Source organism: Excalfactoria chinensis, chromosome 1, assembly GCF_039878825.1.
Source record: "Excalfactoria chinensis isolate bCotChi1 chromosome 1, bCotChi1.hap2, whole genome shotgun sequence".
Taxonomy (NCBI): domain Eukaryota; kingdom Metazoa; phylum Chordata; class Aves; order Galliformes; family Phasianidae; genus Excalfactoria; species Excalfactoria chinensis.
In genome coordinates this window covers 108,028,919-108,101,007 of record NC_092825.1, presented here as the reverse complement: position 1 = coordinate 108,101,007, position 72,089 = coordinate 108,028,919, and the positions used below count along the sequence as shown (strand labels likewise).

Here is a 72,089-nt window from a genome sequence, read left to right as displayed (position 1 = left end):
ATTCACTTTTAGTAGGTATAGCCTGAGAATGGACCACCTGAGAAACATTCACCCCACATTTGCATGAAGCCCAGGAGAACCATTCTTCATTAAAAGCTGAATTAATTTGGTAAAGTATGACTTCTGCTCAGCTACTCCCATTGGAATGAATAAATTTCGTACTAATTCCTTACATCATTCTCAATGTAGTGGTGGATTTTTCAAATAAATGGGTATTTTCAATAAATGTGAAAAAAAAAAAAATCCTGGTAAACACTATCAGGAGAATATATTTCAGGAGAAAAATAGTTAATCAATAGTTATCAAAGTAAATTTTCTTTCTTCAACATGAATTCTATATGTATTCCTTGTGACAAAAAGACAGATGATTTCTACCAGAGCCTTAAGACTTTGAAACAAACATCTTTTGAAGGTGCAGATGCCTTCTCTACCTAAGGCCTGATGATTTCCTGATGAAAAAGATTGGACCATGCTGATTCCCCTCAAAACTTTGTTAGCATCGGGCTATAATAAATATCTAACAAATTTCATATAGAAGCAGAGGCGCTCACACCCCTCCTTCTCCACAAATACATAACTTTCTGGGCTTCTCAAAGAAGAAAGAGCAAAGTATTACATCCAAAGAAGCAGATAAGTAACAGATACTGTGAGGGAAAAACAAAGAAGTGTATTTTGTTTTTCCTTTTCTTTTTTTTTTCTTTTTTTTTTCTTTTTTTTTTTTTTTCCCCCTATATGCATATGGGAATCACCTTTTAGTATTCTCTTTAAGGAAAACACCAAACTATGAGTGCTAAGTCAGATTCTGTGCAGTATTTAGAGCATGCATATTACAGAACCAAAGATGCCAGGGTTGTCAGTAGATGATATTTGGTTCAACAGAAAGATGGACAAGAGAATATCTGCTGTCTAGGAACTGACAGACATGCAAGGACTTGCAAGTGACCGGTAAGGCAAAGGGGGAAAGAGTACAGAGTACAGTGGGAATTGCTTCATTGATACTGCACATTTTAGGATGAGAAACACCAATAAAAACAGATACATTTTTCCCTATTTAGATAAAGTCACCCCAAAATGTCCATATTCCCACAGGAAACAGGTCATCTGTCAGAAAGGAAGAATACGAAGTGCAGCAGGTTTAACTTTTTGCTTGTGTATAACCTCAAGCAGGATAATCTGTGGATAAACAACAGCAAATGAGAGAGGGAAATGCCAGGGGAAATGAACAGCAGGTCCAGGTTTCAGCATTTCACAACAATGACTGCTGATTTTCTTGGAGATGCTTGCTGTCTCAGGTCAACCATGCAATGTCATCATCTGGTTCTTTATTTTCTCTTTGCAGTATCTGATCGTACTACGTCCAGTCAACATTACTGCTGTTGTTAACTGGGCATGGCTGGAATGAGCGCATGTATTTAGCAGAGGAGGCAAAAACAAGTTTTGTTCTGAGTGCAACTCAGATACAAAGCCCATTAAACAGGCTCCTTGCTTCAGAGTAATCTCAGAAGTTTGTGGCTAATACATGTTACATATGATACATACATATCAATATCTAAATTGTGATAGCTGGAATTCCAAAATTAACTACTGATTTTTGGTTACATTCCCAACATCTTTACCAACAATAGAAAAGAGCAATTGTTTATAAAACAGATGTAGTTGTTTCAGTAGGGTAAAACTGAAATGGCCCTTTATGTTAGGTAACTTAACACAGTATTATATGAGCAAGTCAGTGCTATGACAGAGCTAAAACGTAAATAAGAAGTTGTTTCTTTTATTTTCCTTCATATCCAGTAATTTGGATTGCTGATTTTCATCTTGTTTTGTGCCCTGTGTGACCTAAGAAGGTCACAACAGAGTGAAATATATGTAGCAGCTAAAAGCTGGGTTTTAGCATGGTTTCAGGCCTAACTGAATTATTTCCCTGTGATACATCGTGCCTCTTCTATGAGAAGGAATATTAGAGAAATTAAAATGGCTACTGGCCTACTTTTGTAGCCAGGAAAAAAATACCTGATTGAGATAAATAAGCAAGAAAAACTTACTGCTTACCTCTTAAAGTCATAAATAATGCCTGCAAATGAAAGTCACCTTGAAGATATTTTTAGATATCTTATCCTATATAATTTAATCTGAAATATGTTATACTGCAGCCAACAATATTAAAGGGTTAATAGTATTAGCTTCTCTTAAGTTTCCTGGTATCTTATTCGTATTTCCCAATAAGAGGGGAACAGGATAGAAATACCCATGTAAATGTGCTGTATGCTGCAGAAATAACATGAGTAACAAGAAAATATGAATTCAAATTTTGCTTTCTTTCCCCCATAACACTGGGGTTGTTTGAACAACAGACAACATAGAGAGCTATAGATATTCCAGTCCAAGTCATTCCTTTCCTATGCTAAAATTGAAAGTAAATCTTATTGTTAAGAATTATGGAGGCCTTTAACCATGGATCATACATGCTTTTATTTTCTCTGATCACATTAAATTATTCCCCAAGTGCTTGGTCTTCCAGGCATAGAACTGATGGGAGGTTTCCTTTAAAGTTAGTAAAATTTCTAATATTGCTATTGCATTTTGTCTAAGAGCAGAGAAAGAAACCTTAAGGTCTTGCTTCTTCATTTTTAAATCATGTGACACAAGTACAGTACAGAATGCTTAAATGAATGCTCCAATAGACTTTTTTGTTACAGGATAATAGATAAGGAATTTGCCTAGTTTCACACTAGCTTGAACTATGGTAGTCTTGTCCTGCGGTAGTCAAGCAAAAGTTTTCTGGTTAAGTATGCAAGCCCATGCCTTCTTATATCATGAGGTTTCATTTATGATGAATTTAAAACAAGACAAGCTGGAGAAAAATAAAAAATAAAAAATAAAAAAAAAATGTGGAAGTCAGAACCAGCTGCCAAATCTCCTTGAAGAAGTTGTTAACTCAGGCAACAATGAACTTCATACCGTCAGTGTTATATACCTATCACCATATCCATTCGTCTCATTTAAACTTATGTTGTGCTTATCAATTGTTGGGACTGTAGTGCACACATGGCTTTACTTTTCTACTACTATAGACAATCCAAGATCAGAAACTAAGCAGTGAGGAGCAGGAAACTTCCACTATTGCTTCTCATAACACACTTTGATCCCAGCACACCGTGACAGCTTAATCAGGACAGACAGAAGGAAAATTCACCTAGAGAAGTCTAATGATGGTTGATGCTCTGAATCACACTCAGGTATTCCATATTTCCACTCAGCTTCTCAAACCAGCTGCAGACACGTAAAACAGGCTCCTGTTCACATGGAGGAAAATGGCAAAGAGAAAAATGCAGCACAGGGAGGGCTCACATTCTCTGTCACCATTTGAGAAGAGCACTTTCTTGTGACATATTACACAAACATTTGGGAAAACAACACATCTTTTTTCTGAAAAGCTTTTCACCTAGAAAGCTAAGATAAACAAAGACAGGGAGAATAAAAAATGCAGAGAGAAGTGATGTACACAAGGAAGTAGCAACAGTTTTGTTCCCTATACACTTTAAACTTGCTATTTCTGTTTTAGACTGGAGAGTTGTATGTACATAACTTCAAGTAAGGTTAGGCGGAAATCGAAAACATTTTTTGGCTTACAAGCACCATATCCACAGCTTCCCACGTGAATCAAGTGCCTACTAAGACCCTGGAGAGATATTACCAGGGAATGAAGTTATTCTGGGACTTGGAACTTTTTTGAAAAACAAATCTAACCTTCCAAGATATTCTGAGTGTAGGGGCAGGGGTCATTTACAGGTCTTAATATACAAACTGCAGTGAATTGTAAACCTAAAACTGCCCAAAGTAAATGGGAGTATGCTATGGACAGAAGAGAAAGCAGAGTTCAGCTCACTTGTGAAAAACAAACAAATTGATAGCACATGCTAAAAGTAATGATTACATCTACTTCCAGGCTGGGTTTTATTTATTAATATGTGCTATGGCAGTCCTGCAGCTACTGTAGTGACAGAGATTGTGTAGGCATGCTTTAAATGAGAAAGTCTGGGCACTTATAGGCATTGTAACCAGTAGTAGAGAACATCCAACCTAAATCTCCCTTCTTTTAGTTTAAAATTGATCCCCCATGACCTATTTGTATCAGGACATGAAAAATGTCATTCTCATTAATTATAGAGTCCTTCTAAGAACTGGAAAGCCACAATGAGGTATCCCCACAGCCTTCCCTTCTTCAGGCTGAACAAGTACAACATCCTCAATTAGTCTTCATAGGAGAGGTGCTTCAGCTACCTGAGCATTTTTGTGGCCTCCCTTGGACCCTCTCTAACAGCTCCATATCTTTTTTGTGAGGGGGGTCCTAGACCTGGACACAGTATCACAGATAGGACCTCTCAAGAGCAGAGCAGAGGGGGACAATAAGCGATACACAAATAAAGCTAATAAACCAATACGTTTGTAAAATATTTTACACATCTTGAAGAAAAATGACAACTGTAGAGAGAAATAACACTTTTAAGTAGTACTTGGGGTAAAGTTGGCAAGGAACGCAAGATGAACAGATATCCATGTCTTCTGTTGCAAGATGCATGTTGAGAAGTAGTTATAACAACAGGTTTTTATGATTCAGTGGCTTCTGTCCACTGAGTTCCTCTGTTTTTTGTTGTTTTTTTTGTTTTTAATATGACTCATCAATAAAGTTCTTCAGTTACTATCAGTAATTAATAATGCACTGGAACAGGCTGCCCCCAGAGGTTGTGGAGTCTCCTTCTCTGGAGATGTTCAAGATCCGTCCAAATGCCTACCTGTGCAGCCTGTTGTAAGGAGACTCCTTTCGAAGGGGGGTTGGACTCAATGATCTCTAGAGGTGCCTTCAAAGCCCTACAACTCTGTGATTCTGTGATTCTATAATTGAGCAGTTTGCTAATTAAGACCCAATTGAGCTTTGCTAGGTCAAATACAAGGTTGCTAATTTAACATGGTGAATTTTGCAAGAATTGGTGGATAAAATCAAATTAAGGCAATCAATGGTGACAAAGATCTCCAGAATAAATAGCAGGGTGTTTGGTTTTGTGTGTGTGTTTTTTTTGTTTGTTTGTTTGTTTGTTTTGTTTTTTGTTTTGTTTTGTTTTCTTGACACGCATATCAGTAAATGAAAATATTGCCTATTAGGTGGTCATGACAAGTATCACAGACTTGAAGAACAATATTGTGTCTATATTCTGTATACTACCTTTTGTTTTAGCAGACAGTTTAAACGATGCTTTGAACGAAGTGCTTTAGGAGCTACAGTGAGCTAGGATTGATCTGTTTAATGACTACAGCAGAGCAGGAAAAAAAGAATGAGTCAACAAATGGAGGACCATACAACCAGAATTTCAATTTACAATACGTTTTGTACCTATAGATTACTCAAACTTGCAGACAATGCCAGTTTTAGGTTTCAATTGATTTTTACATACTGAAATGCCATTTAGCTACCAGAGGCACCAGACTGCATTGTACCAGACATATTCCCATATGTGAGATTTTAAAGGTTCCCGTTTAAATGGAATTTATTTTGCAACAAAATATCTGAGAAGATATCACATCTCTCATAAACCAGAAAACTTGAATAGTAAAAACATACATAGCCTTTCTGAGTTTCAAATAGTCTTTTTGAGACAGCAATTTACAACAAATCATAACCAGCATAATTAAGGAACAAGCATTCAATAGGAACAAGTAACTTTATCTGGCAAGCTACAAAAAGCCTAACCCATCATTTTGGACTGTATTTCCACATTCTCTCTGAAAACCCACCAAGTAAGTCGGTATTGCAGGATGACAGTGAGTTTAAAAAATAAAAAATCAAGCCTGCAGTGAACATGAAAATGCAAAAAAATTAAACTTAAAAAAAAAAAAAAAAAAAGACAGATAGATGGGATCTACTCTTTTAAAAAGAACACTGAAACAGAAAGGAAATCTGGACTAGCTCACTAGTTCACTGCTCACGAGTTCACTGTATTTTGTTCCACAGCTACTAGCTGAAGCATTTCAACATTATGTCCTCTCTTCTGAGATTAAAATGAGGGAAAACATAAGCAAGCACATTTCTTTCAGGCAAGTGATGATTGTTCAGCATGTGGACAGAAATAATGCAGCAAAGAGGATCCAATTTCTAAAAATCCAAAAGTCTTAAGAATGACATTTTATTCCTACAAGCCTGTATCTAAGGGAAAACAGCCAACCACTGCAAGAGAAAAGTGTACGCTTAAGAGAAGCTCTGCCTATGGATCTTGTTTGAGACAATGGAAATTTTATCACTTTCTTTAAGGAAACCAGAAGCAGGCCTGCCTTGTGGCATAAAATCAGGACTCTGGGAACACTCTGAGTGCCTTGGAAGATCACATTCATGTTTTCTGAGACTGAGTTGCCACAGAGCTTACTTGAAGGATTGTAAGGATTACAGTGGAGGGAAGCACAGGCAGGGTATGTGAGAGAGAAAAGTATGTATGGTCATGGTGAAAATTTACACTAACTAGCAAACTTCTCTCTACACATATCAAACCCACAGTTGACTCCTGGCAGGTGAGGAGGGCCATTCTGCACTTCATCAAGGATGCACTCAGTGGTAATGCCTGGAGCTGCTCAGCCTGGGATGTGGTGGGCACATCTTCAGTGAGTTCAGCCACACCACAATAAGAAGGGTAAGGACAGTGGGCAGCATCTTCCTTTGGAAGACCTGTGCTGCTCAGAGGCTGGCACAGAAGCACAGCTGTGGCCACACCTGAGCCTCCTGAGAGGCTCCTGAGAACTGAGAATAAATAGTGTTCCAAACAACACTGTTGTGCAGGCAGCTGGAAACCCTTCTGCTCAGGAAGCCCAGGAAGAAGGATCTCTCCAAGAGCTGTGCATGGACATCCTGGGGTCACTGGATGTCTCTGTAAGTAAAGTCACAATCTGCCCTGCTGCTGTTCCTTGCCTTCACACTGCATGTTCCTCCTCCTATTCCAACACCCCAGGTCTGTCCTCCAACGTGCTCTGAAACACACAAAATTCGGGGAAATTCACTTAATCTTCATCTCTGAGCAGAGGCAGGAAAGCTGACACACTCAACTGCCTCGTTGCCTACAGCTCCTGTGGCCACAGCTGCTGCTGTATGTGGTGCCAGCTCAGTACACTGGCATGCTGATCCCAGTCTCCCGCTGAGTGCGAGTCCTTTTGCAGGCAGCAAACTCCAAACCGCTGCCTTGCTGCTCATGCAAAACCTCTTCAGCAAGATCCACAGAGCTGTGGAGTTGCTGAGATCCCCCTGCTGCTGCGGTGCCTCAAAGATTAAGTGTTGGTAGGAAGAGGTGGAGGCAGGGAAGGGGGAGAGTGAAAATGGAGCTCTGCAGCATGGCTGAGAGGAAGCATTGCCTGTGGCCCAGTGCTTGCTCTGCTGATGTTCCCATTCCAGGGAGACAGCACTGAGGCCCAAGGACCTTTGCCCCCCAGAGCATGTTACATTTATGCTTTTCCATCTTGGCATTCTTCTGCCTTATAATCATGGCAGCTCCTGCCTTGGGAGTCCAGATGCATTATGGGGCACTGTGGGGCACTGAGAGAAAGTCTCAAGGCATTTCTCCTCATGCAGATGGAGCTGGACAGCACAAGAGCTCATGCCACATGCAGTGCTCTCATCCTTGCCCATGGAGGCTTGGTACTGTGTGCCTCCAAGGAACCACTCACTTGCCTGGAGGGAGACATTGTGGGCAGCATCCTGCTGCTCTACAGCTGCAGCTGCCAGGTGAGAGCTCAAAGCATGCCAGGGTATCTGAGACCCCATCTGCAGCTCCTCCATGTGGGGGGATGCTGAGATGGGCCTTCTCTTCCCAAAGGTCCCTCAGGGAATGGCTTATGCCCAGATGAAGGTCCAAGTCCTTCCCCTAGTGGTGCCCCCACATGTTCCCCTTGAAGCCCTTGGCCCTTTCCACAGTTCAGAGAATGTTCTCCTTTCTTGGGCCTCAGGACTTGCAGAACAAGCTTGTGCTGGTGCAGAGCATCACTGACTTCAGCTCTGCCTTCATGCTGTGGGTGACTCCACCTGCTTTAACCCTTCCTTGAAGGGCAAGCTGCTGGAGATCCTGACAGTGAGCCAGGGCAGTCTGCAGCAGAGTTTAGGGCTGTGCTGTGAGACTCACTTCCGTGAAGGCATACAGGTGTCCCGCAGCCACACGGCTCCAGCTGGTGGGGACCTTGGGTGCTGGCAGGCAGTGGCTGGGCAGCAGTCTAGGTCGACCAGCTGTGGATCTGCTGCATCCTGCAGTGCCTCCGTGGGAAATGTGAGAGTGATGGGGCCGGTGTGTGGCAGTTGTGTCTGTCTCTGGGCTGGACAGAAGAGCTCTCGTGTGCCCCTTGCCCACTTTGACAGTGTCTCTCTGGTACTTGCAGGACTTGCTGAAGAAGTATTACTTGGGTAGCCCTGTATCTCCAGTGCCCCTCAAGGTGGTTCTGGCCCTGGAGCAGTTGAGGTAAGGGTGGGAGCCTCTGGGGTTACAAGGCAGGATGGTGGTCCCCATTTTGGGTAGCTCCCAAAGGCCTGGAGGGGCATGGGGTTGGGAGTCACTTCTTACAGGAGAGATGGCTGGGCTGTTGTGCCCAGTGAAGCTGAGATTCTGGACAGAGAGTAAGGTCCTGGTGCTCCTGTCCCCTGGCAGGGAAGAGAAGGGAGACCTGGGGTCTCCTTCCATTCAGAGCAGGAGGTGGTTCACTGCTGCTGGGGAGGAGGAGGGTGTTGCTGGAACTGAAGACAGAGCTAAGCAGCATGGGTTGGGGATGTTGGCTTTGCAGCCATCCATTAGGAGAAACTCATGTCATCTGAATCAGCCTGAACAGCACTGGTAAAGGACCTTTCTGCTTTCTCTACCTTTTTTCCTCCTGTCAGCAAGCTGAAGCCCTCTTTAGGAAGCAAGGACATGCATGGCATGTTGGTTCTGTGCTGCAAGAACATTGTGACACACCCTTCTGCGGAGATGATGCTGAAGATCAGGAAGTCAGAGCAAGCAGCTCAGTACCTGCAGGTAACCTGCTGTGACTTTCCCAGACACCTCTCAGTCAGAGCCCTTCCTCAGCACACACAGCCCATGCTCCGGCAGCATCTGTAATGCCACATCTCAGTCCTCTCTTCTGCTTTCAGCTTCTGCAAACATTGTTGAAAGCTCTGGTCTGGCTCATGGTGGTCCTGCTTGAGACAGAGACTGCCTGTGGCTTCCTCCAGAACATAGTCCTGTGAGTCATAGTCCATTCTTGGAGCAAGGGAGAAAGCATGGTGCCTGTGGATAGCGGGGACAGAGATCTGGGGACTGAGAGGACAATTAGAGGGGGAGAAATCTCCTGCTGACATGCCAGCTCACTGCGAGCTCAGAAATGAGCAGAGAAATGGGCGCTGCAGAGGGAAAGGCAGGAGCAGCCCCTGGCAGGTCGCATCTGAGGAAAAGCTCCTGGGTTAGGAGGCAGGAGAGTCTGCAGAGAGTGGGGGCAACAGTGCTGGTGCTCAGTGAGGTGGGCAGCCGCAAGGAGCCACAGGGCAGGATCTGAGGGAAAGTGCCTGGAAAGGAGGGGCTGGGAGAGAGATGGCAGGATGGGAAAGATGACCGCAGTGATACAGATGCTCTGCCCCACGTCCTGCAGAGAGCAATGACCTCAGACAGCATTTGGGAGCGCAAGAGGGCCCTGCAGATCCGCTCCCAGCTGCTGGCTGCTTGTGAAGAGCTTCAGGTGAGTAAAGAACCCCACTGCACCCTGCTCCCTCCCTGCTGCCCCTAAGCTGAAAGGCAAGCTCCTCCCAGCTGTGCATGAGTGGGGAAGGCACAGGCAGGAGAAGCTAGGGAGAGCTGGGGCTGCCTACAGCTTTTTTCCTGTCTCTTGCTTCTGCAGAGAGGAGATGCCTGCAAGCTCTTTGACTCCTTGGTGGGATTGCTGGCACCTCTGATGTGTGATCCCATGCCCACATCCCGCCAGTTTGCTGTCACCTGTCTGAACTCCCTTCTCTGAATCCAACATGAGTAGAGTGGCTGTGTGCTAGCCCTCTGCTCTCCTCCACAGCACTACCAGAGCCCTACGGACTGGGCCCAGTTTACAGGAGGGAGAGGCACCATATGCAGCTGCCTTCTTCTCCCCACCCTGTCCTCTGTCTGTCCCCCATGAAAAGTGGTTCTGTTTCCAGAAGTATGACATCCCTTTTCTCCCCGTGCTCTTTCCAGCCAAGTCAATCAACAAAGTCATAAAGACAGGAGACATCAGAAGCCTATGTGAGGGGCTGAGTGACTGCAGCACTGCCTCTCAGACAGCAGGAGTGTTGTGATGACCCCTTGAATGACCGGCAAGCCACTGAACTAAGAAGACTGCTGTGTGTTTTGAAGAGCTGCTGCAGAGCAGTGATGGGATCTCTCCTGCTTCTCATTTCTCTGCAGATCCTGTGCAGAAACTTCCCCTTGGAACACACCATACGTTTCATGATGGCCATCAAGGACATCTTCCAGAAGGCCAAAGGAATGTGTGTGCATGCTGCTGGGAAAGGGAAAAAAAAGGGGAAGGGGAACTGGAAGAGGAGGGGGATAAGAGGAGAGGTCAGTGTGCAGCCATTTGAGCTTCAAGGTGTTTTTTTTTTACCATTGCTGACTGGGGTCTAGGATAGATGGGTGACCAAGAATAGAATGACTCTGCTTTATATTAACAAACTTCTGAAAGACAGACACCATATGCCTGCATTTCCTTTCATTTAGAGGTAATTCCTTACTGTGAGCATCTACATTCACAGTGGCACTTTTCTCTGATAACAGAGGTTACACAGAAGATTAAAGATTTTCTATCTGGATATGTTTAGGAAGGAAGTTGCTGAGTAAAAGTAAAAACACATCAGGAAAAAAAAAGAGAAAAGATTATTATTTTTTCTAAAGTTACTTTCCAGCAATGATAGGAAGCAATTTCTCTGTAACTACACGAGCTTTTGTTATGAAGGAGCAGTGAGTCTGCTCATTTCTATTTGCTAGGCAACAATTACATAAACAGAAATAAATCTTACTGAATTCTTGTGAAATAGCCTTAAAAAATAGTTTGAGCACAAGTGAAATCCTTAGAATAAGTGATGCAGGAGTAAAACTGGAGGGTGAAAACTGAAGGAATTAATAAGGTGTTCTTAGAACTTGATAAGGTGAAGCTGACAGCAGCCTGTACCACCTTAGCAAGTTAAAGGAAAAAGGTTTTTCTTTCTTCAGCTCAGACTCTTTCAAATATACATGCTGCAGAAAATGGGACTTGTTAACCTTATAACACTGACATTTTAAAAGTAGAGATAATTATAAACAAGGTGAACAAAACTTACCAAGCAAATGGGTTCAAGTGGAATACTTTTATGGTCTTCTTCTTCTTCTTCTTTTTTTTAAGAGCTAAATATGTGCTAGACAATTTTAATGAGGCAGTGCAAACAGGAATTATCTCAAAAGACATTCACATAGAGATAATTCTATCCAATTTCTGTTTGGTTCAGAATTTCATTCACAGTAGCAAGTACTTATCCTATTTAATTAAAAGAAACATTCATACAAGGAACAGGAGGTTCCCGAATATGAATTTAAATATAGCATCCTAGGAAAGCAGTTAAGAGTAAGAACGGATTGAAGTTCTAGATGAAATTATTTGCAACCTCTACACTTCAGAAGGCTCAATAGCTACACAGACATAATAAAATTTGAACTCAGGATATCAGATCTCAGCTAAGGAAACAGTTTAGATGAGGTGATAGGCTGACAGTATCTGCAAATAACAATTTTGAACTTATTTATACTGGTGTTGTTGCCAAAGCCTTCAGCAGCATCTTTAGTGTGTGATTCCTTCCACTATAACATAGCATGCAGAACCTTTTTTTAAAACACCAGCAGAGTATGTATCAATAATGCTGAAGCAAGGTATGGTTCTCCTCTATAATAGTTCAGTAGATTTGCTCCACTGGTATTCGGTGAGATTGGGTCACTTCAGTACTAGTTTCTCAGAGGTATTTAGATGATGTCAACTGAAGTTAAGCTATAGAGTTTCCATTTATTATTAATTTCCAAGAATATCAAGATCAAGAAGATGGTTGGGAACATCCAGATGGAGTTATCAAGAGAAAATAATTTCTGAGCAATCTCATTGCCTTTCACCAGATATCTACTAATTGTGATGACAGGTAGCATGAATGAGGGAAGAGCTGTTGGTGTTGTTTTTTCTTGTCTTATGCAAGGTCTTTGATGTGTTTTCTTATTCCAGTCTTATAGCCAAATTAGAGAGATACAAACTGGAAAAACTGTAGTGTTGATAATTGGCTGGATATCCTGGCTCTAAGGTTTATCACCAGAGTTAGTAGCACAGAGTGCAGCTAGTGGCTACTGACTAGTGCCATTCCTCAGGGAGCAACACTAGGACCAATACTATTTAGTGTTTTTATCAATGCCCTGCATGATGGGATAGAAAGCACTCTCAGCAAGTTTGAAAATTACATCAAACTGGGAGGAAGAGTAAAATATACTGGGAGGCAGGGCTGAGATACTGAGGCATCTCAGTAGGCTGCAGAAATTGTCTGAATGAAACCTAATGAAGTTCAACAAAAATGCAAAGCCCTGCATTGAGAATGGGGTAGCTCACTGGAAGGGCTTACCACATAGGGAATGAGTGGCTGGGGAGCAGCTCTACTAAAAAAGATCTTCAGATAAGCTTCAGGTCCAAAGAAAGGTAACAGGGTTTGTGAGGACCTGGAGAATATGTCCAGAGAGACTGAAGGAACTGGGGCTGTTTAGTCTGGAGTAAAGGAGACTGAGGAGAGACCTTGTTGCTCTCTTCCAATACCTGAAAGGTGATTGTAGTGAGATTGGGGTTGGCCTCTTCTCACTGGTGACAGGTGACAAGACAAAGGGAAATGGCCTCAAGTTGCACCAGGGTAAGTTTAGGTTAGATATCAGGAAAAGCTTCTTACAGAAAGGGTTGTTAAGCACTGGAATAGGCTCATCATGGAGGTGGCTGAGTCACTATCCCTAGATATGTTTAAAAACCATTTGATGAAGTGCTCAGGAATATGATTTAGCAGAGGGTTGTCAGAGTTAGGGTAGTATGGTTAGGTTGTGGTTGTACTCAATGATCTTTAAGGTCTTTACTAACTTGAGTGATTCTATGATTCTATGATTCAACATGAGCTAACAGTGTGCCCTTGAAGGCCAAGGGCATTCAGAAATTTGTTAGGATAAATGCAAATGGGAGAGTGAGCCTTTGTCTTTGGCACTTGTTAGTCTATATTTGGTGTGCTCTGCAATTGTATTCTTCCCCAACACAAGAATGTAATTGACATGCTGAAACAACCAGTGCAGGACAACCAGGACAGTCAAGAGGCTGGAGCACTGGGCATACAAGTATACTGAGAAAGCTGGGTATGCTCAGCCTAGAGAGGAGGTAGGTCAAGGGAAATACTGCAGTCTACAGGTATGTAATGGCAGGGGGTACAGGGGACAGAATCACAGTTTTCTTAAAGATGCACAGGAGAAAAATGGGAGGCATTGGTAACAAGTTGGAACACTGAAAATTCTGTTTAGGTACAATGAAAATGAGTGGACAGATACTGGAATGGGGCTCCAGAGAAGCTGAGAGATCTCCAACCTTGTAGTTACTAAAAACTGAGCAAGGTCCTGGGCAACCTGATAAAGTTTTTGAATAAGAACTAGGCCAGCTGGTACAGAGGACCCTCTAAATCAAATGATGACTATAATTCTATGACTCTAGCCATGCAGGTTAGGAGGTAAATGAGGTACTTCCCTATGTATCTGGGTGTCTCCACCTAAACCATCTACAGAACTGATCTCTAAAACTCTTGTCAACTTTAAACTTAGGAATTTACTTTGGAATTATCATCAGGTCTTCTTCAGCATACTTCCTGTTTATGTGGTGTTTACTTCCTCATTACTGTTTCCTTGCTGCATTAAGTATGAAAGTACCAGACTATAGACAAATGGTAAGAACGAGGGACTCTAACAAGAAAAGATTTAGGGGTGCTCCCAGGAGACCACAAGAACTTTGTAGGAGACCTGAGAATTCCATATATTGTCCCGGAACCTTTTTTCGTGGTACTGTAGGAAGTGGACATAATTTTACAAAAGTAAAGCAAAAGTAAAGATGCCGGGATGCAATTGTAGTATGTACTTCTGAAAAATCCACAACTCTCTCGAATTACCCTAGAAGAAGTAATTTGGTGGCAGATGGTTGTAGATGACAGTGTGTAGCAAGTCCCGTGGTAGAGTGTTAGACAGTGGAGAGTGGGAATACAAGTAATGCATAAGGAAGGTGTAAGAAGTGTCATATGATACTGTAAATGCAGAATCTCTGCCTATCACATTTTTATAGTCTATTTCCAGAGTTCAGCCCCAATTTAAACATCATATGCTGATTCAACCTACCAATCAAAGGTAACAGGTACCGAGTGTAACTATTTTAAAACAAAACTTGTGTTTTTTGATTTTACCTTTCAAAAAGATGAGGTGGACCAAACCAGAGGAACATTTAGCACAATGTATAAGGCTAGTTCCATTCCACTACACAAGATAATGCAAAATACTCTTTAAAATTTAATACAATAACCTTTCAGCTATTAACTAGCAATGATAAATTTTTTGAGTGCATTACTTGGAATATGTTGCCCACAACCTCTGATTCCCACAATAAATTAAACACTGCATCTGTTTAAATTATATGTGTGTGGGGAGAAAGCTCTAAATCAACAAGGCGTGACTGCATTGCAAAGTTAAATGGGTAGGTACTTCTCATCTAAAAGTTTTATGGGCTTGTGAAAATTAGGTAATATGTCAGAACAGTTAGGAGAGGATGGGGAATCCTATTTGCAGTTCTCCTTCAACAGGCTTAATTCTCAGGCTGACCTGTTAATAAAGGCAACCCATAGACCATGGAGTGAATTACTGAAGCAGAGCAAGGTGTAATGACCTGATGCAGCATTAATATCAATGCTGAATTACATTTTATTTAGGCCAAGAAGTAATATAGAAAAGGATATTTTCAGTGGTGATGGAATGGGGAGTGGCTGGAAGATTATATGGAAGGAGTGGGCCTGGGAGCGCTGGTTGATGCTTGGTTAAACATGAGCCAGCAGTGTGCCCAGGTGGCCAAGAAGGCCAATGGCATCCTGGCTTGTATCTGAAATAGTGTTGCCAAAAGGAGCAGGGAAGTGATCATCCCTCTGTACTCAGCCCTAGTGAGGCCACACCTCGAGTACTGTGTTCAGTCTTGGGCCCCTCACTACAATAACGAATTTGAGGCCATGGAGCATGTCCAGAGAAGGGCAACAAAGCTGCGAAGGGTCTGGAGCACAAGTCATACGGGGAGCAGCACTGAGATTGCCTAGTCTAGAGAAAAGGATGCTCAGGAATGACCTTATCACTCTGCAAAATTACCTGAAGGGAAGTTGTGGGGAAGTGGGAGTTGGTTTCTTCTGCCATGTAACTAACAGTAGGACTAGATCCACAAATAGCTAAGCAGTTTTTCAGACACATCACACACTAGACTAGAGGAAATGGCCTCAGGTTGTGCCAGGAAAGATTCTGTTTGGATGTCAGGAAATAATTCTCCAAAGAGTGGTGAGGTGATAGAATGGGCTGACCAGGGTTGTGGTGGAGTCACTGGAGGTGTTCAAGAAATGTTTAGATGTTGTACTGAGGGACATGGTTTAGTGGGAAATACTGGTGATAGGTGGACAGTTGTACTGGATGATCTTAGAAGTATAAATTTAAGACTAGTCTAAGACTTTGGTTTTTGTACTGTTCAGCATTAAACTTATATAAGATTCTGCCCATGTACAAGTAGGAATGTGCTCCAGACTTCTTTAAAAATATTTTCAGCTCTAAGCAAGCAAGATAGCAGAAGAGCTATGGGATGAAGATATGAAACAGTGCACAAAGCAGCAAAAGCTATAAAATCCTAGTTAATATACATGAGAAAATAATTAGTATGCATTGAAGCCTTGGGAAGTAAGCAGATGCACAAGCAATTTACTGTAGATAAATGCACTGTGGATGCTGCTGAATGTAAAATGCGGAAGACAACTTTTTCTTATTCTTCGTCGTACTTGATGATCTCGCAGTGGTTTGCAATAGAAATGAAGTAGGAGATTACTGGAAATTGATGTTATACCTGGTCTATTTAATCCCATTTCTAGCATGTGACTGTATGGATTGCAATCAAGTGTCCCCGTTGTCTGAGAGATGTGACTGCCGTATGCTGAGAAAAAACTCCCCACACAAGTTTTGTGGTTTTGTTCTAAAGACCAAGTAGCCACTCCAGCAGTCATCTTGGTATTTGATTTTACTATAGATACTCACAGTACCTGGTGAAAAATACAGTCCTTCCTGCTTCCCAAGCGTAAATATTGGACCTATAACCAAAAAGTAGCTAAGCCATAGTAGATTACTTCTACTCTGGAATTTAAAATAAACAGTATCTCAAACAGAAATAAGATATGGATTGTTTCAACATTTGAAACCCAATTATCTGTTGTGTGCTGTACTATGGGAAATTTTAAAAGTAGGTACACTTGCAAAGATGGGATCTATGACATGATAAAATACTCAAAAACTATTTATGAATGACTTTTCCGATACTTAGAGTAAAAGGATCTCTACTCTTTGAGACTGGTGAGGGACAGTAATGAAAAAGTATATTTAGGGTCAGACTGTAGTTGTTGCAATTGGCAATTATAGCGATTGTTTTTATACCATTTGCAAGTACTTACATTTGAACCTTAAGGCATTGTCCAGCATTTTACACACCAATAGCTCAGCTTTCTGTCTGCACGACTGATGTCAGTGTGCTGGAAGAAAGATACAAGCTAACAGAGATGGAAGGTTTCTGTTTAGAAGGAAATTAATAAAATGTACTCCTCTGTATAAATCTAATTTCTTATTTCTTAGAAGTCCTGTCAAGAGAAACAATAACAATACTGAAATAGAGAATATCGTCCTTTGAAAAGCTTTACCAGAACCACCCACAGTCCCTCTCAAAACTAGTCCTGAAATGTAATTACTTGACTTGCCAAAAGCATCCTTTCCTCCACAGTAGTCCAAACCTTCCTTCAGTCTCTCCATGACATTAAGCAAACAATACAATTCCATTCAAAATTTTCTGTTTTTCCCATAAACACATTTCTGGCTACTCCTGAGTTAGACAGGACAAGATAGCTTTAATTAACCTATTATAATGTTTCTTTCTGAGTAACTAAAGGCAAATTGCAGCTGTCAAAATCAGAGAACAAAGAGTCTTTGTGAAATATTGATATTTTGTGACTTGCCACTAGCACACAACATATTATATCTATCATATCTTTCTGAAATTTCAAACCAAATTGTGTTATACAGGACATTTTTTGTAGTGCCATTTTTTGTATTCCTCCATGTATCAGGAGAAATCAGTTCCACTACTCTAGCATACAAATCTATGGTATCTTGAAATGAAGAGAAGAAAGGAGAAAGAGTTTCAAAGGAGAAGGAGGAGAAGAGCTGCCTCATGGTCCTTGTGCACATATTGCAAAGAAGAATTTGCAATTTTGATTTGAGATGATCGTGCCAGTTAGAATCAGAGGCAACTAGAAGGAAAGTTCAGTTAGCCCTCCAAATATTATCTACTTTGTATTTTCCCTTTTAAAGAAGAAACAAAACTACTTTAAATTGTCAATGGAGCCAAAAGATGTACAGCACACATACTATAAATGCTTATCTGCAGCGTCAGCATCCATTCGCCATTGTGTATACTTTGAAATGGATGGTGTCTATTCTCCATCATTCTTTTTTCCAGTTTTAGAATTACAATTGGATTCTTCAAACACATCATGACATTGAGAAGATGAAAATTAATACTTCACGAAGATGCTCAACAAGGGTTGGTTGTAAGGACAAAAGGATATCCCTTCTGATGTTCCATATCTCCTTCTTAGCATCTGGTGCTTGGTCTCCTGAGGAGGATGGCTGGGTTGTTTTTTGTTTTCAACTGAACTCTGCTACTTCAAAGCACAATGCATTGGGTTCAATTCAGATTAGCATTTTTGCTTACAGTAGTTTGAGGGTTGCTTGCCCTACAGATGTCAGGGATGGAGGATGTATTCAAGAATGTAGACCTTCTTATCTCAGGTGATTTGTTAAAGACAGTTTTCTTCCCTGCAACTATGTTCACAAACTAAAATGCTAAGAAGTAGCTACAGATCATTTGGAGCAGGCAAACAGTATTCTCTCCTTTGGCCCAGGATTGTAATCAATTTACATTGATCACATAACCTATGCTTCATAGATGGAAGCTGCTCTAAAACCCCTGAAGTCAAAAGAAATCTTCCCACTGACTTTAGTGGCTTTCAATCCAGTTCGTACTCTGAGAACAACCTGTATTTCCCCCTCAGATCAATAAGACACCAAAGAAAATATTCACTATGTAGTGTAATCCGTCCTGCTCCAACTCTGTAGCAGGCAAATGTGATGCCCTTTATCAAACCTTGCAATGAATAAATGAGACTTACTGCAAGTTTTATACGTACATCAATGTTCATTACTTCTCAATTGATTTTCTAAGGTCTGAAATATTCTTCTACCTGTCTTTACTACATGCCCTTACTTCAGTTTCTTTGACTGCCATTCCTGGCTTTGATTCCAGGTTGAAAATTCCTTGTGTTTTTACGACTACAGGATGAAATAGTGCTATTCGCAGCCTTCAATAAAGAAGGGTGGGAAAGGGTATATGAAGGTGAATGCCTTAAAACTCACCAGCAGTTTATAGGCCAATGAATGAGTTTACTGAATTGAATATCTGTACCAATGGGAATTATCAAATGAACGTTACATAATATGCACAGAAAACATAGCTTGAATCCAATCTTAGTTCTTTCTTTCAGAAATCTCTTTTTATGAATTATGTGCATTGAATCAAAGAATGAAAATGTCAGCACTACAAGACCCACATAGATTCTTTAAATTGTATTTAAATTTCAAAAGTAAACATTCAGAATGGCCATTGGACATTTTACAGACCAACATTTAGTCACAAGAATTATTTAGTTTGAAAGATACACTAGTTCTCATATATTCATACTCTCTTCAGTTTGTGGATATTAGTAAAGAAAATTGTAGTTTTCCATATGAAGCGTTTGAAACTTTCACGAGGTGCACTGTAGCCTGTAGACTGATTAGTTAAGACAGTCATGACCAAACGTGTGGTCCACACATCCATTCCTACCTCAAGCTGAATTTTTTTATAGACATCTTGCAAACTCTCCACTTTCCCTTCCTCAAGGTATTGAGAGTTCTCTTGAAGGAACCACATGCAAAACACCAGACTCTTTACTCAGCTGCTGCTCTGTGCCCCACTGCCACTTGAATGTGACTGAGCTCAAATCAGTGCAGCGTGGAGCATCTGGTTTCATGCTGACTTGATGCCTCAATGTGTAGGAAACATGCTGAAAACTGATGGCTGTGGGTTTTGTGCTCTCTGAGATTAGTGTTGCTGTGACATCTCAAATCCACAGTGGCATGGGTGCTAAAATCATAGAACTGTAGAATCATAGAATCGTAAGTGTTGGAAAAGACCTCTAAGACTGTCTGGTCCAGCCACCAGCCCATCCCACCATGCCCACTGCCCATGCCTCTCAGTGCCACATCCACACAGCTCTCGAACACCTCCAGGGACAGTGACTGCACCACCTCCCTGGGCAGCCTGTGCCACTGCATCACTACTCCTACTGAGGAGAAATGTTTCCTAATACCCAACCCAAACCTCCCTGGCACAACATGAATCCATTACCTCTCACCCCATTGCTAGTTACACAGAAAAAGATGCCCACCTTGCTACAAACTCCTTTCAGGTAGTTGTAGAGAGCAATAATGCCTCCCCTGAGCATATGATCACTGCTCGGTGGGAACTGATGTTCTGGAAGTAAATGAGGATTTAAGCTCATCATGACACTACCTATTGGAAAAAAAAAAAAAAAAAAAAAAAAAAAAAAAAAAAAAAAGAAAAAGAAAAAGGAAAAAAAAAAAAAGAAAAAGGAAAAAAAAAAAAAAAAAAAGAAGAAAACAAAAAGGACAAACAAGAAAGGTTGATCCAAAGCCGCTGGAAGCACCTGCAGAGACAGGAGATGCTGCTTGAACAGAATTTAAACAATTGTTGCAAAAAATATCGGGGAAGCCTCCTGGACCAGTTAGGAGTGACCTCAAACTATATCAGAATAACCCATTCTTGCTTCAGGCTCCCTGATTTGTGCCTTTTGACATTTTCCAAGACTGACCTTAAGACTATGTATTATTTGGGAGTGGCAGCAGCTGGAAAGTGCTCTCTTCAGTAAGTGCTTGCAATACAGATACAGGTTGTGATGACACGATGCACTGACTGCAGCACCAGAGCTGGTACAAATTCTCCTCTGCCTACTTATTGGTGTTCTTTCCAGCTGCCTCATTGCTGAAATGACCTAGTCTGAAAAAGAACACTCCCCATAGTCATATTTTGTCACGGGTCATGTCAGAGGCTCAAATTACCACACAGTCCTTGATACAAAACATTGTTATTAGAATAATGAAGTTGTGGACGTGGCTATGGTGACTAGAAACAAGAAGCCAGAGGGAAGTAAAAGGAAGAAGCAAATCACATCCCTGGATGAAAACCTGTCTAAAAAAAAATTGAGGAACACAAGATGCCCATTTTATTTATCTATATATTTTCTCCTTTAGTCTGCAAGCAGCTTTTCTTTCTGGATTCTAACTAATTAATACCAAGTAAATGTCTATACAAGTGGCTAAAGTACTCTTTGAAGCATCAATCCAGACACAAATCATCCTTTCTTCTTCATCCAACACTGTTCTAGTTAGAGAGCAAGTCTCACTGCAGTATTGATTACGAAGCCCTTACTGGAAACTACATTCTACAGAGAGAATGGAAATTGTTTTGCTGCTGGCTCAGTGCTAACATACCAGAGTCCTAAACTGGATTGTAATTCTCAGCCATGATGAACACACAAGTAACTACAAAATTATTAACTTCAGTAACTACAGTGCCCTACTTCTGATAGTTCTCAGTCCGAGAATACAAGACCCAGAGATGTCAGGAGAAAATTTAAACACTTCTTTTTAAACAGTGCTGTATTGAGAACAGATTTACATGGATACTAAAATACATTCAGCATCGAATTGCAGCATAGTGGTCAACAGTCTCTAACAGTGTTCTGTGAATCACACTAGCCAGGCTGCCGACTGCTGAAAGCTAGAGCAAATTAATTTTAATTTCACAGCGTTTGCTTGGTAAGATTTTTCACTATAAGTGCGCTTTTCTTTTTTTGTTTGTTTGTTTGCTTTTATGTTGTTTGCATGTTTTTTGTTTTTGTTTTTTTTTGTTTGTTTTTTTTTTTTTTGTGTGTTATTTTTAAAGCACTTGCTGTTGCAGGCTTTTCTGGCAAATACTGCTGAACTCATTCAGTCTGTTTGCCAGAGTTAAGGTCACTGCAGCTTTAGTTTTACAAAGAACACTATTTTTCTGTTTCTCTGTTAATCTTGGCCTGAAAAGACCACACATAACCCTTCCCAACTGAACAGTTTAGGCTTTGTTCCTTTGTTTGTGTTATACTATTAATCTGCTAGGTCGATAGCAAAAATGTGTGAGCTGCTAGTGTGCCAGATGATTGACAGGCAATTAGCAGCTTCTAGAGAACCGTGCTTTGAATTCCGCAGATCCATGACTACATAGGAAAGCAGAGGCTGCTGATCTGACTTTTTTGTAAACTTTTTCTGCAATAATAAAAATGGGACCTTTAAAAGAATTAATGCAACTATTCTCAGGAGCTTCATCTGCTAGAAACTGGCAAAATTGAATCAGAAGTATGAAGAACTCCATTGTATGCAAGTAATTAACCTGTAGCTATTCAGGTCTCTCAGAAAATAAGGCTTGCAAAGCTGCACAAGTGTTTAATTTTTCACGATGAACAAGGAAGCATCCTCATGAAAAGCAAAATTTGGGAAACGTTTTTTTTTTTGCCCGTTTTGGTGGAAAAGATGTGTACTCTATGAACAAATAATTTTTCATGCTTGATTTTTATTTTTATCTTTATTTTTTGAAGGTTCTATTTTTTTCCTCTGTGTTCTTAATTCATTTCTAAGACGGTCATATAGTTTCTCTGCTGTTAGCTCTAATAGTGTGAGCAACACCCTGGATGACCTCCCTGCACTGTTGACTGATAGACATTCACACACACACATGCACACCAAAGTGCTGCCCACTCACCAATTTCAACATTTTTGTGAAGAGTTTGGAACTTGCTCAGCTGCCACCAAGATGGTTGGTTACACCTTACCCTCTCACATTTCACACACATAAATCTGGATAGAACCACCATGGGGAAAAAAAATGAGAAAGTCATTACTTTCTAGCTGTTTTGACAGCGTGAGAAGAGTTGGACTAAGTCCTGTGATAGCAGCAGTGGTGAATTAAACACCTCTCTGACACAGAAAGCCCACAGACACACACATATTTAAGTGTAACTGCGTGTAGAGAGGGAGAATTCTGTCCAGCCACTTTTCCCACATCTGCTGAAAAGCCATCTTTTGTACAGCCACAGAGCGCTCAATATCTTGAAGGGGTTAGCTTCTGTCAATAGAATCAAGAATTGCAAGCTGCAAATAGCATCAAACCCAATTAATAGGGGGCACTTTTCCAAGAGAATGACTTGAACTGAGGGCAGTTGAACTTGCACCTATGGTTCCCAAGAGAACAGGCCATTTTTAAACCTGAGGCCTAAGCCACCACGTTGTCACACTCATGGCCTTAAAAGCAGGCATAAAAAGAAGCATGTGAGAATTACAAGGTGTTTGGTAGAGGTATAATGGCATAGCACTTCAGTCAGGTAAAAGTTGTTTTCAAACAAATGGAGCACAATCTGTTCACACTTAAGCATCTCAGAAGAGCTTTGCCTGCTCCTCTAATAAGTTGCTGCAGAACAGCCTGCATGATCTTTTATGTAAAAACACGTTTAAAAAATCAGAATTATTAAGTAGTTTTTCTTTTAATTCAACAGCTGCAAATCTCCTCAAATGTTTCACAGTGAAAATAATATTCTCCAGATAGGACTTAATTCATTACACGAATCCCCTTTAGCTTCCCCTCAAGCAAATTTTACTTATGCAATCCTGTTAGTTGCTTCCAATTAGAGAGCTGGAAATGAGGGATTCTAAATATTTCCATTAGAAATTCTCGATATTACTCTAATCAGTTGTTAGACATCTTTACAGCAGGCGTATTTCTTATTTCAAAAGATGGTAACCAACAGATCCTGGAATAAATGGTTCTTTTCTTGTAGCTTAAAGAAAATAAATGGGAATGGATAATAAAAAACCAGCCTGAGTAGGAAAGAAAGAACATATTTTTCACTTGCTATTCATTTCACTTTTTCTCAGACATTTTCATTCTTGAGCTATCTGCTGAAAAACATCACCCCCAGTCCTATTATTCCAAGCTAAACATAATGCTCATCATTGCTTTCCTATTTTCTTACCTTCCAAGTGGCTTAGAAGAAATTATTCAAAAAACTTAAAGCTTTACAACCTGAATACATTTAAGTACTTTAAATAATGCTAATATTGTAAAAATCCTAGTAAAAAGCCAAACATTACTTGTTCTCAATTAAAGGAATTAAGATAATGGCTGTTTTCATCTCCTGAGATAGCTCTTATAACAGGAACTTGCAGCTGAAAGTGAGTATTTAGACCCACAGAAACTCTGAGTCACTCAGAAAATCTTCTTATTTAGGAAAGTATTTATGAATCCACCCATTGCTGTTATACGCTTCTCTGCCACCACAGAAATTCTTTTGTACTCGGCTGCATTGTTATGATTTAGTTATAGAGTTTCATATTCACCAAGAGATGAAGCCACCTCGGCATCTAATACTGAACTGTAGCATGACTGAGGATCATCCCAAATCCCAGTGTGCCCCACCCAGACTAATTTTCATTTCACTCCCTTCAGGACAGGGTTTTAGTTACCATAGGATTGTAAAGGTTGGAAAAGTCCACTAAGATTACCTAGTCCAACCACCCACCATGCCCACTGACCACGTTCCTCAGTGCCACAGCACAGCACAGACGTGCTCAGAAGATACCATGGTGGCCAAAAGCAACTCTAAAAATGCTATGTAGGCTGACATCTCTCAGGGAGCCAGAAGTAATTGAACAGATCTTTTGGGAGCCTTGTCACATTTTTCACCCTTGAAACTTGGCTTCTTCTGCAGACAGGAATGGCATTTCCTTCTCCATGGTTTCTCTCATCCTGAAGCGGGACAGCAGGCTCCCTCTCTCCCTTTCGTGCAGAAAAAGATTAACTCCCATTCAGAGTACAATGTAAACCTGGGTGCTGCCCTGTTATACAGCCTGTTCAGCGTGACGTAATGCATATGGTAGGTACCACTACAGTAACCATGCTCACACACACAAAACAGTTCTTCTGTCTGTCCTGATATTCATACATGATGTGTTTCAGCCATATCTCTCCAGCATCTTCAACTGAAGGCACTGAATCTCTCTTGGACAGGCTGCAGGGCAGTCATGCAGTGTCTGCGTAACCAGTACAGTCAGGAATCAAACCCACTCTTGAAATGCAAAATCATCCTTCATCTGTCCCAGGATATGCTGCTTCCACCAAGGTAAATCCGTCATGGTGAAAGCATTAACTGTACAATAGAAAATCGTGAAACTTAGCTCTCCTGTAAGATGTAATGCTTGTCATATCAGATTCCATACACACACCAGGCTTTTTTTGGATACTTGAATGATTCAAAGCCCTCTTTGAAGCTACTGTGTTTGAAAAGCTAGAGTACTTTTCATCAAGAGCGCCAGGAAGTCATTAAGACAGTAGAACAATCTTTTATATCTTCAAAATCCCATCACTCCCACACAAACATCTCCTTGGGAAGTACTCCTTAAAGGCAGAGAAATAAATAAGGCATACAACCCATAGGAAAACAGCAAAACCAGTGACTTAAAATAAGATTTTTGCAGCATTCTGAAGAGTTTTACATTAATTTACATCCATAAATTAAGAACACATTATTTGAGTAAAGCAACACCCACTAAGCAACACTCACTGGGCATTTTCATTACTTCTGCTGCTTTTGCCTCAGTTTCTACACTAGAGTTTTCAGCATCACTTACTCATGTTCATGGTGAATTTTGGTAGTAGCAAATTTGCGCTTTTAAACTGTTCTTCATTAATTTTCCTCTGTGTGTTGCATGCCATACATCCAGCCACACTTCGTCTGGTTCAGTGGCACAGCACAGGTCCGCTTTTATGGCAGATAACAAACATATGGTGAGATGCAGATCAAGACTGTCAAGTCAGCTGGGACAACTTTAGTAGACCAAGGGCACACCAGTTCAGTGACCCTGTCATTAAGTGCATTTGGAGAGGGCTAGCATCAGGTACCATCACCTTGTACTTTATTTCTTGCCCTAGTAAACCTGTGTGCCTCTCTGATCTTTCATCAACACATAGGCACGTAGATGACTTTGAGTCCAGGTCCCAAGCACAAGGTAAACTACTGAAAAAAACATTCCCTTAAAGCCACACTCACTATAATGATCATTTAATGCAGATTTTTAAGAAATACACCTTCAACACTGGTCTGCTCTCAGTCTCCAGCAGCTGCACATTCCTGTTCCCTGACAACTTCCTCCCTCATTGCACTTGCATTTCAGAAGGAAACGAACCTTCAAACAACTCCATCCTCCACCCCTTGTCACCCATCCCACTCCCTCCCTGCTCTGAATTCCTTTGACATTACTTGATTTCCACTTTGTGCTCCCCACCCTCCTGCAGGTACTCCGTCACTACCGAAGCCACAGACTTTTGTCTCCAGTTTTCCTATTGCTTTCTGCTGACTGCTCCTTCTTTCCACATCCATGCAAAACCAGCATCTATATTTTCAGTGTGAAAAGTAGCTCAACTTCTGGAATCAAAACAGAAAAAAATTATAATCATTATTGGAAATGTGAAAAGAAAACTTGTACGTAATACATTTCCCCACTGGAACAAGGTGCTGAGTATAGATTCTATTCACATTGTCTTATTTATCACATTTAAAACAATGTTTTTATGTTTTTCCTAATGTTAGAATAATTACATTTGTAGAGGCATTATTGGGCTCTGAGACACACATATGCCTTCCCTGTGCTATTCTTCAGCCTATGAACGTAGCAGGGTGACATAAGCAAGATCTGACATCTCCCTCCCTGCAGATTTTGACAAAATCCTTTAGTAGGACCAACTGTGAAAGGATAGATAACAGCAGGACAAGGGAAGATATTTTTAAGTTGAAGAAAGGAAGATTTAGGCGGGATGTCAGAGGGAAGTTCTTTACTATGACAGTGGTAAGCTGCTGGCACAGGCTGACCAGAGAGGTTGTGGATGCCCCATCCCTGGAGGTGTTCAAGGCCAGGTTGGATGGGGCCCTGGGCACCCTGTTCTAGTATCAAATGGGGAGGCTAGTGCCTGGCAGCGTGGTTGGAACTTCATGATTCTTGAGGTCCCTTCCAACCCAGGCCATTCTGTGAGCCCAACAAGAAATCCAGGTGAGCTTCAGCTGCACAAGTAATGCACTTAGAATGAAACAGGCACATTTGATTAGTGTAACTTCTTTTTATTTCAGTTACTTCTTCACATATAACTTCATATAAGCTACAAAAAGTGTGAAATGCAGAAATGATATTAAAACCGCAAACTTAAAAGCTTTGATAACAAAAATAAATGTGTCTTTCCCTGTTAACAATAACCATTTAAAATGAACCATATTTTGATGGATTCATTTAATAAACATACAATACACTTCCCAAAAATAAATAAAGAACATCAGAAAAAAGAAATCAATACCATCAACAACATGAAGCATTTAGTTGTCCTTCTTTTTTTTCCCTTAAAGACAAATTAAATTTCTAGGCACAGTTTTAGGCATTATAGAGGACACAGAGGCAATAGGTTAGTGTGCACTGCTCTGTACAAAAATACAGTCTGAATAAATTACATTGCTAGCCATAAGATTAGACTTCACTTACCAGTCAGTTCATTGCATGTTTAATAATATACAGGTACATGCTAATCCATATATATCATTTATATTTCAAACACATAGGTCTCTCCATATTTGTTTTTAAAATATACAAAAACTAACCGAAGTTGTGCAAGAAGTCCAGAAGAGGTGCTAGGTACTTGTCAGCACCGGACGGTATACTTTAAGCCTAAAAAATACAAATAACTAGCCCTGCTTGCAAGTCTGCTATATATATATATATATTTATATATATCTTCATTCATATATATTTGGATGATAAACCATGGATTTGCAAGGGAGGGGGATGGGGGGAAAACAAACACCCTGCCAATGAGATAAAACCAAACAACTGAAATAATGATAGCATGACACAAGCATAACATTCAAAAGGAATAATCTGTTGTACAGACACACAAAGATATGTGGTGGTGTTCTTCTTTTGTGGCTAGAACAAAAAATAGGGTAGCGTTGTAGTCACTTCTCACTCAGTCCTGAAAAGCAGCATTTACTAAAAAAATAAGAAACTGAAGTAGCGACACAAGCTAACAAGAGGTTTCCAAGCTGATAAAGGTAGGTGCCTAAATACAAATGCTGGATGCCCAAATGCTAACGGACCTGAGGAGCTTGAGAGGTGCGCCCTAACAGCTAACATTATGTTCTGGAGTAAAATCAAGTGCTGAGACTGAAAAAATGCTTCTCCAACTCACATATGAATGAAGAACTTTGTTATTAGGCATCCATTTTTTGCCTGAACATCATTCAAATTAAGAGCTGCGTGACTGTAGGAGTGCTGGAGATTAACCTGTGTGCGCCTTAAGGCTCATGTTTGATTTCACTCAAATTCCACATTAAAAGAAATCATCTGATAAATTAGAAGATGCGATACAGGTTCAGCACAATAACTTCCTGCCAGCATAGGCACAGTACCGTTCTATGCTGGCATCAAGACGCTGCTCCCCTAGAAAGGTACAGCGATCTTCTCACAGTGGGCTTCTTTGTGTCAGCCTAACTCCCACGCCAAACTATAATACTCTCTGTGCTGCTAAGTAACAGCAGAACTACACAGCTGTTTGGAAAGATATAGAGTTTACTGTATACCAATTATCTGCCTTAAGTCAGTCTCAGGAAGACCAGAGTTACGAATGCTCTCTGGTGCCTTCAAAATAAGTGGAACATATTTTTCCCCTCCCATCCTTTTTTCTCCTTAGGCATTGCCATACAATCCCTCCTAAGTGCAGCTATCGTTTTGCTCTGCCTAATCTAATTAATCACCACTGGTTCACGAAGGAGTGCTGATATGCAATATTCTGCTGTGATAGAAAAGACTTAACTCCCAAGAGGCACTGTGTCTTAAAAATCACCTCCACACAGCAGCAGCACTTTGAGAACAGCTTCCGAGAGGCAATCCTGGGGTAGCACGGTCCCTACAGATCCTCTGCTCTCTGGGAACTGTGGCACGAACATTAACACTGCAAATGCATTCTTAACATTGAGGCATTCAGCAGCCTTTTCCCTGGAGCCAGCAAAACCATTTGTGCAGAGGTGGACAAGCAACAGCAGCATATAGGCTTGTGCAGAGGCCCACATAGAATATACTTCAAATTTCTCCATTAAAAAATAGTTATTTCTAAAGATCAGAATTGTATAAAAATATGTTCATAATTAATTGAAAATACCAAAAGAAGGAAATTGTAAACAGAAATAAAAGTGATGCAGATTAAATTCATATAGAAGTTCTCTCTATTTTAACTCGGGTTCCATTTCGTGGATACAGTCTCCGGATGTTTAATTGGGAAGCATACAAAGCAAGGAGTAATTAGACACACATAATCATCAGCCAGTCCATTAGAAACCCAGCCTTTAAAAACATGAGATTAGCTCCTGCAGTGCTAATATTTTAATATGGACTTGATTGGGCCTTGGCTATATTCTTGATTATCAGAAACACTTGCAATCTAACTAGATTTCTTTTTTAATGGTAGTTTTCCTTCCTTGTAACACCTTTATTGTTTAAAATACAATTTTTATTAAGTACAGAATTACAGATGGAATAAAAAGTAGTTATTTCATCCACTTCTACCTTAGAACAATGTGAACTTTTATGCATTTCCCATAACACAGAGTCTGTACAAGGGCATATACAGAAGACAAATCATTTTAGGCTTATTGTGTAACACCAATTGTGACTGTGGGTACTAGTCTAAGACCCCCAAGAATGTGTACAAAGTTAGTATTTTAACCACTGCACCACAGCTCCTATTACAATTTAAAGATAATTCTCTTTCTTCCTCTGCATTTATATATGTATTGTATATACTCACTTATACTAATACCTTCCAAAAATATAATCAAACTTGTCCCATATGCATTTTTTCATAATGCTGTTCAGAAGTTAAACGAGTACTTAGGAAAACTGCAATTCATTCATACATTTCAGATGCCTTAGGGACATATATGGTCTTTTTGTTCTCCCCCTTTTCTCCTCCCCCCGACAAAATACTCAGGGTTGAGACAACTTCCAACTACACAGTCAGAAACACATGTCTCTGGGTTTGGACTTCCTTCAACAATCTGCTACTGCTGGCATGGTGCTGCCGATTCATGAAATCCTCTGTCTGTGTAGTTGTTTTCCTTCTCCCAGAAGACTGCTGAATGCAGATATTAGACAAGCCATTAACCAGTTACATTCACTGCCCTCGACACAGTCACTCGCAACTAATTCCTTAAGAGCTTTTCCAAGCAAGTAACAAGAGGCCAACACAGCCTATTGTACGAGATGCCATCGCCTGCTTATCAGACATTTGAATCCTCTATGATACAGGGAAACTTCTAAATGGAGCCTATACCAGCTGCTCCCCTGAAGGCAATAGCAGATGCTGGCCTTGCATTCGCATTCCAACTAAATTTCTCACAATGATCGCTGTCATGTAGATCCTCTGCTTGTTGTCAGGAAAAACAAAGCTTATGTATCAGCAGCTTGCAGCATCTGCCTACATAAAATCAGCAATCCTAGTGTTCGCAGTTCTTCTAAATGGTCGTAAAAGCTGGTTACAGTGTTCACACCCAAAAGGCAAAGGCTATTTTATCAACAGAGCAGACTGGTGCTCCACAAGTGTTCTAAAAAAATGGTGAGTTAGAAAAGATGGGGGTAATCCTTCTGGTATTTTTCTTTTTCATTAAATGATTCTAGTAATAGTCTTCGTAGTTCTTAGGGTTCAGACAATAAAGAATGGCACCCCCAAATGAAAATATAGTTGCACCCCAAGCCAGGCCATAGCCCCAGTTGAACTCATGGTATATTTTCAAGCTGACTGTTTCGATGAACTTGATTGGGTAGAGGACTAAGCTGCACACCTGAAGAACAACTGAAAGAGAAACAAACCAGATGTCAGAAGAGGCCTTCTACATTTCCACAAAACCATCACAAAACCAAAATTTGCATTTCCAAATGCTCCTGGTGCAATTTTGTCTAGTAAGTACTGCCCTTTTGGAATAGTACATACATGTGCATACACTCACACATATGCTTATATATAAATATTCATATACATAATATATACAACCTTTACTTCATCTGAAGGACAGAGCAGTTTTAGCGTATTCCTCTGATGATGAAAAAATGTTATTGTTATGGAATAAAAACAAACCATCAGGTGTCTGGTAAATAAACAGTTAAAGCAATTCTGGTCTGGTGACATTATTCCTTCTGTAGCAACAAACCTAAGATCACTTGTTCCATGCCTATTAAAACCAAGTCAAAACAATGAGAAGCAAGAATAAATGAATATTAAGAAATAAAGCTCGGAATCAAATCATTTACTTAGTCTAACAGTAATTAATTGCAGTAGGTGATCCATATTTATGTTCAGTGGAGGCTCACCAAATTACCTATTTCACATGCATTACTGTGTGGCGTAATCAGAATTAATGATATTACTGCACAGAATACCAAGGAATCCATAAAGTTTGATCAATCACTAAACTTCCCACCGGCAAAACATTTCCTTGTATTATGAATTTAGAGGGTGGGTCAGAGATGTTTTGTGCTGAAAAAAGTTAATAAAACAGATCAAATCTAAGGCATGTTTCAAAGCTTAAAACCATTAGTTTCTACAGCACTGTCTCTGAGAGTGCCAGATCTCATGCAGTCAGATCCACATGACTGCAGAGAAATTCAGCACACCTGGCTATTGCATTACATCAAAACAGCACAAAGTAACCTGAAAAGGGAAATGCAGATGAAGAACCCCGATTTTCATACAAGTAATTCAGTTTCATCAATGTCCATTCTCTTTTAAAGTCAGGCATACTGCTGACAGCATAATTGGGACAGCAGTCTCCAGAGTAAGCAGCTGAAAATTATACTTAGTTTGAAGTATGAGAACAAGATGCATGATTTAGCAATTCTCCAGGCTTCTAGTTCACCCATCTACAAATGACTGACCATCATGGGAACATATAAAAACTCTTCTTAACCTTCAAGTACAAGATATGGCTCCCTTCTAGCATTTAGCACAACAGCAGGAAAATAAAGTTGATTACATTCTCCTGCTAGTTGAACATTTTGCACACCTGAAAACCATCATTTTCCTTTTAATTCCAACATGCCCTTTTTAGTGCTGTCAAACTGTCACCACCCATTAGGCACCTGGAGGCTAATGCTCTCCTATCCTCAGGATGTGGACTGCAAGGGGGAAGGACTTTTAGTACTCATTACATACACTGATAACACTGTGTAAAACACACACTGGAAATTCATCCCTGCCTATCAGCCAGTTAGCTTACATACTAGTCTTTGAACTCTTCTTGGGACTGACAAACTGAACAGCGTTTGGATAGAGAATTTTCTGATGTGGTTACCAAAAAATCTACAGGATTATTTTATTTTTTTTTTAAGCATTAATTTGTGGTATTTCATTTTAATACAATTTTTGCCTGCCATCTCACAAAATACTACACAACACTGGAGAACTTTTGACAGTGCATATCATAGAAAGCTCCTACACCTACAAAAAGATTATATATTGTATAATGAATGCATCATCACACCAAAAAGCACCTCAACATAAGTTCACTATTAGACACATCTTTAAGACCACTCAAAGTCAAAGAGGATTTCCTGAGATGAATGAGTATACGTTCATCAGTGACTCCTTGAACTGAGGCTGCAGCATCTCTGCTGGGTCAACATAGAAACTGTCCTCAGCATGCGTCTCTCCATAAAGTTTCAATCAAGGAAGCTCTCTGCTTTTCCTCAGTCTAATACAGGAAGCATATAGAGCTCTATTCTATGGACTGAACTCATCAAAACAAAGCAAAAAAAGTGGTTCCACTGAAACAAGAACATGTGACTCAAGGAGCAACAGCTACAACAGGTAGTTTTGACATTTTTGGTGAGGTTTCCTGCTTTTGCTACTATTAGTTCAGCTACACTCCTGGAAAATTTAAAGAAGGGTTGGGAATAACATATAACCCATGCTGTCAATTTGCACTAATTTAGTGTCCTATCACTGATGCTCCCTATAAAGTGGAAAAAGAGCACAACAAGCTAGTGAAGATATGAAAAATGGCCTGTACAATCCCAAAAGATGTTAAATTCAATGCTTGCAACTACTGATCTTCTTTCAGTGAATTTAAATGGACTCTGTGCTATGTTGACCCATTTCATATGGAAAGTATGGGTATTACACACTTCTTGAGAAACACTTTTTTTCCTGTAGAAAAAAAGACTGCGAAAGAAATCCGTAAAGAAAAATGTCCACTTTAAAACTCTAGCTTAAGAAGACTGTTCTTTTTTTAAATAGACTATTCAAGCTTAGACCCATTTTCATGGCCAGAGTAATACTCACAAGAGAATTGTACAGGAACAAGAATAATAGTTTTACTCTATTTACATGAAGTATATACGCATTATATTAAACATACCAAACAAAAATCACAACAAATCATTTAAAACTAGGGAAGTATAATTTTGGTCATCTTTTTCTTTTCCTTTTTTTAAAATGTTTAACTCCAACAGATTTGCTTATAATGTGGCTTTTCAATTAGTCTCTTTTTACAAAAAAATTGTGATATTGGTAAGAAACTTGGGTATTTCTCCACTACTTTCAATCATTCTTTCATTCACATATGCTTTATTGAAAAACCAACGGGTGCTGCATTTTCAAGGATTAACAGACATGAAAACTGCTGTATAGGAAGTTTTTGTACTTCATACAATCCTGTGCAATTAATTGGGAAGGAGCATGAAGAGAAAGAGAGGGGGTGATTCATGCTGATCTTTAAAATAGTGATAGCTTAGAACAGGCCACCCTACTACACAGGAAGATGAGGAATTTCAGCAGGAGTCCCAGCTGACCAAGCAGGGAGTTTTTCAATGAACATATAAGAAAGGAGCATGCAAGAGCAGGAAACAAAGATTGACAATGAGTGGGAAATAGAAAAGCACTATTTTGATGCACTGATACAAAACCAGGAAGGTTGAAGCCCAGTCAGAGCTCAATATAAAGCTGGGAAATGGCAAAAAAAAGACAATTTCCACAGGTGCATTAATTTCAAAATGAAGTACAGAACACACTGGTCCAATGATGAGAAGAAAAGCCACTATAATGGCAGATGGTAAAAACATGAAACCTTATCCAAGATATCCAAAGGTCTTGAAAGACTTAGGAAGAATTAAGGCACTCAGTAGTTCCCTCTCTATGTCTACAGGGACAGATGGGACAAACACAAGTGTGATGAAAGAGGTGGTCAATGCAATTGTGAAGCTTCTCTCATCTATAAAAAATTCAACAGCAATTGGGAGATATTCCCAATGACTGGGGAAAACAACAACAACAAAAACAAACAAACAAAAAAGCAAACAAACAAACAAAAAAAAAACAACACCAAATTCTGGTCAGGCTCACTTCAATCCTTGGAAACATGGAGTGTACCTCCAAGCACCAGGAGAACAAGGAGGCAATCTGTAGTCAGCACAAATTCACCAGCCAAGGACAAAGGTTCAGAAACCTGCCAAAATGATTGAAGCCTACAGCAAATCATCCTTAAGAGGGAGATGAGGGCACTAGCTTTATTTAGATAGACAAAGAGGAGGCAACTGAACAGTTTCACAGCAGCCTACACCTACCTTGAAATGCAGCTGCAAAGATGTAGGAACAAAAGGTTTTTGTAGTGCCAGGAAACTCAAGATATTGGCAAAGGACACAAAACTCAGTTTCAAGACATTCAGGATATCAGAAAAAATAAAAACCAAAATGGAGACAAGCGTGACTTTAGGACAGCCTACTTGAAGGGGTTACACAATCTTATTCTTTGAGTTCTTCAAGACTGGCCAAGATAAAGCAAAGTTAACAGATCAAACGTTAGCGATTGTTCTGTTTCAATAGTGAGGTTGGGCCAGATGACCTAGAGTATCCTGCCAACTAATTTACTTGATGCTGTCATTCTTTCTGCCTTCTTGTAGCAACTTACACTACTTTCTTCACCTTAATTGTTTGGAGCACTCTGTTACTTCTTCACAACCAAACTCTGCCCTCCTACATATCTACAGTTTTTGTAGCTTCAGAGTAAGCTTGGCAGGTATACTTTTATTCTGTGTTTCATAGTAATATAAATAACAGCACAGAACTCAAGAGTTAATCGAGCAGAATTGTGCTCTCCTTTCCTGTCAGAATGAAAAGCTTTAAGTATCCAAATATTATCTGCCTGTCATTCTTTTACTCCCTCACCCACACTTTCACCTAGCCACCATTTCTCCAGCTTACATGTAAGAACACCCTGTGCAATGTGTTAAAAACTTACTGACCCCAAAGGTTCTTCTTCTAAGACCTAATCATAAAAGGTAATGAAATTGTTTTGACACAAATCACCCGTATGAAATTTCATTACCTCACAGTCAGTCAAAGTTGGGTCATACTGGGCTGAGAAGGAAGGAAATTAGTAAGACAGAGAACACAAGCTCTGCAGCATCTCAAAAAGCACTATTAAAATATAGCCCATGAACACAAACACCTTTTAAATTTCCTTTTTTAGTTGCTCTTAAGGACTCTCAACAATCATGTTTTCTTTCTATCCCTAAACTTTGACTCCGTTAGCATTCACTTGGTGACCATATCATGACACTCCCTACACTGACATGTTTAAGAAATCAGACACGAGTGCTTGGAGAATGCAGTTTTCAGGTACAGTTTGAATCAGGAGCACTTTGATAACCCAGGAAGTACGTAATCAAGTGGCCCCAACTAAACAAAAATGCAGAGAGAACAGCTATTATGAGGACACGCAGCCTACTAAGCTCAATTAAGACTGATTTTTGTTCTTCACACAACACACTGACATCAGTCAACATGATAATAACAGCTAGCAGTCTACAAAGCCCACTGGACCTAAGGTAGCTCCATGCATAAGTGTCCTGCAAGTCTGTTTCTGTATGCTCCATATTTTTCCATTACTCGAGGTACTCCTGTTCCTCTCCCAGTTATAGAGAGCTGATAGTTTTAACACACACTTCTGTTGATTATTTGCTGACTTCTTCCCAGTATCTTGGCTTTATCACCCCTTCCAGTCCTGGTAACTCATTCATCTTCCAACCTACAAAGTCACTAACTAAAACCTGAAATCAAGATAGAAACAAAACTTTAAAAATGTCTAGAGTGAACTGCTTGGATTCTAAAGTGACTGGAGGCCACTTTTGTTCTTTCCCACAAATGCCACTAATATCTCCAGACAGTGTCCTCCTAGCAGGCACCAGTAGAAGCATGCAAGGAGATGACTTCCTAATCAGCCATACCAAAATATTTTGCGTTGTTATTAAGTTCACAGAACACAGTTTCCTAGCTTCACAGATGTTCTGCAAAAAACTTAAGTATGGGTTTGAACCTACAGACAGTTGCATAATGCACAACTACTGTGCTGCAACCTTGACTTTCCCCTTAACTTTAGCAGTAGACTGTCCTTCTGATTCTTTCAAGATATGCCAGTCCACATTCATCTCTACAAGTATCTGAAAACAAAGATAAAATGCATAGAAAATGAACAGCAGCAATTCCAGCACCAAATCTCCAATTAATTCTCCTTAGATTTGCCAAATAATGAAGAAGAATGAGACAGGCCATCTTAACCCCATCATCTCTCCTCCTCTAACAGACTTCGGGACATAGCAGTTTAAAATGCATGCACACATGTACATATACAAAAAGGCAAAGAAAGAGGTGAACACAACTCATGAGCTACAAGCATTATACATTTTCTTTTCTAATGCAAGCAAGCACTAAATCTGATTACTCTGATGACCAGAAGTTGGAGCTGTATTGGGGAGGGTCAGGCTGGAGATTAGGAAAAGGTTCTTTACCAGATCAACAGGTCCTGCAACAGGCTATCCAGTTCTGGAGCTCAAGGGCCATCCAAACAACACTCAGTACAGGGTTTGGATTTTGGGTGGTCCTTTACAGAACCAGGAGTTGGACTTAGTGGTCCTCGTGGGTCCCTTCTAACATGGAATATTCTAGAACTCTAAATCTCTGCCTCTCCCATAACTATAATAGACCAAAAATATTTTATGCACAGCACTAAAAATTAAGCTGTAAGCCAAACAGTAAGATTTTTTTCTTTGCTCTTTCCCCTCAGCACCACCTCCCCACCCCCCTCAGTACCAAGTACTCACTGAGCCATATGGCAGGATCGGTGTATACCCGAACCACTACTAAATTACTATACAATGTTATGATAAATCAAAAAAACAAGTAAGAAACACCTACATAAATTCAATAATCCAATTTCCTTGAAAGTTAAACACCCAACATACTTTTATACTGTCAAAATTAATGTTATTTTTTTAAAGCAATGGCACTAGTGCCTTTATTTATTCAATCAGCTCAGCAATGCAACAAACAGAACAACAACAAAAAAAAAAACACCACAATTTCTGTTTAGAGAATCTGATCCTATTTTGCGCTCTTTTTCTCAAAATGAATAAAATATAACCTACTTACACTCCTTGAGCAAACAGAAGTGCATCTTAAAATGCTGTGGTTCTATCAAAGAAGGAAAAACAGCAGGGGGCAGCAGGAGCCTTCCCTAGAGCTCCCTTTCATTCCTGAATGCCCTTCACATGCCAAGCTTTTATTTTTTCATATCCTTATAAGTGGCCTTTTCAAATAGGCCCTGAAAACTAGGTTTCGTCAATCCCTTCGTTATGGACTATCAAAAGGAGCTTAAGCTGCTAGCTCCAATGCGGATGTGAGCGACAGCAGCAACAGGATGAAGACACACCTTTCCTGGTGAATCTCGGGAGAAATAGAAACATCCATGCTGCCTAAGCCCTAGAAGACCAGAATCTATGAATGGAGATAATTTGATATTGTAATTATACCTCACTGGAACAGTGCCACAGACAATTCAGATGTTTAAGTCTCCCTGAAGATTTTGCAACAGTCTAGATAAACTGTTCCATCCTGATGTTCTTAAAAGCCAAACAGGGACCATAGGGTGACAGTTTGTAAAGTTAAGAAGTAAGGAAACAAAATGGCACAATGAAAAAAATTTCTCTAGTGGTACAGGGGCATTTATAAACACCTTGCAACATATTTATTTTCATATACAGGGCTTCAAGGGTTCACACCCAAGCATTCATTTTTCCACTTTAAAATTGTGAAAGGAAGAATGCTAAAATACCAGAAAAGGCTTTGCATGAAGAATAAGAGTGGGGCCATCCAGCGGCACAAAGTCATAGACTAAAAATGGTACTTAAATGGGTTTATTCTCTGTAGTTTTCCCCACCACATTTACTTCACCAGACACAAAATATAACGCCAATAAATGTTTCTGAACTATATGATAGTCCAATTACAAAACTGATTAATACCTTGCAGAGCTGGTATCCTCAAAAACCTCACAGGACTTAAAGAAGTAAACTAGGTGCCTCTGAATCAGTATGCAGAACCAGAAGCATCATCTTTTGCAAAAGTAAACAGCCATCATGAAATTTTTATCATAGAGCTGGTAAACTGCTTACCTGCAGCAAAGAGCATGACTGCAACTGGTCTGTAGAATCGTCTCCGAGACCCCACACAGATAGAGATCAGGCCAACCAGGAAAGCTATGAGAATGATGGCAGCACCACCCAAAAGCAGAGCGAGAGTAGCTATCTGCCAGTCTGTGTGGAAAAGAGGGAAAGAAAAACATAAATCAGTTGCAGCAAAACAAGCCCATGGGCTTGAGATAAACATCAGAATACAAAGAACACAGAGCCTGCACCAAAACTTGGGTAAATACACAGCTACGCTTTAGGTTTCTTTCTTCCTAATTAGCAGAACACCTTTATACAACAGATGTGAATCAAGAGCAAAGTGCCACAACCCCACACACATTTTCAAGGCTTAGTTGGCCTCACTGGGATTTTAGCTCGAGGAAGACTGAATAATTTGGTAGCTTGGTTTTGCCCAATTTAGAATGAGAAATTGAGGCTGGGCCAGGATCAGTTAGCATGTGTTAGCTGACCCCAGCTAAGTGCTGTAACTTTCTCAGAGAATGGAGTGAAAGTCAAACCTCTGCTTAGCTGATTGGGGTGGCAAAGGAAGGGATGTACAGAGGCCAATCATGGACACACATCACCACAGAGGCAGCAAGGTCAAGCAACAGGAGTAACAAAACTAAAGGAAGAAGATGCTAAAAGGAAGGGAAAATAAATCATTTTCAATACTTATAAAAAATGTATGTTAAGCCTTATAAAGGCAGTAATGTTCATTAGACACACCAAGTCAAATCTGAAATCCATCTGAAGCGTTAGATATCCTTAAGTGTCAATTTTACTTCTCTTCCCCCAAAAGCAACTTCTTGATCTGACCACGTGTATTTGCTAGCTATTTTCACGCATTATGGATGCAGTCATAAACAACGTCCTTGAAGTCTCAGATAGTATGAAAACAAAATCAATTTGTAAGCAGATGGCCACCAAGGATCTACAGAACATCAAGATTAAAAGCTTCGGTAAGGCCTTAAAGAAGCACACACTTTGTGCTGCCTCTCTTTGCAGCTCTCTTAAGACCCTGCTTCCCTGAAGTTGCAGGCTTCGAGAAAAGGAATCCAATTTCTATTTACTATTTATCACTACAACTTTTCACTTTAAGGAAGAAGATTCATAATCAGCTTATGAGAACAGGACCTATGGATTCAATACATCTCATTACTTTGAATCTACTAGCATGCATACAGCGTTCAGAACAAAACAGCTAAACACGTTACACAGTTCAAAGAAAGTAACAAGATTAATCATTCTCAGAATAAATGAAGAGATTTTAAGGTTACTAAGAACAGCAGCAATAAAAATCCACATTCTTTTTTTTTTGAGAAGATCAAAATTCTGTGTATAAAAATAAAAACAACAACAAAAATAAACACCACAATCAAGGAAGAATACAGCTGGTTTCAACAGGGATCTAATCTTCTGAAGATACCTACAGTGCAGCTGTGGGCTTTGGAAATGGAAGATTTGCAGCTATAATCACAAAAAGTCACTGCACGCTATATGAAAAAGGATATAAGAGAAAAATGAAGGAACCGAATTAAAGAGACAGAAAAACATTTCTAAAAGAGAAAGTTATTTTAAATGCATTTAGGTACACACATTTTCTTTTTTCTTGTCTATTTTTACTAGACATATTGATGATTAATACTATAATTACTAAGTATACAGGACTGGGAAGGACCTTAAAGCCCATCTAGTCCCAACCCACCAACTCAGACTGTTTAGAGCCCAATCCAACCTGACTTTGTACAACTCCAAAGTGGAAGTAGCCACAGGTTCTTGGGGTAGCCTGTGCCAGGATCTCACCACCTTCTAGGTTAGGAATTTCTTCTTTGCATCTAATCTAAATCTCCCCTCTTTTACTTTAAAAACATGCCCTGCTGCTTTATTCTTGGTGGATGAAAATATAATTTTAGTTACAGGTTGGAATGCTATGCAAAGTGAATTTTAACATTGACGTGATACTTCAAAAACACTAAGCAGTTCAGCAATGATTTAGAGTGTATTCCTCCAATATCAGAGTGTTTATTTCTGTATTTTCTGTCCATAACACAAACAGAACAGACCATTTTGGAACGCCATGAAATAAATCCTTGCACCTAAGAATTGCACAGATATAAAGACTAGACAAATCCATCTCATCCCAAAGTTAAAAGCCACAGAAAAGTGATAAGTCAAAGTATCAGATGGGAAAAGTAAAAGTCCAACATTTTTGAAAGCCACAACAAATAATAACATGTTAAATGTTATCCTCACATTGATCACATGCCAAGTCTAATGCGAATAAAATTTGTGCAAGATGAGAGCAGTAAATAAATGGGAAAACCTTTGAGCATGCTACTGCTTCCCAAAGCAAAACCACCTAACAAGTAAAAATAACTAAGGCAAAGATGGTGGAAGCAAGAGATTAGAATATAATTTAGTTCCCAAAACAGACCTATTAATGGATTTTAGAAAGGTTAAAAAAATAAGCTACCTTACTATAGTTCTGATGTGGGAGGTAAAAGCACAAACTAGTGTAAAAAACACCTACACGCTCAACTAAAAGAGAAATGACTTAGTCAAACAAAATTAGTTTCCAGAATAAGAGAACCTAATCATTGATGTTGGCAGGAGGACCAATACGAGGTTATGTTCCATACTACTGAGAATTAGGTATTTAACATTGTGTTCTGGGCCAAAACGTCTGGAATTGGCTGCTTCTTTTTTTCCCTGTAGTTCCAACTTCCATTCATGGGAGCATACAGTGCTGCCAGCCTTCATGTAGAGCTGTAACAGAGGGATTCTGTTTAAAGAATACCATGGAAGTTATTCCAGTCAGATATTACTGCATAAATAATACAAGACTGAGTTTTCCTATATTGCCTACCATGAAACTGTACATTTAAATCTCCTTGTTGTCTCAGAAACACATTAACATTCAATTCTGAAAGCCATCAGAGCTGGTGACAAAACAAAACTCATGTTGAAGTAAGTAACACCTTCTTTCTGCAAGGACTTCCTACTTAACAACATTTATTTTTCTTTTCTCTTGCATTAAAAAAAAAACAACACAAACAAACATACAAAGATAACTGAATCAGTACCTCTGAAGGAAAAACACTCTAAGATAAGATAGCTTTAACAAAACAAAAAACAGCAATCACACTTTCCTACAACAAGTATCAGTAAGTACAATAAGTATCAGTAGTTTCCTTAGACTGCCTAGCATCAAAATGAGAACAGCAGATTTCTCCTTTACATGGTGTAACACAGTACACATAACGCAACCGTCATCAGCCTACTTTAGAGGCACCCAAAACACGCTTGCACCATTTCCAAGCAAGAGAAAACAAGTAACTGTAACTCAAAGTAACCAAACTCAAACTGTAACCAAACAAGCAAACAAGTAACTGTACTCCTGAAGACTCAGCAGTTCATTTCATGCAGAAATTAAAAGGATGCGTGACAGTGAGCAAAATGGAACTTTAGAGATGACCATTATTGTTCTTCTGTATTCAAAGCACACAATATTTTAACACTTCAAGAACTATAAACGTTTTTCACTGTGCAACAACTACCTAAGAAAAATGCCAGTAACCAGTTAAAATTTCACTGCTACAAGTGTTTAAAAAAAAAAACCAACCATTTAGATGTTAAAAGATGCAGACATACCAAAATTAAGTTGCTTTTTTGTTTTACACCTGCAAAGACAACAGAATAGGTCTAAATTGAATTCTTATGATTTGCGGGATTTAAGTAATCTGAACAGCCAGAATGCTGTGGTGTTTTTTTGTTTTTGTTGTTTTTTTTTTGTTTTTTTTGTTGTTTTTTTTTTTAAAATATCTTTTAAGATGTAAAAGGATTCAAGATAGATTTCTTAGGAAAGGCCTTATTTAATTTAAAGACTCATAGAATGTTTTAGGTTGAAAGGGACACCTCCCACAGACAAGGCTGATCAAAGTCCCATCCACCCTGCCTTGAATGCTTCCAGAGAGGGGGTATCCACCTCACTGGGCAGCCTGTTCTACTGTCTGACCACCCTCACAGTTAAAAAAAAAAAAGAGAACTTCTTCCTAATATCTAGTCTAAATCCACCCTCTGTCAATTTAAAACCCTTTCCCCTTGTCCTGTTGCTACATACCCTTGTAAAAAGTCATTCCCCAGCTTTCCTATAGGCTTCTTTCAGGTACTGGAAGGCCACTATGAGGTCCCCCCACAGCCTTCTCCAGGCTGAAGAGCCCCAGCTCCCTCAGGCTGTCCTCACAGGGGAGATGCTCCAGCTCTCCAATCATATTTGTGGCCCTTTTCTGGACCTGCTCCAACTGTTCCACATCTTTCTTGTACTGGGGGACCCAGAACTAGATGCAGTACTTCAGAGTGAGTTCTCACAAGAGCAGAGGGGCAGAATCACCTTGATATGTAACAACTGCTTTGCACTGCCCATAAAGCATTACAATGTGAATACCACGATACCATAGGAAACACATACCTCAGTTCTGATGGTGATGATAACATCTGCATAATTGTTATTATAACAATTATATCCTGTTAGTTTAAGGATATGAATCTCTGTATTTGCACACGTAAGTAAATTTGAACCCAGGTACTTCATACATCAAAAAAAATACAGTATAAAATTCATAAAAACTACTACCTTGAGTAAAAAATATTCTTATATATGATTACATTTCAGTTAATTGTTCAAACATAACTAAGTGCTGTTTTTTAAAGACGGATTGCTTGTACTTCTCTTTGAAAATTCTTCCTGTTCCTTAATAATATGGAAACCACACTAATCTTCACACTGAAAGATGGGACCTTTCCTCTCTTTGTCCTTCCAAATGAAATGACCTAAGGCTCTAACGGTACATTCACTTTGAATCAGAAGCAGCTCTATAATTCTATTTCTTGGGTAAAATATTAATTTGGTGCCACATTAAAATCAGAAAAAGTCATAAAAGGATGGAAAAAAACCCTCTGAATTCTACATTGTTTATTAAAATAAAAAATAAAAAAAAAATAGATCATTTGTTAACGTGAGAAAGAGCAGGGCAAATAGCTAGCATAGTCACAGTTATCATGTTTTTGGTGAATTCTCAACAAGTTAAATATTCCCTGTATATGGTATCCCATGGTAAGAGGTTGTAGAAGTAAAAGCATTGCTGGAACATGAGAACTATTTTGTACATAAGGTTTTTTCAGGAAATACAAGTTATGGGAATGCATCTCTTAAAAAGCAATTAAGTACTCCATTCTTTCAAAAGAGGTTCTCCACAGTCCTCTCCTCACATTTGTTACAAGATGGAAGTAATGGAAGACCTTCTAACACTAAACAACACTTTTGTGAGGAAAAAAAAAACAAACAACAAAAAACCATAAAACACTCTAAAGTCAGTTTTCTGACTCATTGCAAAGTTCCCACTTAGGGAAACTTTACTGACTCATATTGACCACTTATTGACTCTTGGTTAATACACATTCCCATAAACTGTATTACAGCACCCAAGTTAGAAGTATATGTCATGTAAATCAGGAATTAAATAAAATCCACTGAGTATCATATCAGCTAAGTCAAATAAGATTGCAACAGATATCCCCAATTGCTTCACATTCAAAATTGTTTTTAAGGTTACCAATAATCATCAACTTAGCTATCAAATAGGTAATGAAAGTTTTAAAAGTGAGATGGTTATATAAGAAGCCAAGGCAGAATCTAGTTTTTAAAAGTATATTCGTTGCATGATACTCTTTTTTTCAGCATTAACAGATATATTTTAGCACTGCGACGTTGACTTCTGTAGGTCAAGCTCCAGCATATTCAGTTAAAATACTTAATTGTTATTGGAATGTCTTTTTTTTTTTTTTTTTTTTTTTTTTAAAGATCTTACACAAAATTATCACATCTACGATCAAGCCAACTCTTTGGAAGCTCATGTGGGATGAAAAAAACACTGTTCTTGTTTGTTTCAAAGAAGGTGCTGGTCAGATGAATTCTGCTTTTATCTAACGTTCAAGCAAACAAAAAAAAAACACAAGAAAAAAAACTTCTTTGGCTGCTAAAAGGATGAAGGTCAAAATAGCTAAACCCGAAAGTCCAATGTTCTTAAGCTATTTGGTCTGTATTCCTCCACTTTTCTAGAGCAAACACTAGTACAGGCCGCTGAGCTCTGTAGTCAACACTTCTGCGTGCTACAAAGAGAAACACCTTCTGGCAGGATCCATACTAAATTTCCATTAAGTTGCTCTGGCCACAACTTTCCATGGTGAAGTTTTGTACAAAATAACTATAACTCAGTATTTTATACTCTTAGACAGTCTGCATAGTATTCTTATCATTACTAGTTGCTGCCCAGAGGCACTTTATCATCTGCATTTTCTCAACTATGAAAATTGTCCAGGCAGGTACTATTAGGCAGAGCTGTGGCAACAGCCGTCTGTGGCTGGGCACACCCATTTCTTAACACAAAACTCAGACATGTCATCAAGACAATTCTCTACTTGTGATGCTAGCATGAATTTGAACATATGATAAAACTATGTGAGATCTCGTACATAAAAAGAAGCTGTCTAGGGAAGAGCCAAAACAATTTCCAGCCTCTTTTTCAATAAGATTGATGTGCTGTGCTTATATCTTAGAACTTTGTCTTCATCTGCACACAAAGCCTTGGATTCCATGAGTCTTGCACAACACAGGTGGGCTTAACAGTGAGTTTTTCCACAAACTTCTAATTCATCAGAATTTTTGCAACATCCAAACAGAAACTCGAGCGTTTTAAGCTGGATGCCAAAATCCTTAAGTGTCTCCTAAGGATAACTGAGAGGTTTCAGATAAGGCATCAGTCGCTTTCAGTTTGCAGTACAAGAAGCTTGAAGGACAGTTTAATGCCTCTGACACTGGGTGGAGAGCCATTTAGAATCAGTAAAAAAAAAAAAAAAAAAAAAAAAAATATGCACAGATGTGTCCAAAAACTGCTAATTGGAGCAGAATAAGAGATACCTGTATCTTACTGAGACACGGGATACTAATGAAAGAATGGCAAGTGTCTCCTTAATTGCTATCCTTAGAGTTGGAAGGGACATCTGAAGATCATCCAAGTCCAACTCCCCTACAATGAACTGGGGCATTACAGATGGATCAGATTGCACAGGGCCTGATCCATCCTCACCTTTAAAGTCTCCAGGGACGTGGCATCAACCACACCCTAGGGGCTAGAGGAATTCCCAGAAGCAGCACACCTTTCCCTCATCTCCAGACTTTTAACTTCTGTACCCGTTTCCCAGAATTCTTTAATTACTACATTTGACTGAAACCACTCTCTTCTTCCATCTTCTAGAACCAAGCTAGAAAACTATAAACAAGATCTACAAGATGTGTGAGCAAACAGATGCGAGGGAAGGTGAACTTATGCCTTGCTTTGAAGTCAGTCTTACATTAACTGGTCTGTCCTGACCTTACCACAAGGAAGCCCAGATTCTCCCAGCTTTGAGGGGAAAATCCTCAGCCATCAACTATCAGTTGAATGAGATGGACACAATGCTGTTTCTCATTCTGCTCTTTGCTAGAGCAAGGTAACTGATTAGAGGGAGAGGCTGGCTCTGTTCCAGGTTAGGGAGTAGCCTGTTGGAATGACCCTCTCAAGAGGCAGGTGCTTCAGTATCTAGTTTCCTCAGCCTGGGAAGCATTTGCTAGATCAGGGTCCTAAATAAACATCCACTGTGCAGATACATAACTTGCTACAGGAAGCATTTTAAACTACACCACTGCCCACACAGATCTGTTGGGGAATGATGGTGGCAGACCAGGTAACTCTGCATCTATATTCCAATGCCCAGCAGAGCTCCATGTCTTCTACCTCAGGATGCTGCTGAGTGGGCAGGGGACATTTGGGTTCCCACAGAAGTCAGAAGTACACAAAGTAGATATAGCCACAGTTTTTCAGGATGGTCTCTACAGAAGACTTGCATGAGATATACGTGGCATTTGTCTGACATTTTTGTTCAGCTGCTGTTTTACACAGTCTGCGTGTGGTCCTGAGACTACTGGACTCAAACTTTGCAAGCTTTGACACCACTGCAAGCTTTGTCCTTAGGCCCTGCAGGAGAGCAAACCGAACAACAAAAGCAATAAAAATATGGTAACCATCTCTGCTGCTGCTGCTGCGCAAAGGAGACAGATTTTCAATACAAGATGGCCTAAAGCCTGAGGGGTTACAGATGTATGAGACTTAAAACATAGCAGGTGCTTGCTCTTCTGCTCATTGAGAGACATATCTCTCAAAGATTAAGGATTACATTGCTTATTTATACAAAATACACACTTTGGGAGGTTTTAGGTAGCTCCTCTCTTTCTGAGTCACAGCCTGCCTGCAATTCTAAAATCACCGAGTAAAACTCTTTAAATGAAGTACGTCTTCAAATAGAGTCAAGTGTTGCTATTATATAGATCTTTATTATTTAAAGGCAACACGTATTGCGCATCACTTTTGCCAACAGATGATTCCAAGACTAGTGCAGCATTACAGAAAACCATAATCTATAATTCATTCACAGAGTAACACAACATATACTTGGGTATTCCTTCCCTTGAGTACATGGCATTCCTCTGAAATTAGCTTCCTACTATGCCATTTGAATTACTGGATATTCATCCATTCCAGGAGAGAAAAAAATAACACAAAACACACACACAAACACCCACAACTCCAAGAACAACACAAAGCCCTGGAAGTCTTAGAATGGTATCATTAGGAGAGATGCGTGGGAGACGCGTTACACAAGCCTTTGAAGTAAAGCTCACCTTTTCTGACCTCATCCATATACACTACTACATTTTAGTAATCTGAGGAAAGAAGAATTACACTCTGTGTTGGAACAGAAGCATAACTATCTCCCACAGTCACCAATGTTCCTCAAACCAACTAGCAATCTGTTGCAATTTTCAAAACTCATTCCACTGTTCCTTACGAAAACCAAAAACAACTAGCATTTAAAACAGTTCACAGTACTTTCCGTCAAAACGATGGTCTCTGCATTGTAGAACTGGAACAAGTCAAAACACACAAAGCAGCTGGATCGACTTTACCTTGTACAGCTTGTTACCTTGAATCTTATGCAGTCATTTCTGGCCAGAAATCAGTAACAGAAGGTTGCTCTACACTCGACTCTAAATATAAAGTCTCCTCAAATATTTACACTACTTGTAATCTCCCCGACATAAGAAACTTCTCTTACCATACTGGTGCAAGAGTTTTTAATAAAGGCAACTTACAGCTACAGAATTCATTACAGATTTTGAAATCGTGATGAAGAATATCAGTGACAACAACCCACTAAGATGAAAAGTCTTCCTTAATTTTTTCTAAGAAGTCATCAGGCGTGTGGTACTCTCTATGCAATCAGATAAACTTGCACAGACTTCATACAGCAAACATGAAGATGCTATGACCATGTTTCCTCACTGGCTGGAGCAGGGCAGCTGAAGTGGCAGATGTTGGCATATTTGCACAGTTGGAAGAGAAGCATGGTTAGGAATGGTGATTTACAGGTGTTATAGTTGGAAAGATTATCATGGTAGAAAAGAAACAATTAAGGAAGAAATGCTTACCGGTATCTGACAATCTAGGCTGACAGTATAAAACTCCAAAAAGGTTTAGAGGGATCTCCAGAAAGAGATCCTTCCCCAGTGGTAGTCAGCCCTTAAAATAGGGCCTAGGGGGTGGAGCCTGGCTGGAATTGCTGCCACCACTGACTCAGTCCTTGCCTCAGGTGATCAATCAGTGGTTCAGGCCATGAGTCAATAGTTCCCAAACACATACTGAAAGGTCTGGACTACTGTAAGGAAGTCTTAAATCTCTTACTCTCACACAGCGTGGCCTTGGGTGGTTTGAGATTACCCAAGTCTTCGGTAGTCTAAAATAAGCAGTCCATTTACAGAAGAGGAAGCATACTTTAAAGTACTCTATTTGGGCTAATCAAGAAGTAACTAACAAACTCAAGGTGTTCTGAACACATTTAAACAGTCAGATAAACACGAGGCATAAACAAAGTTATCAGTCATCACAGTCACAGAATGAATTAGGTTGGAAAGGACCTCTGTAGGTCGCTTAATCCATCTTCCTGTGGAAAGCATAGCCGATCTCCATGCCAGACTCAACTTCAAAGCCAGATCAGCTTGCTCAGGGTCTTAGGTGAAGAGATGGAGGTATTATGGGTTTTGATTTTATACCTACCATCATATAAAGTGTTGGGATGATTAATAAGAGTAACATGGAAAAATGACTGATCAGAGTTTTCAAAACTAAAATGAGTATTTTATTAATTCCTCTTTATATCATATGAGCTACTCTCTTCAGACTTAGTAAAATTACATCTGTTCTTCTTATGTTATTTTATAGTAAACTACCAGACTTGCTAAGATTTTTACAAATATGCATCAACATGAACTCTAATCAATGATCCACATCTTCTAATGAGGAAGCTGCTTTTAAGCTAGCAGTTTCCCCTTGGAACAACTGTTTAGATTCAAAATAAGAAGCCTAGATCGTCTAGGACCATTGAGCCACATTAATTCCAACATCTGCATCTAAGGTATAATTAAGGTTAAACCTCTTCAAGTGCTACCAAAGGAGCAGCCTCTGATTTTTGTTTATGTTTAAGAACAAATTAGAACAGAATTATAAGCACAAAGCCTGACTTGTCTTACAGCTCTATGTTGTAAGTTAAGCTTACATGTATGGCCCACGCATTACACCAGTAAGGTCAAATATGCACAGGGACCTGACTACACTTATTTCCTTGAGAGTGTTTTGATTTTCAAATAGCCACGGATGGGTAGTTTTTTAAATACTGTAATTACTCTTAAAGAAAACTAAGTGCTACATAAACAAAAACATAGATTCTTAAGTAACAAAGTCATACATCCCCCATAAATCAGGAGGGTTTCATACTGGCTACTGGCATTCAGTCAAATATGTTTTATATGTGCTACTTCCACAATAAACTGAAATGCTTCATAAGGAGCCATTCTTTTTATGAATATCTATGCATTTCATCCAAAATACACAACATTTACCTGACAGATCAGACTGTATGGAATCTACATCATGCTGATAAATCTTAGATTTAGAAAATTATAAGCGGTACAGTGAATCAGATATATTATTATTAATTTTGCAAGTATAGGGCAACTGCCTGTATAGGCATAGATTCACCAAGCAGTTAAGCAATGATGTATTTAAACAAATGCCGATATAGACATGAACTTTCCTACATAACTCTTAGCTCCTGATAAATCCGTAAATGAACCATTGCAAATCAGGCTTAATACACTTCAAATTAGGTCTAAAGCAAATTTTGTTTAATGACACAAGGCACTGTAAGTTTTCCAGTTTAGCATGTGGGTTTAAAACACAGCAGGATTAAAGGCAACTTCTGCATGAGCCAATTTAAGCATTAATCAGAGAAAATAATTTTATGCCCAGAGACAGCTGGCAAAACTGCAAAGCAGCAACACTGGATCTCAAGATTTTATCACAAAGCCCTCCACACCAGCAACTCTGTCAAACCTTCAGCTCCTGAAACTGCTATTAAGGAGGATTTTAGAATTTCATAATGGAGAGAGGCATATGCATGAACACCTTTCCAATCACTGTAATTACAAGAAAGAAAGAAACAATAAGTGTTTGGTATTTCACATAGGCTTGAAAAGAAGAAGGCAAACAAGGATGAGCTCTTTTATAATCTTAAGATTTTAAAAATTAATCTGACTCACTTGAACCAGCAACCCTGAACAGCACCCACACAGCTTTATAAGCAGTATGAGAGAAAAGGATTGCTTGTAAGCTACAGAAAAAAAGGCCTGAAAATGGTGAATGAGTGAATGCAAGAAAATACTCCAAGCACCAGCACTGCTCAAGGAAAACAGAATTTACACTTCCTGCTAGCTATAACAGCCAATGTAATCACATTGTGCCTTCCCTTCTGCTCAGTGCTACCAGGCTGCCCTTTTGATAGCAGTCAGGGGTCCTACATCTAATTACAAAGATTTTTAATTAAACCTTGAATGTGCTTTAACAGCTTCTAGCATGAGCTCGCCCTTGATGGTGCCACTTGAGGTGCTCTCCTTCAAGGGATGATGAAGTAAATCTCTGAGAACCATGGGGGAAAGATGCCTTTTGCCTGTGTACGCTACTGCTTTTCACAGCTAGCTAGCTACAAAGCTGCTTGCGTTAGTATCAAGCTAAAAGAGCTTTCCCAGCGGGAGCTTTCCACTCTCTCCAAAATATACCACTCACTATATTTCTGATGTAGGAGGAAAGTGCACTTAAAATATTAAGCGAGGACACAAAATGGTCTCACACATGAGCCCAAGCCAACTCAGTGAACTTAGTGAGAGCCTTTCCATTGACTCTAATGGGAATTACAACACACCAGCAGAAAGCGAAGGCATACAGTGTGGTTTCTCATATTTCAGGTCTCCTCAGAGCATTGAACTGTGTGCCAAACGTGGAAAAAAAAAAAAAAAACCAAAAAAAAAAAAACGAAGGCTTTATTCCAGGCACCTCAAATAAAACAATCCCTCACTTCTTCCCCGGCAGCTTGTGAAAGCTGTCTCCACTACACTGGAAAGTATCTAAGTAAAATAAGCACAACTCAATAAGGCAGGAATTTTTGCACAGGGTAGAAGAAAGTACCAGGAGGCAGCAAATGTTCACCACGCAGCGCCCTACAAAACTACCTTTTATTTCCATCTGTCTGCACCGATTCATCTTCCACCTTTCCCTAAGCACACAGGCAACTAACAAAGCAACCGGAGAGATCAACTGCCGTATACGCTGTGCCATAAGCTGCCCTGCTTTTCTTCATGTCCCACTTTGTGTCTGTGTGTACGCACGAGCAGTGGGGGATGGACTGGGCGGGGGGGGGCCAACAAAGGGAATGTGTGCAGGGGGGTCAGAGTGGAAGCAGGTTCTCATTCACACCATCTGAAAAGTCCTTCTGCAATCAAGGGGATACTATTTCAGGAGACAGAAAGAAGGGGTAAAGGATTCATGTTGCTAAGGAGACACGCAGAAGCCGACATTCCTACATAAATTTCCATTTATGCTGGAGAAGAAATGAAAGCTCTCCAAAGTTTGTGAAGAAGCCCGGGTAACTGATTGAAACAGACGTTTCTTTACAATTTGTGGTGGCATTATGTGATATAAAACAAAAAACCCAATCAACATTCAAAACTTCCAACATTACTCTACACGATGGCAGAAAAAAATAAGAGCAGGAGCGAAGGAACCCGTACTATTCCTACCATGGTAGAGAACTGCAATTCCATAGAGCCTACAACAGGATTTCAGAGAAGTCAGGGTAAAAGCAGCCTTCTGCCCCTTCTCAAAGCAAGCATCTCATCCCTGGGCAACATATCAGAAGTTGCAGAGCTCAGTGATGCAAAGGGATGATTTAGAGATGTAAGCGTGTGTGTGGGGAAGATGGGGTGGGGAGAGGCTGGCTGCCTTTGTGGGTGCTTCTATCGGGTCTCCAGAAGTTGCCATCGGCATAAAGTAGATTAAAAAAGGCATGAAAATGGAAACAATTATCAAACTACAAAAGAATTCACTGAAAATTACTCAACAGGCAGCTTGTTTATATCACACGCTGCTTTCTTCTTGTGTTTCTTTTTTCCAAGTACCCCATGTAACAGTAAAATGGCATATATATACATATATATATATATATGACCAGACAAATAAAAAGCCAAACATCAAGAAGTCAGAGAACGTGGTGAGAGAAAAAAGGAGCACAGGAGATGATGGGAACAATATCAAGCAATATGGGCTAGAAAAGGACTTGAGCACATCAAGAGGGCAGGAGGGAAAGCCAGAACCCAGATGTCTTCACTTGGGACAAAATAACAGCGATTTTTTGTTTTAGATTTGGGAAAGCCCCAGCTAGCCAAGACCAGTGACTTTGGGGGATGGGGAGAGAACGGTAAGGACCCCCGATCCCCCGGAGCTTCTCAGAACTATGGTCACACAGAAAAATAACCCAAACTGGCTTAAAGTCGGGACCTTTCGTGCAAGCCGCCCAGAGCAAACAGAGAATCGGTCACCTCTGCCACTCACAGAGTGAACCTTACACCTCCGCTGAACCCCAGACCATCACGCAGGGAGGAGGAACAGCAGAGCATGGACTCTCGGAGCCCTCACCAGCGTATGTTACGTCCAAAGCCCGTTTCCACAGCCCTCACCTTCACTCGCAGGACAGAGAAACGGGCTGGAGCCAGGCGGGGGGAGGGCGGTAGGGACCGGAGAAGAGGACAGGGGGACAAAAGGCGGCAGCCAGAGAGAGAAGCAACAAAGGCGAGCGGCCGAGAACGGAGCGCCAGGGGGTGCCGCGGGGCACCCGGGCTCGGACGAGGTCCCTACGGCCGGGGTGGGGCCGGAGCACCGGGAGGCGGCCGAGGACATCCGCGCGTCTCTCTCACACTCACCGCTGTGCAGCGTGGACTCGCAGAGCCAGCTCTCCAAGTTGCCGGGCTTGCGGCAGGACTCCCACAGGGACAGGTAGTACTGGTGGTCCGCCGTTACCCAAGCGGGGCTCAGCACGGCGCCCAGGTCCAGACACAGCGCCAAGAAGATGCACACCAGTCCCACCAGCTTCAGCGGGGTCAGCACCGAGACGCGCACCTCTTCCATACCGCTGCCGGACGAAGCCATGGGGCCGGGGGGAAGGAGGGAGGAGGAGCGGGAGGACGCGCTGCCGCCGGCCCCGAGGGGAACAGGAGCCACAGCCCCGGCAGCCGGCAAGAGAAGCGGGAGGAGCGCTGACTAACGGCGGGGAGCGGCTTCGGCAAGCGGCAGCCAGCGCTACTCCCTCCCTCTTCGCTGAGCTCCCGCCCCGGTGTATCAGGTGCAGCAGCTCCCCCTAGGCGGCCCCAGCTCCACGCTGCCCGGCCCGTCTCGATTCCACCCGGCCGAGCCCTCCCGCCGCGCACCGCCCCTTGCCCGCCCCCTACGACGGGATGGCACGATGACCGGCCCCATACGGGTCAGGCCCCGGGGAGGAGAACTTTTTGCGCTCTCAGCCGGCTGTGGGCGAGAGGACCGAGGAGCCGGGGGGCACCTGACTCTGGTTCAGTTGTGGGATTAGCAGTGCCTGAGCTTGATTCCTCGTCTGAAATGACCGTTAAATTGCAAGTTATCAGCATAAAGAAAAAGAAAAAAAAAAATCACCTTTTCATGGTTCACATGTGGACGTGACTGAAATTCCCACTCCCTGTTTCATTCCTTTTGTAGTCCTTTAAAGCAGAAATAAAAAGAATGAATGTTGTTCGTATTTTAGACTCCTGAAGTTGACCAGCGTTGCTATTACAGCTGTTTACATGAAAGCGAGAGGCCTGGTTCTGATTTCTCAGATTGCAGTAGATAACACAGAATATGCAATAATTTCTCCTTTTCGTTTAGATGCCTCCTCTGTTAAAAACAGCCACCAAAGCTCAGTGCCTTGATCCCAGAGTAGGTGCACTGGGATGCATGGACAACTGCTAGCAGCAGTTGGGTGTATGTCTGAGGCTCTGCACCATAAGTATTTGTGAAGTAGCTATTCCATCACTAATTCTGAAAGAGAAATGCTTTTCCCTGACCTGCTACTGCTAAGATTTGAAAGGAAATTAAACCAGTGTTTTTATTTTCTGAAATAGCTTGAGTAAACACATAGCAGACATTAACGTGTTAGCCAATTAGTTTGTTTAAGTCATGTTTCTATTACCTCTCAATTACAGAATATTCAGTATTTGGAGATCATAGCAAATATAATTAAAATAAAGGGTTTAAAATTGATAAAAAGGAGAGTTGTGCCAAACTAAGCACGCCATCTCAAAACCATCTGAAATGTAGAATCATGGTTCTGTCCTGGTGCTTCATAAAAAAGAAGAAGAAAATACCAACAGCTGAAATATGGAAACAGAAATAGCACTGGTATCTATAGTTAATGTTCCCAGCACTTTCTGTACAAGACTCAATTTGTTTTTTACTTAATTAAACCCTTGCTGCTAGGGCTGGAGTTGCCTCTGCAAGATATCTGCCTCAGGTTGATTTTGTTTTCAAGTTCTAGATGAAGTTCAGGCATAGGGAGGCTGACAAATATATGTACTCGCTGTGTATGAAGAAAAAAAAATAATAATTATTATTAAAGTAAAAGACTTGTATAACTGTCTGACTGAGAAGAAGAAAGCTGACATACCACCCCGAAACACAAAACTAACCACAACCCACATGCCATGCACACTGCAGTTTGCCACGCTCCAGAGAGACGTGTACGCAGCAAATCTTCCAGAGATTTAATCTGCAGTGAGCAGGCTGCCTCTGATGAAAGCTGCTGTGTTTGAATGAACCGTGCATGTATCAGCAATTGAATACTGTGGCGTGCTGCAGCCTGGGCCTTCAAAGTTGTGAAGGGTCTGGAGTGGAAGTCTTATGGAGAACAGCTGAAGGAGCTGGGATTGTTCAGTAAGGCTCAGGGAGACCTTATTGCTCTCTACAACCACCTGAAAGGAGGATGTGGCAAGGTGGGGGTTGGCTGCTTCTTCCAGGTAACAGCAAAAAGATGAGAGGAAAAGGCTTCAAACCATGCCGGGAGAGGTTCAGGTTGGATATTAGGAACAATATCCTCTCAGAAGAGCAGTGAGGCAGTGGCACAGGTTGCCACTGGTGGTCACCATCCCTGGAGATGTTCAAGAGCCATGTGGATGTGGCACTGAGGGACATGGGCAGTGGGTATGGTGGGGATGGGCTGCTGGTTGGGCTAGGTGGTCTTAGAGGTCTTTCCCAACCTTAATGATTCTGTGATTGTATTCTATGATTCTGGCCACATGTTTGTCCTGGAAGGACCCAGGAGAGCCCACTTGGAATATGAGAAAGAGCAGGGAGATTTCCTCACCTTGTAGATGCTATTTTTATTCCTCACCTGTAGATGTCCTATGCTTGAGGAGCACAGGAGATACAGCCCAAGTGGTGGGACTGCTTAGTCCTAAGGCACAATCAGGTATCAAGGCCCAATTGGTGAGAGGGCAGCCTGAGCTTCACAGAGGGATGGAAAGAAGAAGGCAGAGATAGCATGAGATTGTGAGCTAAGATTAAGTGAACAGAGGCAAAATGGGAAAAGGCAGCATGGATTTGTTAACCCGTGACAATGGAGAAACTGAAATAGCACAGTTAGTAACAAAATAACAAGCACCATTGCCTCAGAAATTTGTCTTTGAATTTCCAAGTACTGTGACTATCTTTTTTCCTTTGGTTAATGGGTATGAAATCAACTAGAAAATCTCTGCCCTGCCTCCCTGGGTGGTTGGCCTACAGAAGAAGCAACTACTGAAACTGTTATTTCAAGTGACAAAGGTCTCTTGTGTGTCACTATGATGGCCTAACCTTTGCTGAAGGCTAAGTTCTGGGTCAGTGTAATTTCACACAGTGTGCACTGCAGAAATTACCCATTTCTGAAGCATCAGAATGACTTACCTGGATTGAGACCTGGAGCTCCTACTGATAAATGAAATCAGTTTCAAAGTTTCAAGCATGTTTTAAACATGTACAGTATTATTAACTTGTTGATTATCCCAAATATGAATTTCATAGCATCCAAGCTTATTTTACCACCAGTGAACCATTCAGATAATTCTCAGTTGTTCTGTACATGGAATTCCTCATATAATACCATCTCCAAATCTTTCGGAGACGTTTATTATAGTTTATGAGGAGAACTTGTGTGCTCTTCTCACAAAGACCGTAGTAGCAGAATTAATAGTGCTGTATCAGCAAAAAAAGTACGGAGCTAAATGCAATAAAACAATCACAAAGTTTCTAAGAGGTATTGACTACCTGCTTTACCTCTTTGGAGAGGCAAGGATCCTCTACAAACACATTGCATGCTCATATACTAATTTAGTATGTCAACACTAACCTTTATGCAGTACCTATCTAGAAACAGAAAGCTAGCTAAACTTTGTCATTTCTAAAAGATCTATTTTGGAACATATGCATTTTTGATACAATATGCCACTATATTTGTAATTTAAAATAGAATAATTCTGATTAATATCATTTCCAATGTACTGTTTTTTTAAGATACTTAAAAATGTCGTAAAAGTAAACACTGTAGCAGCATAGTTTTAGATTATACCTTGCTTTTCTCTCTTGTTTTTGTTTTTGTTTTTCCTCCTCCAGTTTGTCCTTTGACTATTTTCTCTTATTTTCTTTCCTACTTTCTATTTTTCTTTGGGTATTTTGTTTTTTTTTTTTTTTAATCTCTTGTAGACTCAATAAGCTAGGCTGGAACCAGGCCTCCAGAGGTCTTCCAGCCCAACCTCAATATAGGTATGATCAGATTAATCTGTCCAGGGCCAAGTCCAGTTGAGGCATAAGCATCTCCAAGGATGGAGATGCCACAACCTCCCCAAGACATAGCGCACTGATGTTTCAATACCCTACTAGTAAAAAGCTTTTACAAGTATCTAATCATAATTTCCCATGTTAAATCATTTTCCCATTGCCTTTTGTCCTATCGCCATGCTTCTTCACAAAGAAGAGTCTGGGACCACCATCTTATGTCAGGAAGCAATAAGTTCTCCAAAACCCTCTTTTCTCTGAGCTGAACAAGCCCAACTCAGGTTCTTCTCGTGCGCCAAGTGCACTGACCTGTGCAGGACTAACACCATTATATCAATATCTTTCTTGTACTGGAGAGCCAAAATTCTGGACAGATCATTCCAGATATGGCCTCACAAGTCACAGAGTCATACAGAATGGCTGAGGTAGAAAGGGATCTCTAGAGATCACCTAATTCATCTCTCCTCAGGAAAGGATACCCAGAGCAGGTTCCATAGGAAAGAATCCAGACAGGTTTTGAATATCTCCATTGAAGGAGACTCTAAAACCTCTCTGGGCAACCCGTTCCAGTACTCTGTCACTTCACAGTAAATTTTTCCCTCAAATTCAGAGAGAACTACCTGTGTTTCAGTTTGCACACATTACTTTTTACCCTTTCTCTGGGAACCACTGGAAAGAGCCTGGCTCTGTTCTCTTGACACCCTCCTTTAATATATTTGCACACACTAATAAGATTCCCCCTTCACTCTTCTCCAGCCTGAACAGTCCCAGATATGTCTTTCCTCAAATGGGAGATGCTCCAGACCCCTAAAGGTGGCCTTCCTCTGGACTCTCTCCAGCAGTTCCCTGTCTTTCTTGAACTGAGGAGCCCAGAACTGGACACAGCTCTTCAGATGTGTCATCATCAGGGCAGATAAGAGGAGGAGGATCACCTCCCTTTACCATACTCTTTTTAATGCTCCCCAAGATACCACTGACTTTCATGGCAGCAAGGGCACACTGCTGGCTCATGATTAGCTTGCTGTCCACCAGAACTTCAAGGTCCTTCACCACCGAGATGGTTTTGCACAGAGATGGTCCAACCCCCATCTTGTCCTCATGCGTGGGGTTATCTGCATTTGCATTCTTGACTTTTGTGAGGTTCTAATCAGACCCTAGACTCCATTCTACCCAGGTCCTTCTGAACCCTAGCCCTGCCCTCCAGTGCATTGGTTAGTCCATGTCTCATATGAACTGAGCCACCTTTTACTTCTACTTTCAATAATTTGCAGAGGAAGAGCGATGTGGTGAAGGGCTCCTGAGAAGGTTCTAGCCTTGCTACCACTAAGAAAATCATCTTTGAAATAAGATGCTGATGTCTGTGGGGCTTCTTCCATTGCACAGTGTCTTAGGACTAGACCCTGTGATAATGGCAGTAGTACTGAGGCAGCAGTTCAGTTTTCTTCCCCTGAATGGGGTTAGGGTCTGAATTATGCATGCACTGAGATCACTGCTGCCAGCATGTTTGGTTTTAAGTTAGATTCTAAAGCTAAATTGTTCCAAATGGGAAGTACATTACCATACAAGAGCTACTTCATATTCTGTCACCACAGTTAACCTGGCACTATGCAACAGAAGAAAGCCTTTTGTTTCTTGGTAGTGGTTTAGTACTGGCTGTGCCACAGAGAGCACAGAGTTGGTGAGAAAACAAACAAACAAACAAACAAACAAACAAAGAAAAGACAAAGGGAAACTTTAAAAATATGGAAAAAATATCTTTGTAGGAGTGGAGAACATTATTATTTCCATACAGAAAAACAAAATGTTGTTTGAAGATTGTGGCATGACATACCAAACACAAAAGAAAAGTAGAAGTAACTCTTTGCAACGAATAGTAGATTTACTAAGGGAAAATGGATGAGTAAGGTAGTAACACACAGAAAATTTAGTGCTTCTGATTTACTCAAATGTAAGAAGATGGGCATAGTCACTTCAAATTTTAATATCCTTTTTGTTTCTGCAGAGGCTGGGATTGTAAAAATGTTTATCTCCTGATATATTATCACCTCATATGGTCAAATGAGTTACTGTGAAACCTCCCAGACATCATCTCTGAGAAAGTGTATTTGTTCTGCCTGTTGATGCCCATTGGAATTTCTTTCACAATGTTTTGAATCTTTCCCCTAATCGTTGTCATTTGTACTCCTGACTGAGTGCATTTCCTCATTCATATATTTTAACACATCTCATATGCCTTCAAGCATCAACAGAAATGCATTTTTCACTGGCTGGATTGATGTTGCTGTTTCTTCATTGCATTTCTAACGTGACATGCTTTTAGGATTTTTATTTTTTTATTTTTTCATACTCTTCTCAAAATGGCAAGGTATTTAGAGAGAGCAAGCTGGTTCATTTTATTCTGCTGTTTTAAGAGATTGTCTCTAACTGCATTGTTACAGAGAATGTTAGGTCACTCTGGAAGTAACATGTCATATTTATTCCCATGAAAATTACAACAGAGATAAAGAGCACGATAACACTATTTGATAGAGAAAATTCTCAGCTACAATGCACTATTTTTCAACATATATGCCGCCATTAGCTATGCATTTTTGCCAGGATTGGACAAGAGCCAGTATGCCACTCATAAATTCTGCACAGTTGTTGTCACCGTGGCTGAAATGCACCACTCACTGCTTCACTGTGCTTACATTCACTGTTTAGTCTCCGTTAACGTTCAGCAAGCATCAGTGAATGTCAGTGGATTCCATTTCTTCCACATGGAGAACTCAACAACACACCTTTGTTACTTCTCCTGCAAGGACAGGCAGAAAGAGATGGGGCTGTTCAGCCCAGAGAAGAGAAGGCTGTGGGAAGACAGTGATAGATTTCAGTATCTAGAAGGGGGCTGTAAGAAAGAAGGGGACAGACTCTTTAGTAGCATCTTTTATGACAGGATAAGGGAGAAGTGTTTCAAACTAAAGGGAGAAAGATTTAGATTGAATATAAAAAAAATTTTTTTTACAATAAGGTTAGTGAGGCACAGGTTGCCCAGAGAGCTGGTGGTTGCTCTGCCCCTGAAGATATTCAAGGTCAGGCTGGTCAGGGCTCTGAGCAACCTAATCTAGTTGTAGGTGTCCCTGTTCATAGCAGAGGAGTTGGACTAGATGACTTTTAAGGGTCGCTTCCAACTCAAACAGTTCCATTATTTCATGATTCATATGCACTTCTGTGTCAGATGCCATTGTATCAGACTGCCCCTCTGCTGCCATCTGTTGCACAGCAACAAAATTTAATGGAGTATTGATGGGAAGGTTCAACCTTTACTGCCATGCCACCCAAATTCCATCTCTGATGTCGAGGACCAACATCATAAAACAGGAGGCATCACTTTCTTAGCAGCTCTCAAAGTTAATTGCAGAACTCTGCATTTAAAAATGGGATGCATGGGAATTTACAGAACAGATCAAGAAGTCAAGATCTGAGATACATCTGCACACATAGAATATTTTGTTTGGCTCAAAGGCCAACTAGAAGGCCTTAGCCGCACAGCATCTACCCTACGGATGGTCACTAGTTCCCCTACCAGCAGGCAAGGCAGATAACACAGGAAGTGTCACTGCAATTCCAGGAGAGTGTCTCTCTCTTCCTACAGACTTTCACCTTCCTGTGGCCCATTTGGCACTGCAAACACCAAGACGTGGCAGTCACCAGTAGTCCTGCCGTTCCTTCATCCTAAATACCAGTCCTTTCCACTCCTCACTTTTTCTCTTTCTGAGCTGACTTTAAGTAGAAAAGCAGATTAGGAAAGGTAGCTATTGCTTGTTGAGTGCAAAATGAGGGTAATTCTATATATCATTTTTTCTCCATTTAATATTCCAGCAGGTTATTTTATTATTATAGGGGAGCATAGAATTATACTCTTTCTACCGCTTTCATGCAAACTGTTCAGATCTTGCTCTTAAATAAAGAAACAGTTTTCCATTGTGGTTATTTATTTATTCTTGATACTTTGAGAATCAGTAACTGTTTTATCCTCATCCTATTCTTGTAATCTCCACTTCTATCAGATTAACTTCATGCAAACTTAACATTTGGAAAAATAAATAAATAAGCTTGAGGCCTAGCAGCTCCCTTTCCTCCCACTCCCTCCTCCACAGCATACACTCACCACTTGTTTTTAGCCAAGAAGTGGTGCTCTACAGCTTCAGTTGCTATGTTGTTCAGATTAAGACTGCCAGCAAAAGATTTTCATCTGGCTTCTCTGTCATACAAGAAGCTGTAAAAATAAAAGTAAATGGAAACTTGTAATCAGAAATACAGCCAGGAAAGGCTTGCAATGAGCAATCTTAAAAACTCAAAATAGATTCTAAAGAGAATCAAATTGGATATGTTTTTGGAAGACTGAGAAAATCATGTATGCTAATTAGGACTTATGTTTAGGAGTTTCGTTCATCAAGGTCCTTCATTTTCATAAAGTAACAATATAAACAAAACCACGTTTCAAAACGACTTTAAAACTAGAATATTGAGCTTAGGTGAGAAAAAAATTCTCACAGGAGGTGACACTTTCTTTCAACATGTGGATCACTCCACTGGATGATTAGGTACATTGCTCAAACTGCTGCTTCACTTTATCTGAGCAATGAAAATCCACTGGTATAATTGCTGAGAAAAAAAAAAAAAAAAAAAAAACAAAAAAAAAAAACACAACAAAAAAACAGTGATTCACCATTTTCTTGTCTGTTTACCACAGTCTTGTGCTTTTCCTTCACTGTCTGCCTCCACACTGCGAAATGTGGACAGTGAAGGAGGCTGTCATGGCTTATTGAGAGGTATGATGGTACTTGTTCATTTGAAAGAAAACATTAGTTATGGATCCATAGAACAAAGAGCTGATTAAGAATGCAAAATTAGCAGAAACAAAAATAAATATGTCATTCAAAAGACAAAAGTAGCTCACACTGATGTCTGGTGGGTTAAATCCACCTTCACTGGAGCACAAAGTGTGTACCAGTCAATTATCGATTGAGAGAAAAGCCATATGTCAAATACAGTACATGATAGATTGAAGAAAAATCACTTTGACTAGCATGAAAATTAAACCCAGCCCCAGATTCTTTACATATCCCAAACTCTTATTGATTTGAGTTGATGAATATGTTAGGAATGCAGACTAGGTACAGAGCAAGCCCTGATAATAAATAGCCCATAACTTTCTGCAGTATTTCTTTCATTTCCCATCTGCTTCAACCATTTGTGGTTGATATTGCTTTTTTAAAAACAAACAAACAAACAAACAAATGAAAATCAAGTTTGTTTCAATTTTCAATACACTGAGATCTTCCCTTTTACTTTACCACTTACAGAAACAGTATGTATCATCCCCACAGTTTAATATTTTTCTGGTGCGACAGTGGGATGACAGCCAACTGCTGGCACCAGTGCTGCTGGTTGTGTCCTGCTGCTGAATCTTGGCTGTAGGCAGTGCATCCAGAGGTACACTGACAACAGATGTCTGCGGTGTGATGCTCATTTTGAGATGAACCATTACAGATCTCTTGCATTGCACATCCTTCCACCTCCAAAATGTGGCTTAGGAACTGTCTTTCTGATTTTGGTAAGATTCAGCTGTTTAAAGTGCCTCATCAGAGTGAAATATGAAGGAACTGTTTCATAAATGAATACAACTTAAATTAAGTGTACAAGGAGCTTGAGAAAGCCAGGGAGCCATATGCTGGGGCCTTTGCGTAAAGACAGGTTGACAGAACAAGTCTGGGGTCTAAGGAGAACAGACTCCTTGGCTGTGTCGCATTTTATATCTGTCTCTCCAGAAATGCCATTTGGGATTCAATAACTGATCAGAAGCAGTGGTACTATTCTGAAAACAAAGGAATTTCCAGAAAGAAGAATGTGAGGTGGGAGCTGACTGGAATAGTTAGTTCCTCTCTTTAGTTTATGTCAAGTCCTCTATCACCATCCCTATTCACCCCTGATATTGTTTGTTTAATGGAAATTCTCTATGTGAATGCCAATGATGTTACAGTACTCTTGGGTCAGCCTCTTATTTATAGCCATTCACTCGAGATTGTCCTGGTAGTGTGTAAGTATATAAAGGTATCCTAATACAATAGAAAATCACGTCTGCCTCTTTTGTGCTTAATAGCACCGATTCTCACCCTGCAAGAAGCACTCACATACTTTAGATGAGACGTGTCTTCAGTGCCCTGGCAGAGAGCAGGGCTGGAACCAGTTTCACTGGCTGCCACAAAGAAGATGGGAAAAAGCAAAAAAATTACAAGACTGCAGAATTTAGCTTGACAGTCATCAAGGAAAATAAACATAAATAGTAGAATCATAGAATCATAGAATTGCTCAGGTTGGAAAAGACCTTAAAGATCATGGAGTCCAACCACAACTTAACCATACTACCCTTACTAACAGCCCTCCACTAAATCATGTCCCTGTGCACCATATCCAAACGGTTTTTAAACACATCCAGGTATGGTGACTTCCTATTGAAGCATTTATCCATAATTCTCCACTCCTCACTATTTTAAGTAAGTTATTAAATAGCATTATCTGCAACCACCCGAAGTTTTAAATGCATGCACTTAATTTTTTTAAGTTTCGTTTTCATGAGTATTGTATAAGTGACAAACTTAAGGGTTGGGATCAAATCCAAGTTGGCTCAACCATATTTATTTTCAAACCTTGTTGGATTATGTGACAACTTTAGCTTAATGCCAGTATTTCTGTTCAACACATAAGCATCAAATGGTGCTGTGTGTGATCAAGCATACGTGGACATAATAAACTAACACTTCCATATTGATTTGGAATGATTCTATATCCCGATCTTCACAACTAGGCAAATTAATGTTTGTGATACTGAATTTGTCTCTTTTCCCACTCTGAACAAGAAGTAAGAGTGTGAATTTCAAAATGTAGCGGCAAAGAAGTGTTGTTTTCTTTCTCAAATTGATTTCTTAATTAAAATTAATGAACTCCATGGGAAGAATAGTGTTTCCCATTGCGGGAACTACACAAAAGATTGTTGTGAGGATTAGAAATAGCTATGCAATTTGAAGACTGCAATTCAGCAATTTCTGTCAAATATTCAATGTTCTTTCTCTCTCAAAGAATTTGAAAATTATGATTCTGACTTCCACTTTGTACTTCAGTTTATTTCTATATAAATGAGCCTTATGCTTTTGTTATTTCTTTTGGTGGCTATTATATTTGCAATATAATACATAGCAGGAATTCACAGAGTTTTTAGACAACTCCTAGACTGGGCTGACCTTTCTTATCAGGGAGTTTGGGAACTTTGCCTTTCCTTCCTTTAGAGTTGTGTGACTTTTCTCAGAAAGAGAATACAGAGAGACTTAAGGAGGAAAAAAAAAAAAACAAAAAAAAACAAGAGATGGAGAGAAGAAAATATGCAGATATGCAGCAACTCTTCAAATCCTTTTATACTGTCAGCTACAAGGAAATCTCATGAAAAGTAGGGGAAATAACAGGGGGAAATGCAGTGGAAAATGAAGAGTGCTGGAGTGGAAGCTGAAGAAGGCTGGAGACTCAATTTTGAGGATCCTGAACAGAACCAGTAAAAGTAATAATGAAAATAGAACACTAAGATCTACAAGATTATGAAAAGAATGATTATGTACAAGTGGGTATTCAGAATGCACGAGAAACAGCAGAAAGGTTGAATTGCTACTGATACTGCTGAATGTCAATGAAATACAGTAGAAACTGTAGTCTGTATGACAATGTTAAGAGTAATCAGTTATAGAAACTCAGATACAACAGTGCATCTGAGTTTCTGAATTCAAAGATCTGGATATTTGATATCCAGTTCTATGACTGACTTGGAAAGACAGATTACACCTAAGTACACAAAAGTTTGATACTCATTTTATGGGCACATCATATTAAAGAAGTGACATCTAAGGGGAAATGGAAAGAGCAAAAAGGCACACTTGGAATTTATTTCTGATGCACTTCATAATCCCAACAAATTTTGTCGCTTTAGTGCTTTGAGAAGATTGTAGGCTGGGATGCAGATCTAAGGCAACTTAACACGTAAAAGCGAAGTGATACTTTGAAAATACAGTGAAATCTATAATATAATCCAAGGCATAAAAACAAAACAAAACAAAACCCAAACAGTGACAAAGTAGCCCTAGAGTATTGTGCTATCCTCAAAGGAGGGAATACCAATGTAATTGCACCGATATTCTGAGTACTTTTGTTCTAAGGGACTATGCTCATACCATGAGAACTCTGAAGAGCCAGTAATTGGGAGGGCAAAGAACATTTGTAGGAGGAAAAAAATATGCAAAAAGATATGGGAAGACACCAGTCTGCAGTTTACGTAATATATATGTCAAGAAAAGAGGAAGAATGAAGGTGATGAAATGTCATACAATAACACATCCAGGTCACCTAGAAATCCACTGAATGATTGTCAGTAAAATGCTGAGCAGTTATTCCATGTTGGAAACTGAAAGTTATGGCATGGGCAATAAAGGTGGATGAAGAAGTTGAATTTGCATTTAGAGAAATGTGATTAAATCCAATTTTAAATACAAAATTGGAATGAGAACAGTGGTTACAACTATTAAAAATATCAGCGTGCCAGGAATAAAATATGGAGAAACTGAGACTTGACTTGACAGCTTGACTTTTCACTTGCCCATTAAGATATTACTTCATTTTATAAATAAAGCTCTGAGAATACTAGGCAACGTGTTGGTATTGCCTATAGGATTACCAGCCTTATAAATTAATCATAACTCTACCAAAGAATCTAAAAGACAAAATTAAGCAAGACATCTAGGTAATATACTTGAAAGGCCATGAATATATTTCAAGAATATATTTCAAGGATATGAAATAAGAAGCACAAAACAGAAGTGATGCTACCAACACTGTACTTGCTTTAAACTTCTTTGGTGTTTAGAATAAGGGTGCTTAGAATAACACTTTAGTACTAAGATATTAAATATCTTTAAAAGGATTACGATTCTAAATTGAAAAATGAATTTGCATACGTAAGGAAATAATAATAATAATAATAATAATAAAAACAATAAAGAGGTAAAATTCTATGTGGGATTAAACTGAATACAATTCAAAGGTCTTCAGGTCTTTGGATGATAATTCAGTGTTGATAGACATTTATAAAGGGAGGCACAGGAAGGAACCCACTCCAAAAAGAAGTATCTTTCTCAGATGAACAACAGCTGCAGTCTATTTCCAGTAACTTCTTATCTTAAGAGAAAGAGGGCAAGAGATAAGAACTAACCTCTTACCAGAAGAGTCACCTCACTGAAGCAGCCAAAGAAGACAAAATGGGAACACTATTTTAAATTAAGGAATATCAGTATTAGCATTCTGTATGCTTCATACACCGAATTTCTCTGAGGCACATTTAGGCTCTTTTACTGTATGCTGTAGACCACAGTAAATAGTTGATTAAGATCTTCTTGGAGGGGCTATAAAGACCAAATGACATTTCGTCCCTTCTTAGAACTCAGGCTCATTCAGTTTCTGACAACAGCAACTGTATAGAAGTTGATAAATTGACAGATGCCAAAATAATGTAACTGAACCAATATACATTTTATACAGACAAAGAAGAGGATAATGCAGCAGAACCTTTTAGTTATAATAAAAAACTTTTAATTTATATTATATTAACAGTTTAGTTGAGTAATTATGAGTTTTTATATTTCACAAAATCATACTATTATGGTATCCATATTCAGCTATGTTTTCCTCTATCACTGTCGCAAAAATACAGCCAAGATATCCAATGCTGATTTGTTTGTTGGCCCAAGGCATTTCCAAAGCAGATCATGATGCAATGTACCTAGGAGCTACATGTTAACTCTGCCCTGAAAGGAAATTTTGCAAAAATCCTCAGTAATTAGATATTTATTTTACTGACTATGCTCTAAGAAGTTCATGTTTGTTATTTACTGCTACCTGCATTTCGAATAATTACACTCAATAAATTGTTTCCTGCTATGCCTTTCTCAGATATCGGGATAAGATTAGTCACAGTAGAAACTACCTTCATCCTTTTAAAAAGGCAATCTATTTTTCCAGAAACACAGGTATTCATTTAGATGAGGTCACTGACTGATAATCTATTTTGAATTGCAGTGTTCTTTATCCACTTTTTCATGTTTTTGTGGAAAACTGTGAATGATGGGAAATTTTTGTGATTTTACTCTATGCACACATATAACTTTGAACATAAATATACTATGTTTAAATAATATCTGATTAGTAATACATATATCTACACATGTACTTTAAATGAGTGTCAGAGACATACATCTCTCTACCGTGGTATGTTTAATAGAGTCCCGATGTACACAACGTTAGAGACAATATAAGTATCATTGATCCCCACTGTTTCCTCCAATTACTCTTCCACTTACCAGAGGAATATTTCATTCTTTTCTTCCCTAAAATTTATGTTGCTTTCAGACCTTTTGTAAGGCCACAGTTGGACATTGCATTCTCAGTATTGTGCAAGGTTTTTTGTCTGATTAGTTTTGATAGATTGTTTGGTGTTCTGGTTTCAGCTGGGAAAGAGTTAACTTTTCTTTGTGGAGTCTGGTACAGTGCTATGTCTTAGCTTTAGGAGGAAACAATTTTGATAACACATTGATCTTTTAGTTGTTGCTGAGCAGTGCTGTACAGAGCCAAGGACACTTCAGCATCTCAGGATGCCCTGCCAGCAAGGTGCTGGCAGGCACAACAAGATGGCAGGGGACAGAAACAGGACACTGACCTAGACTGGCCAAAAGGGTATTCCATACTGTATGGTTTCATGTGCAAGTATGAACTCAGGGAGTACATCAGGGTGGGCCACCACTACTTAGACCAGCTGGATGTTGGTCCACACACAGAGGGTGCTCTGAAAGTAATATTTCTTAGTTCTTACTTACTTACATATTTCTATGGGAAATATGTACAACAGTTACAAAGAACTGGCTAACTCTATTTGATAGAACAAATTCTTAGCAACAAAACACTATTTTCAGCACACTCACCACCATTATCCAATTTGCATGGATGAGATGATCAAGATGCGTTACATTTCATAGAGTGACAAGTCTGCATGGCCATCCGAAATGTGGATTATCTTTCACATCACTCTTGCCACTGCTGGAACATAACAGTCATGACCTCAGTGTGCTCACATCCAATGTTTGGTCTCCATAAATGTTCAACAAGCATTGATAAATGTCAATGGGTGCCATTTTTTTCCACATGGAGGAATTCACTGATACACCTTTGCTTCATACACACTTCCAGCTCTGACACCATTGTGTCAGACTGCTCCTCTGCTGCTGTCTGTCACACAGCAACAAAACATAATGGAATACTGGTGAGAAAACTCATCCGCTACTGCCCTATCACCAATATTCACCCCTGATATTGTGGGCCAACATAATAAAATAGGACGTGCTACTTTTGGAGCAACCCTCATACATGCAAGTGTGTGTGTTTGTGTATGTATTGATATATGTGTGCATATTAATACACACATACATATTTACATACATGTATACACACACACATTTATACATATTAAATCATTGCTAGTATTTCTTTTTTCCTTTTCTGTCTTAAAAAATAGTTTTTATCTCAACTGACTTACGTAGGTAAAGAGGCCTATGATTCTATGCAATATTACTTATCTAAATCGTTTCATGTAGATACATACAATTTGACTCTTGGAAATTGGAGGCCTAAGTACTCAAGCTGAATTTAATGGCAAAAGTCTTATTAGCATCATTGAAAAGAATACCAAGTATTGGTGACTTTTTTGATGTCTGTGCATACACACAGCTTCATTCAACACTGGCACACAGCTGTCACGCTCTAGAACTGGCATCATCACCAGGAAAATACCATTTTAGTGCTCACCTTTCAGAAGAATGCTGTATGGGAAATTGGTAATCACAGACTGAACCTCTGATTAATCAGCTGAGGCAAGTGTCAGGTGAGAGTAATTTAGTTGTGCTCCCGGAAGGGGTGGAGTTCGACTCCACCTCCTCTAGACCTCATTTAAAGGCTCACCACCACTAAGGCAGCATCTCTTTTGGAGATTGTTCCTTGGTGGAGGTTGCTTTAGCATTTCCTAGCAAAGGTGGCCATATTGGTGAGTTTTTCCTTATAAATAATGTTCTGAATATCTGTTATTATCTTCATATCATTCCATCTTACAAATGCTCAGACTTCTTGCTGGATTTCTGGTTGCTCTTTTACTTCTTGTGTTATAATGTCCCTAAGTGTGTATCTCCCAATCTGAGATACACTGCATTCTCTGGAGGAAAAAAAAAAAAAAAAAAAAATTAAATTAATCTATTCTGCTAATGAGTACCATTTTCTTTCAATGGATGAAAATAAATAATATGAATCACATAATCATATCTGATTACATGAATCCTAAAGTTTGCAGAATAGCATTCTATTTGGTTCCTTGTAAAATGAGGATAAATATGATCAAAGAATTTCTCTGAGTATTCTCCGAGTGTTGGATTTCCCTGTAAAACATGGAAAGTACAGTTCTCTGCCATCCCTCTGGGAAGCTTTAAAATTATGGGTTGTGTTGAAAAAGCAAAGAAATGTCATAAGGGTAGTGCTAGGTGGAGACATCTCCATCTAGCTGTACGAACTGCTGTTATTTATAAGAGGGAGAGTCAGTGCTGGTTGTCCAAGCTGGTGGTTATGGTCACAGCCTCTGGTGAGGCTCAGGATGCCACACATATAGGAGGCATAAATCTACTTTATTCTTTCTGAAAACAGTTGTTTTTTTGTTTTTTTTTTTTTTGTTTGTTTGTTTGTTTTTAAAGACAATGCTGAATGTCCTAGAAGAGCAGGGTGAAGAGAAGAGCCTCTTATGTACAAACCCTATTGTGGTGCTCTTACTCAATTATATGTGCCATCTCTGGAGAAGAAGGTCTCAGGTAAGTACCCCCTAGTACATGAGCTGCAGAGTGAAACCCCACCAGGTTCCTACAGAAGTAGGTAGGACTTTCTCTCTTCAGAAAGGAAGTTCTGTTCTAAAAATTCAACTGTGACCAAAATAAGCTCATGTTTCTTTGTATTCACTTGTGCATTGCCTCAATTTTCATGCTGAAACTTTCACTGATTATTATTATTTTTAATTTGAATCTTACTGTGTAATAATTATCCTTTATCTGGAAATTAAAAAGGAGCTTTTAAGCTCTTGACCTCAGCTTCTCTGCTGGCTTAGGTATTATCACTTACTGCTGGGATGCGTATTTCAAATGTTTCAGTTCTCTTTTAAACTTTTTCTTTGCAACCAACGAAGACACTCTGAACTTCCTTTTTTTCCTCCACCAAAGCAAGAGATATATGTTTAAAATTAACTACATGTGAAGTCAGGCAAAACAGCATTCCCGTGATTTGGACACCATATGGTCTACAGGAAAACATTGTGACTTACTGTCACATTTTAGACCCAACTATACAATGAGCTTAGAAAAAACAGTGTGGTATAAGTTTAAGATTTAAGCAAAGAATGGGCAACCACAGTGGCTGTTGAAATCGGTCAATGCTCATAACTTCACCCCAAGATGAGAATTTGAAATATTCTCAATTTTCTGTCTATCATTTAAAAGGTTTCTTGCAAAAGGTTGAACTTGCATCACAACAAAAACAAGTCAGAAAAGATACTTATTTCCTGATTTTATGTCTCATATGATTTGCTATTTACAATACAAAATTCAAAGATAAGGCTCAGGAATTGAGTTAAAGGTTAGTTATGTATTTTCTAGTTCTTGCTTTTGTGAAACATAATAGTTTTAGACAGCATTCAGCTGTTTTTGGGGCTTTTCATAGGATTTTGTGCTAGCAAATCTAATTCAGCAGTATGCTTTTTAGTGCATATATATACATGAGTTTCCAACATGTTGTACGAAAGACTGTCAGTGTTTTGAAAGTACCCACACAGACCTAACAAAAACTTAATGTGTACCTCATTTCAATAGGAAATACATTATTTATTAAAAACATGTTAGGTTTCTGTGTTTATTATCTTAGATTTGTCTACTCAGTAGATCATTAATTACCTACCTTTTTAAAAACAAATACCTAAGTTGCATTTATTTTTTTTTTTCAGTCCTATTTAAAATATCGCCACAGCAATGGTGATTATCATAAATTGCACAGTGTTTAATTGGTATTACTTAACTGTCTTTGAAGCTATTTACCAGTTGCTTACCTCTGAAGAGAAAGCTAAAGGAATTACTTGCTCTCTATTTTAACATCAAATCAGAATTAATGGCTTAAATTTAAAAGGAAACATTTCTTAGCAGACAAGCAATTAGATAACGGAAAAATGCTTTCTACTGATGAACCTGAGTCACCTTCATTAATGACGTTCAAAAATAGGTTAGATACATTTCTTGTTGGCCTACTGTACAAGAACACCGTGCTCCACACAGGAGGTCGTACCCCATGAGCTGAGAGTGCTTCTCCAGCTGAACAATCAAAAGGTTTTACAAGAAACAGAAATCACTGCAGATGAGTGAGCTAGCTTTATTTTTCATAAATTCATTATTGCCACAAATACTAATTTTAAAAAAATTCAGTATCTCGTTTAGCTCCTTAAAAGCTTTTAGAGTACTGTATGAACTCACAGTGATTCCTAACATACATTAAGAGGTACAAAACTGTGGTGTGTGTATATTACCAATGGTACAGTCTCAATTCAGAAATGGAAAATGGCTGTCATTTTGGTATAGATCCACAAAGCTGCTGAGGGGCCAGAAGCATCTCCTGTGTGAGGGAAAGCCAAAAGCCCAGGAGTTCAGTCTGGAGAAGAGAAGGCTGATAGGGAATCTCACCAACTCTTGTAAATGCCTAAAGGGTGGGAGTCAAAAGTATGGGCCAGGCTCTCTTAAGTGGTGCCCAGAGACAAGTCAAGGGACAACAGGCACAAACTGGAACAAAGCAAGTACCGGGTGGCGCAGCGGTAGAATTCCCGTTTGCAACACCAGGGGGCCCGGGTTCGAATCCCCCCTGTGGAGCAGGGGGTAGAAGTGCCGCTTTGCTACACAGAGGGCTCGAATCCCGGGAGTTGGACTCGATGATCTCTAAGGTCCCTTCCAACTCGCACAATACTATGATACTATGATGATGATACCATATAGACACTAGGAAGAATTTATTTACTGTGAGGGTGACTTAGCATTGGAACAGGCTGCACAGAGAGGAGATGAAGTCTCCTTCTCTGGAGAGATTCCTGACCCACCAGGACTCTTTCCTGCTCAACTCTTCCTGTAGGGAGCCTGCTTTTAGCAGAGGGTTGGACTCTATGATCTCCAGAGCTCCCTTCCAACCCCTACAATTCTGTGATTCTGCGATATTTTACTTTCATAAATGAATCTATGCTTTTAAGAAAAATAATAATAATAATAAAAAAGAATTGCAGGCTCCTACTCTTTTTGTTGGCTTATTTTCTATATCAAAGACTTATAATCTGTTTGTTAAAATAAATATGAAAATTACACAGAAAAATATTTCTTTGTGATGATATTGTTACCACTTTCTTTTTGTGTGTATTGTGATGGTG

The 72,089-nt window shown here is 39.8% G+C and overlaps 1 protein-coding gene across 1 annotated transcript; it reads right to left on the bottom strand.

The window, feature by feature from the left end:
* Positions 1 to 26,671: 26,671 nt before the first annotated feature.
* On the bottom strand, positions 26,672 to 53,001 carry TMEM47 (transmembrane protein 47). The gene is made up of 3 exons (XM_072358735.1): positions 52,588 to 53,001; positions 38,112 to 38,252; positions 26,672 to 30,462 (listed from the first exon to the last, which is right to left on the bottom strand). The coding sequence occupies exons 1-3, from the start codon at positions 52,811 to 52,813 to the stop codon at positions 30,284 to 30,286; spliced, it is 546 nt and encodes a 181-aa protein (XP_072214836.1). The 5' UTR covers positions 52,814 to 53,001; the 3' UTR covers positions 26,672 to 30,283.
* Positions 53,002 to 72,089: the final 19,088 nt, after the last annotated feature.

What these genes read in the sequence shown, in the direction of transcription:
- TMEM47 (XM_072358735.1), bottom strand. Translation starts at nt 52,813, where the DNA reads ATGGCTTCGTCCGGCAGCGGTATGGAAGAGGTGCGCGTCTCGGTGCTG. An exon ending in CGAGTCCACGCTGCACAGCG is followed by an intron (nt 38,253 to 52,587) that starts GTGAGTGTGAGA and finishes TTTTCCACACAG; the next exon opens with ACTGGCAGATAGCTACTCTC. An exon ending in AGTCATGCTCTTTGCTGCAG is followed by an intron (nt 30,463 to 38,111) that starts GTAAGCAGTTTA and finishes TTTCTCTTTCAG; the next exon opens with TTGTTCTTCAGGTGTGCAGC.